Raw genomic sequence first — 72,089 nt, forward strand, 5'->3', positions numbered from 1 at the left:
TGTTAGGCTAAAGTGTATAATAAAGAAATAGGGTTTGAAACATGGCCTCCAGGCAAACATCCGACTTCGGAGGTTTCTCCCTTGTACTATCCTTTACAATCTACCATCTCACCTTCTATGCCTTTTCTAAAAAAAATCAGAAATAAAAATAAAATAAAATAAAAACAACTCAATCTAAGAATTAGACACAAGACAACCTTTGTGTTCATTCTTGAACTTCTTCTTTTGGTCGTATGTCTTCTTATTTCTTGTCTTCCAATATTTGTGACTTTGGTCTTCGGTTTTCAGGTTTTTTTAGAGAGGAGGATAACTAGAGCTTGGACTGTTACTAGTCTTCTTTTTGTATTGCTTTGTTTTCTTTATTTTCTTTTTGTTGTGTTTCTTTGAATCTTCATTTATTGCTTCTTTTTCTTGCTTTTCTAATGTTTTTCACTTTTTTTGTTTGCTTTTCTTAAAAGTATAAGGGATTTCACCAAAGATAGAGGCTAAAAATGAATACCTAATGATCATTGACAGTGTTCAAGATCTACTAAAAAGGTGGGGAATGAATCATGAAAGGATGTTACAAAAACAATGTGGTCCCAAAAATGTGAATAGAGGGACCTACCTCAAAGTTCATCAATGTAAGGTGTGATAAACAAAACCTAACTAACTATCTACTCTAGAACCTAGAAAATTTTCCTAGCCTAAAAAGGTGGTGAGAATCTAACTAAGTAAGGCTCGGGTGAGACTCGGGAGTATTAAGGGGTATTCCTCCCAAAACCGAGATGCGATTCTTCAAAATATTCAAAAATAACTTACCAGGCTTTGCATGCATGCATCTTCCTGACTAACCACTTCCATCCGCACCTAAACCCAATAAAGCTACATGTATCTGAACCCCACACAAACAGTCCAAAAAGTGGTCTTTTCAGGCTCAAAATGTGTCTCACTTGTCAAAAACAAGGAATTCCATAACAAAACCCAGGACCAATACGTTATTCAATACATATGAACTTGGTCCATGGTACCCAAGAGGTGCGAATAAACATGTAACACCCCATAATTCAACCTAATTTTTTCGATTAAAACTTTAAGTATTTATTGAAATCACCACTGCAAGATCTCAAAACATTTATCAGAGTGACCTTAAAAGCCATCAAGTACACAAGTCCCCCTTTGATGCGATGCAATCGAGTCGTGCCCCTCCTTTAATATAAGAAAACCTGAAACATGCAAACCATAAATCATAAGCACAAAACATAGCGAGTTCCCCAAAATACCACACACAACACAACACAAATAAACATGTATGGGTAATCAACAACCCTGGGGACTATCAGCAATCCTAGTGGGCTAACAGCGCGCCTGGTGGGTTATCAACAACCCTGGGAACTATCAGCAGTCCCAGTGGGCTAATAGCACTCTTGTAGGTTATCAGCAACCTTGGAGACTATCATTAGTCTCAATCACACATAAACAACATAACATAATAATAACAGCTAGACCCAGCTGGTCATCACCGGTACAAATATTCTACCACACAGACTCATACCAATATGCAAGACTCACAAAGATAGCTAGCATCCTACGTACACAATTTAGTGAGCCGGTATTGGTGCCTTTGGCTCACAAGCACCGGGAGAAGACTTACCTGAATTGAAGAACTCTAACACACGTTTTATGCATTACTTTCACCCGCGAATCCATTAACACCATAACCAGATGAAATCTTAATTATTAACCTAAACCCCTCGAGTTTGAACCAAGGTCAAACTTGGTCAAAAAGTCAATGGTCAACGGAAGTAAAAGTTAACAAGTCAACTTTAGGCTGAGTACGCCCAACGTACTCAGCTATCGTACACAAGGCGTAGTCACCATCCAGGGACGGGGCTCCTCACAAGTACGTGTAGTGTACCTAAAGGTACGCCCATCGTACTCGACCAAAAGGCACTTTTCCATTAAGTGCTTAGGTTGCGTTTAGTTACGGAAAAATAGTTTTTTTTTCTGTTTTTCGTTTTCACTTTTCAGTTTTTTTTTCCGTTTTCCGTTTTCATTGGAAAATTTAGAAAACACGTTTAGTTAAAACTTATTCATTTTTCATTTTCAGTTTTAGAAAATTAGAAAACATGTTTAGATGTGTATTTTTCTATCAGTTTTCATTTTTAGAAAATTGTAGCAATGGTAGGTTGGGTGTGGGGACGGTGGCGATGGTGGGGGCAGTTATGGTGTCGATGATGGAGACAGTGGTGGTGGTGGCAACGGGGTGGCGATGGTAGTGGTGATGACAGGCGGTGGTGGTGGCGGCGACAATTGTGGCAGTGGTGGTGATGGCGGCGGTGGTGGTTCTGGTGATGGGGTAGTGGTGGTGCTGATGGTAGGTCAGTGATTGTGGTAGTGGTGTTAGGTGTGTGGGGGGGTGTGGGTGTGAGTTTGTGTGTGTGTGTGTGTGTTTGTGGGGTGGTGTCGGTGTGGGTATATGTGTGTTTTTTTGGGTGTGTGTGTTTGTGGGGGTGTGGGTGTGGGGTGGGTGCGTTTGTGTGTGTGTGTGTGTTTGTATGTGTGTGTGCTTGTGGAGGTTGGGGTGTGTGTGTGTGTTTGTGGGGGTTGGTGTGTGTTTAGGGGTGTGGGGTGGAGGTGGGGGTGGGTGTGGGTGTGAGTTTGTGGGGGGTGTTTGTAGGGGTTGGTGTGTGTGTGTGGGGGGGGGGGGGGTGGGGTGGGCTTGGGAGTGAGTGTAGGTAGGTAGGGGTGTAGTGGGTTGGGGGTATTAAGGTGAGGGTAGATAAAGGTGAATGGGGTGAGAGTGGGTGTTTATATTTTAGAAAAAAAAATTGAATTAGAAAAATATGGAAAACAATGATTATCAGTTTTTCAAAATTTTCAAACTTCTTTTTAATTTTAGAAAACGGAAAATTTTCATTTTCCATGAAAAATTTAGAAAAGTAGACGAACTAAACGCGTTTTCAAAATTCTCATTTTTCTTGGGAATTTTTTCTGGAAAATGGCTCATTTTTCCCCAACTAAACGCACCCTTAATCTCTTAAGCCCTTTCATCCAACACTTAGATCTGGTCCCACAACTGATGGGTTTTAAGCATAACAACAATTCCTATGTGTCTGTGCAACCCTAATGCTTTGGATCTAGGTGTTTCTAATTAAACATGCAAACTTGAACACAAAAGGAGAAACCCTAGGAAGTGTCTACAATTTTCGAAATCTATATAAAACAAGGGTTTGGTTACATACCTTGATTGTTATGTTGCAATAACAATGATTCCCTTGTAGATCTTGAAGCTTGAGAACTTAGTGTCACAAGTGTAACACCTATAATGGCTCACAAACACACAATGCAAGAGAATGATATGAGAGAGGAGGAAATCAAATCTTTGCATAAAGGGGGTTAAAAGGGATACTTACAAAATCTGAATGTTACTGTCACACCCCAAAACCATGAACGGCGGAAACGTTCTGGGGCGGAGGACATCATGTACAGTATCACAACAATGAAAAGTAGTAAACAAGCAAAAACATCATCCATTGCATTAATAATATAATTTTAATACAAGTGTGTTCTGTTAAATTATGATAAACACTAAAGTATAATTCAAAAATGAAAGATGAGTCTTGAATGAGCACCATCTTCTCTAAACCTTGCATTGGTATCTGTCTACTGTTGACCTGAGGATACAAGTTATTTTGAAAGAGAGTATCAGCTTTAAAGCTGGTGAGATCATAAGTATTTTAGTGTCTTAATTTGTATGTAAGTATTTGTATGTATGTGAAATGTAAGTATTTGTATGTATTTAAAATGTAAGTATGAAAACGTTTTGAACATCCTAGAAAACCATATGTTTCCTACTAAAAGTATCCTTCTACCAAGGCATCTAGTATCTGTGTGTGTGTGTCTTGCAAGAGTGTGTATTTTCCCAAATCTGACTACATTAACCAAAAATATAGTTTCTACATTACCGTGCATCGTGTGAATGTTCACGAAGTGAATGTAATGGGAAAATGAAATAGTACTATGGTGTAGTGTCAAACTACAACCGTACTAATTACCTTAAGTCTATGGTAATTTTGTAAGTACTATAGTATTTGTAATAAGTGACTACTTCTGTACTAATATTGCCTTATCTGAGGGATAAGGCATAATGTGATGGCTAGATCCCAGGCTAGACGCTCCCCTGTCAAAGGGATTTTGGGACCCATACACGACCCCTGCATATCTGCAAGCCGTGAACATCCACATTACTATGATCACTTATACCCAATATAACTATCACAATGCGTTGTGATTCATTGGTATAGTTAGATCCTGAAATCGTTCCATGCTATAGCACCTAGTGATGTCTGTTCTATTATCGTATATGTAAACGCGCTCATGTAAACGTATCTATGTAAACGTACTCATGTAAGCGTAATCATGTAATAGTATAGTAGTGTACTGTAATGTTCTGCGTGTGCTAGCTGTGCCGTGTGTTCTCTCTCTATCTAGCATGTATGTTTGTTTCTCATCACTATGTATTATTTTTGTTTCTCATCACTATGTATTATGTTTGTTTCTCATCACTATGTATTATGTTTGTTTCTCTTCACTATGTATTATGTTTGTTTCTCATCACTATGTATTATGTTTGTTTCTCTTCACTATGTATTATGTTTGTTTCTCTTCACTATGTATTATGACTCATGTATGAACTGACTCTTTGTATGATTCATTGTTCTAGTATTAGTATTAGTAAGACCCTAAACTATGCCTATTGTAGTTTACTAGTAATATAACTTGTACGTATGAACATGGAAGTATACCCTTGCTACCCAAGGGTATTGAATTGACTGGAAGAACCTTTATGACTATATATGTACACATGATACATAACTAATATTTAAACGACCCTTGGACGGATACCTGATACCTACCAGACCACATCCCAACGGTGAAAAGGAAATAGAGCGGATAGCCTTCCTAAGTCCTTTAAACATTTCTTATATAACTATACATATATAGGCATGCAATTGACAATATAAAAGCATAAAATAAGTTTTGTAACACCTTTGAACATGATTACTATCTAAGTAAAGGTCGACTTGATGTCGGCCTATAAAACGGTTTGAAAGTATTTGTTTGATAAAACAGTTTAAGTATAAAGAAACATTTGTTTGAAACACAATTGTAAATGAGTTTGAAATGAAACATACAGTGTATAATGAACAATTTAATAAGGATTTTTAAACATATAAAACGTTTATTAAAATCATCTGAAGAAAACTGTTTGGTAAAACAGCTAATGAGTAGTAAATCGTTTGAATGTTGCTTATTAATCACATGTGATTGATATAATAACTAGCATGATTCTAATTGTATCCCCCCCCCCCCCCCCCCCCGTAAAAACATTTAAAAACATTTAAAACATTGATTAAGGGGTATGAACTCACTTGTAGTGAGTGGTACGGATGAATTGAAGATGTAGGATTGCTAGGTGTCAAGTGAAGTCGTGAACACACTCTATGATCCTAGTTAATATATAATATTACATATATGTATCCAATTAGTCTTTAAACAACTAATAAACAAAGTCACGACACCCTAGGACATGCTAAACACTTTATACAAGTGTTATAAGTCTCAAGGATTGCATCTAAGTGTTGTAGGGAAGGGCTAGTGTGCTTGGGGTTCAAGGAACACTCCTTTAGGGAGTTTACAGTTTTGTGGCCACTAGCAAAAGGGTTTATGGTCGTAAACCCTTGGGTTTACGGTCGTAAACTCACCCTCTTTTTGACCATTTGTTGTTTGAAGACTTCTAAGCTAATCCAAGCATTCCTACTTCATGTTTAAGCCTTAGGAAGTGTTGTGTGGCATCAAAACACTCCTAAATGGAGTTTACGGTCTATGGACATTTCTCCATGAGTTTACTACCGTAAACTCTCATGGACTTAGGTATTTTGATGTTTTCAAGTCCTAAACACTTCAAGGTAATAACCTAGGTTAGATTCTAGGCATAAGGAGTAAATATGGGACATTTATACAACTTTTGGGGTGTTTACGGTTTTGGGAGATCCCCAAACCGTAAACACATATAAATGGGTGTTTTCTTGTGCTTTTTGTGTGATAAGCCCATCAAGGAAGGATCTAGACTTGTTACAAAGGCTTGTGAAGTACCTAGGCACCCTTTGGCACCATTGTTGGGTTATGAGCATTCTAACACTTCCTAAGTGTACATGCAACCCTAAATACCTTGGATCTATGTTTTCTCTATTATACATGCAAATAAGAACATCCAAGGTATTATCCTAATCTAGCATACAAAAACTATGAATGTAACAAGATAGAATACATACCTCTTGATGTAGCTTGATGTCTTCAAGCTTTAAGAGCTTAGCCCCAATAGTGTGGAAGCCTCAAGTGGAATCACAAATCACCAAGACACCTTGGAATACTTTAGAGAATATGATTACTTGGTTCTCTCTAGTGAAATTGGCTAGCCCTTCTTTAGTGTATCCACACTAGTGGCCATTTCACCAACCAAAGACATCTTTATATAGCTGGAGGATTAGGGTTAAACCCTAATACCCATGACCTTTCATTTCCTAGGATCCATGGGTTAAACACTCCATGGACTATCCATGAAAGCTTAGCCCAACCTAAATGAACTTGGCCCATTCCATATATATAAGAGTCCATATTTAATTAGTTCCTTTTTGATCACTTAATTAATTATAAATTAATTCTTGATCAATACTAATTAAATAATATGATTCCATATTAATATATTAGAACTTATAATATATTAATATTAATCGTAAACATACTATTCTCAAAAGATTATCCATATAAATTGTGTCGGTGAAGTGCAACCCAAATGGACCATGCCGGGTCGGGTCAAGTATATACCAAATATAGTTATGGACTTAGACATTAATCCAACAGTCTCCCACTTGGATAAGTCTAAAACTATTATTGCGTATGACTTCAAACCTAACTGGCAATCGTAGCTCTTAAAGCTGCTGTCGAACTCTGATCTTGTCAACGAACTTGTCCATTAGATAAGGGATCATATATTCCTCCATTCTAGATATCATATGGACCGAGACATGGATTATAATCATTCTCTCTGTCCATTTGTTGTTTCCCGATTTCCGATTTATGATGACTGACTAATTGAACAAATCAAATCAGTCCTGGCCCGGCCGAGCACTTCCATTTGTCATCATCAAATCATCGAGGGGCCCACAGATATCGCTTTTATCCCGAAGGTAAAAGGAACGGATAAACTTCGACTCATATGGCTTGTTCTACTACTTGTAGAATCATACACAAAGGCACGTTTTATAGCACCGAGTTACCGAATGCGGTTTCGTGCAATCAATGTACTACCAACTCATAGTAACAACTCATATCTCTAGGTTTGAAGAATATAAGATATTATCGTCTCATGATCACTCGTGATAAAATCCATGAAGTGATTCCAATGAGCGCGGGTTGAATCCAATACTCAGAACTTATGAGCACTCATGATTGCTGTAGCCTTGTCCAACACCTTAGACCTCTACAACCCATCATGACAGTCTTAATTCATATCTACTTCCAACATATGACCGACTGTGGATGGTTTGAATAACTTAGTCATTCCGGAAGAATAACCCAGTTTATTCGGGAAGTCAAAACATGCAAAGTGAAACACAATAATAATAGAATCCAATATGGTATCAACCCTTTGAACATAAATAAAACACCTTTTATTTATCACCATATGATTACACATTATTCATTGTACACTGTTTCAGCTATCAACTTTATTCTTGAATTTAAAACAATAGTTGTCCCATGCTCCAAGCATGTACACTATGTTTTCTTAAACACTAGTCATGCCACACACCAAGTATGCATACTATGTTTGTCTATGATCTTTACTTTGTGAACTAGATCAATTGAACATAACTTCAATGATTCTCTTTTCACACTCCCAAATCCTTACTGCAAATGCGAGAATTCCAAATTCATGCCATTTACAGAAATCTGTTAGATTCTAAACTTATATGCATTGATCCTCTTGTAACGATTATGCACAAAGTCAGAAAGACTTGACAACAATAATTACAGAGTATTCCAAAGGAGATCAGCTCCTTGGAAACATCCTTCTTGCATTAAGTTTCCTAATCTTAAACAGATTGAAAATTCTAACTTTGAAACATTTCCAGATTCCATTTTGACTATCACTTCTGAACAAGAGTTGCCTCCTTACAGATTATGTCAATATGGTCCTTCCAGAATTATCACTATACTTCCAACTGTCCTTGAGCAACCAATCTTTGGTAAACCTTAGATTGTCCTCGACAATTGTTTAATCCTTTTAGTCATATCCAGTTCTAAACCTTTTCCCTTCTTAATGCCCCAGGCATTTGGAAAATTTTAGAACGGATGATTATAGCACATGTAATCGATCCTATATCCGAAGCATATGGGACACGATTCATGATGTCTCACATAAAGACTAAACCAGTCTTTTGCTATAACATTTCCATTTCAATTTGCCAAGTTCTCATAATTCAGATTATGAAAAGGGATGCCGTAATCATAATCGAATTTTAGAACGCAAATAATGGACCCATATACAGAATTTCCTTATGTTGAGCCATTCCAACATGAAATTCATATATTTCCTTGACTAAATGATTAAAACCTCAAATCTAAACCTTATAGATTTGATATGAAGTATAATTTCCTCTCCCTTAATTATAGCAAAACAACTCTTTCCCAATTGAAACTTTTGTTTTTCTATAATTAACATTGCTAACTTGCAATACTTATCATAATTATCATGCTCCCACTAACATGATGATTAATAGCATAACACTTATGCTCCCACTAGCTTTGACATGTACTCAGAAATCAGCTGGACTTCTAGAAATCAATACTTCATTGACTTTCTTACCAAAGTTCAGATTTCTGATGCTAGATTGTTTTGATAAAGCTGTATCAAAATCATACACCTTCCCTTAGATAGCACACTTGTGTATCTAAACAATTATGAAGAGGGATGCCGTAATCATAATGTTTAGACCTTTTTGCCACTTCTCACAAGTCCAAATTAGTGTGCCGGTTAACCACACGCGCTCCACTAACGACTTTGAGAATGCAAATATCACAATTGCTATCTAGCTAAAATCTACTTAGTGAAAGTGTTTCCTCACCATCATTTTCATGAATCAGAGAGAAACCTTATGACACTTAGATTTAATGGTGTATGTGTTCTTATCCATGTGAATTGTCAAAATCATAGTCACAAGAAAAGGATAATGACAAATCCAAACTCATATGGACTGAACTCAATCTTAATTTCTTGCCACCTGGCAGCTCAAGGGCCTACCATTGCTTCCAAGTTGTTGTGCAACAAATTGAGAACTCTAAGAACTCATATGCAAAACCAACTTTAACTGGAATGGGCACAGAATATGTCAACACGATAGGTTATGAACCTCAAGTTGTGTGCTAGTGAAGAACTTTAGGTTTTATTCTTGATTAGTTCTTGAGACTTTCAAGACTTTTAAGACTCCCACTGTCCTCTTGACATATAAGACTCCCTTGTCAAACATCCAAGAGATAGTGCGGATTCTAATCAAGAAAAACACTTTACCCAATTGGCCTAAGTTGGTCTTTGTTTTATCCAAAACATCACAACTTACCAATTTCAAATGTACAAGAGTAGAAAACTTTTACTCTTACATTTGACAAGTGTTTTAAACCTTCTTTAAGACATGTCACTCAAATGACAATCTTGGAGTATGACTCTAAGACTTGTATTGGAACGAAGTACGACTCATCTTCTTGATTTAACCATTTCAACAATTCAAGTTCCTCTTCTTAGTCATAAGAATGCACTAAGATTTCCTTAGAGAACTAATTTTGATATGGTTTCTTAATCATTAAGATGATCACAAAACTGATACTAAAGTACTCTCCCATTTTTTCAGATTTGAGAAACTTTTATCCTTCTGCCTTATTTGATTCTTCTTATCGATCTTTAGTGGTGGACTTAATCAGTGCACAAGAATGTGTACTCGATCCCTAAGTCCTTTACTTGAATCACACATCCATGTGAACAAGTAATTAGTCTTAATTTTCCAAAACTTGAAAGTTCTCATTCATCATGCTATACAACTTGCATGATTCCAAGTTTCGGTCCAATTGAAACTTGGGTGATGAGAATCTTTCCTTATTTGGTAAATTTAGACATTACCACAAATGAAAGAATCAATTTCATACTTCCACTCTTGCTACTAATGGAATCTTATAAGCAACAAAAATTTCCACAGATGCCATTGTAAGGATATTTTAAAATGAATAAAATCAAAAATTTCCTTTTATTTTAAAACTTTGCGGAAAAACTATCCTTACAATCCATATGAAAACTTGTTGTTATCTATTCCTAAGCAATATCTCATAACTCCTAAGAAGTAGCTCAAGAATCCGATTTTTCAAACTATGCGATAGAAATCCATCTATGCGATCAGATTCAGCATATTCTTCCTTTAAGTTTCTTCACTTTCCTTTGATTCTTAAACCATCACCATGCGACCCGGTCACATCATGTATCAAGAATCTCAGAATAGAAACTTAACAGAGTTAGATAGTGGATTTTACCTGAAGTAGAGTCAAACTTATTGACTTTAACATCCTTAGGTAAATTTGGCAGCTTCGCAACCAATGCCCTTTCTTTGGCAATACAAACATATGGACCCTTTGATAATGGTACACAGGACTATCACAGACTTAGCTTTTCTCTTTACCATTTGGTCAACCGAGTTGACTATAGCCGATCCCTTTCCATTGGGAAGAGAATGCTTTACTGGATATCCAATGTCATCATTGTCAATGTCCATAAAGTTTTAGGAAGTTGATCTTAACAAATAGATAAGATCATTAAGGGTCTTGTCATAGTCTTTTTCATAGGTGTTCCAAAAGAACTCACTATGTGACTTAGAAAGTAGTTGAACCACCAACTTTCTCAAGACTTTGACACCCAACTCTCCCGGCTTGTCAATATGTGACTACATCTCCAAGATGTGACCACACCTAGACCTTGCCTTGCCTAATAGGGCCTGAGTGACCTTAAACTTTTCAAGAACTTGTGGGTTAGGGAGAATAATTTGAAGAGGTGAAGAAGTATGATATCCATGGGACATCATCTTCATTAGGAAACCTTGTTTCAAGAGATTTGGGAAGATCATAGGTGTCTAAACCAGACATCTTTTGGGAGATATTCAAGATAGTTGATTTAAAGTCCTTAATATGACACCCAATATGAAATATTAAGACTAGGACCCAACAAACTATTTTATAACTTAGAAGAGGTATGCCGTAATCCAAGCTATAGAATATTTGAAGGTAGGTGAATGACGATTCACCAATTTCCACCAAGATAAACGAAATGAATTATTAGGTTTTAATTGGTTTTGAAACTCCTAGATCTTTGAGATTCATTGAACTTTTCAAAGGCATGTTTCAATCTCGAGTGTGCCCTTCAGGTTTTGTGACTGGGATGCCGAGGATCACAAAACAAGGTGTGAAGTAACCATGCAAATCACTTGGTACCCTTAATAAATTACCCCTCAATCGATGTGCCGGTTAACCACACACGCTCCATCGATACTATGATAAATATTAAGTCACCCTTTACCTACCTTGTTAAGTCCAAGTTAGTGTGCCGGTTAACCACACACGCTCCACTAACGACTTAGACAAAGTGTAAAGTGTAATTTCATGGATTAGCACCTTATTCACATTTTTCCTAAGTAACTAAGATTGGGTATTATTAAAAGTTTAGTTACTTAGTATTTTCATTAATACTTTTAATGAAGGGAGAATTATAGTCCTGTCAAACCCGTTCGGCTAACGACCCTCCACCGGTCAAGCAAGCGGTGGGTGAGAGTGGACACCCATTAAGTTGCCATTTTATAGGCAACAACCTTATACCCACCTTATAGACCGGCTTCGTGAATGAGGCGTACTAGCGGTAAGACTGACTTTACTCTTATACATATATATATTATTAACTTATAATATTATAAAGTATAAGGGTTGAATTTTAACTTTTAAAATTCTAAGGGCTAACTTGGAATTAAAGTATTCATTAGAGAAAACTTTACAAATTCCAAAACTTGAGGGCAAGTTTTGAAACTATTCAAAACTAATTAATTCCATAACTTATGTGTTTAAAGTAGCTTTAATCCAAAAACTCTTCAAGTTCCATAACTTGAGGACAAGTTATGGAAGACTTTAAACTAATAAAAGAATTAACTTTTCTTTATTTTATAACTTATGGAATTAATTAAGGTTACACCTTTTTTTTTTATTTTATTTTATTTTATTAAATGAAGAGACTCTTGGTCCTCCATAACTTGAGGACAAGTTATGGAGTCATAAAACCATTTAATTAGAACTAGACTCTTCATTTTTGTAACCTTTGCCAATTTTTATGAGTTTTATGATTCTTAAATGTGACTTTTCATATAACTTGAGGACAAGTTACAAAAACACATTTTAGAATCAATTCTTAGATTAATTTGGATTAAAACCAACTATCACATAATTTTATTCATTAATCTAAATTCACTCATAAAACAAGGTAACACAAAAAACTTTTGGTGATCCATAACTTATTCTTAAGTTATGGAATCCTTTAAAACATTAACACCAAATTTTGTAACTCCAAAAAAAAACTTTGAATGAATTTTTTTTTTAAAACCTTTTCATATCCATAACTTATGGAGGTTTCAAAAAAAAATAAAACTCTTTAGATCAAACTTTTAAAACTAATAAAATAATCATATTATTTTATCTTTTATTAAATTTGACCTAATTCAACTCATAAAGCAAATTATTCAAATTTTACAAATAATTAGTTTTTCACTAGAACAAGTAATTATCTTAAAATTTGACAAACTTCATGTTTTTTTTTCAACTTTGAAAATAAAATATTTGCATCAATATAACAGAAAACAACCCGTGTCTCTGATACCACTGTTGGGTTATGAGCATTCTAACACTTCCTAAGTGTACATGCAACCCTAAATACCTTGGATCTATGTTTTCTCTATTATACATGCAAATAAGAACATCCAAGGTATTATCCTAATCTAGCATACAAAAACTATGAATGTAACAAGATAGAATACATACCTCTTGATGTAGCTTGATGTCTTCAAGCTTTAAGAGCTTAGCCCCAATAGTGTGGAAGCCTCAAGTGGAATCACAAATCACCAAGACACCTTGGAATACTTTAGAGAATATGATTACTTGGTTCTCTCTAGTGAAATTGGCTAGCCCTTCTTTAGTGTATCCACACTAGTGGCCATTTCACCAACCAAAGACATCTTTATATAGCTGGAGGATTAGGGTTAAACCCTAATACCCATGACCTTTCATTTCCTAGGATCCATGGGTTAAACACTCCATGGACTATCCATGAAAGCTTAGCCCAACCTAAATGAACTTGGCCCATTCCATATATATAAGAGTCCATATTTAATTAGTTCCTTTTTGATCACTTAATTAATTATAAATTAATTCTTGATCAATACTAATTAAATAATATGATTCCATATTAATATATTAGAACTTATAATATATTAATATTAATCGTAAACATACTATTCTCAAAAGATTATCCATATAAATTGTGTCGGTGAAGTGCAACCCAAATGGACCATGCCGGGTCGGGTCAAGTATATACCAAATATAGTTATGGACTTAGACATTAATCCAACAACCATAACTTGGTGTTTACGGTTCAAGAACTTCTTGAACTGTGAACACCTTGTTCTTGGTGTTCTAGGGTGATTTCCTTGATGTAAAGATGTATAGCAAGCTTTAAAAGACTCTAGGATAGAAGTACTTACTTTGTGGAAGCTTGAAAGGAGCTAAAAGTCCAAGAACACTAGTGTGTGTTCTTGGTGTTCTTGATGAAAAGGAAGAATCAACCTTTTTGGAATGATTTCACGGTTAGAAGTGTTTTAAAACACTAGATCTAAGCATATAATCACTTAAGGAAGCTAGAAACACTTACTAGATTGAAGATCTTGAAAATCTTTTTGGATGATACTTGAGAGAGAATGGTTTTGGATCTTGAGGAGTTTTGGAAAAAGTGAAAATAATGACTAGATCTTCTATATATACTCAGATTTAGGGTTTTTGTCAGAAAATATTTTATTCAAGCAGTAAACTCTAATTTCTTAGAGTTTTGGAATAACTGCATTGCATAATTACCCTAGAGCATCCTCTCTCCTGTTATCACTAAAGTGTGAAATCCTGAAATACTCAAACTTATTCTAAAAAGTCTAAAAATTGACAGCAACTATTCTGACTTCTATTGACTTGATATGTTTGTACAAAATAGAAATTTCGGGTTGTCACAGTTACACCACTAGTCATCAAGCTCATATTTCTTGTTGTCCTCCAAGTCCATTTGCTTTCCACAAGTCCTGAACATCTCTGTTCCGCTAGTTTTCTCAAAATCTACAATTATGCTAAAAAAAACTAGAAAGTATCTGAAAAAGTCATAAAATAAGAAAAAAGAAAATATACATGATGATTAACTAAATTGTTAATGAAATATGCTAAAATAAACTATAAAAAGAAATAAATAAAATGAAACTATCACAACTTCATAAACTTGCTAAATTCTCATAATCGGTCATTTTTGCCCTTTTGGTCATAAATTGACTAAAAGTCAACTTTCTTTAAATTTCAGGTTCTTACACTCATTCTCTCAGATTTCAACGAACACATAGTAGGTGTGTATATGGATTTAAGTTTTTCATATTCTTGATCTATGCCTCGAATTAGAAATAGTTTCATTCTTTTTATTTTTTATATTAATTATTTCCATAACTTTAACCTTTCATGCTAAAAAAAGGGAAATGCTGAAATCCTACGGTGTGCCTTGCACGTGGGTGTTTGAATAGAGAAATTAAAAATCAAATAAATTGAGGGACTACGCACGTAATAAAAACATATATGAAGGATTGTATGAGTTAAGAAAACCAAATTACGAACCAAATGCACAAACCACCCAAAACTACATGGACTATTCATGTAATTTAATCTTAATTTTTAAAAAATGGTGGACTGGACCAGCTTTTGGACCGGGCCGGTTTTACAGAAATTAATGAACATTGGACCGTACATGTTGAGGCTTACTGGGTACAGCTTCAGTCTAGATTCGGGTTCCTGGTTCTTAGACATAAAAGTGAACATTTGGACTGGACCGAAGCAGACTAACTCTTGGATTGAACTTGTTTTTGCATAAATTGGTACATATTGGACCGGACTTGTTAAGACTTACAATGTTCATATCCCGATTTGATTCTCTTATCTGATTCGGAGGTTGAAATGTTCACCCCTACTCTAACTACTTCTATAATATAATATATTGTTTGTAGAACTTTTTTTTTTCCATTTTTTAAAAGGAGTTTGTTGGTTTGTAAAAATTCTATATTAGTGCCTTACTTGCAATATATTAGACTACAGGGAATGAGATTTGATGAAGCTTGGCAAATCCGAGTTGCCACGAACTGAGCATGCCAAGTTCAATGGCTTAACTTGGCAAGTAGCTATAATGGTCTCCGAAAATTCTCCCTTGCTACACTTTCTATCCCAAATGTAAAATATGTAATACTATATTACATTTCAACTTTATAAAAGTTGAAATTTGATTTATTCCGTTTGATATTTAATACCCTTTATTGATTCAAATAAACCCCTTTTATTTATATAAGTTAAGTTATTATTATACCTCAAAAATATAATTTTATTTTATAAAGTTCATAAAATATAATCAATATTTTTATTGTTTTATTTGAAAATGTTGGTGATACTCAGTAAAAATAATTTATTAAATTGATTATCTTTTATATAAATTAATTTTAGTTTAAAAAATATAATATGATAAAAATTATTTGTTTAAATTGATTATTTTTATATAAATTAATTTTAGTTAAAAAGAAAATAACATGATAAAAATGGCAACCCATGCCTCTAAAAACCAAAAATTTTGAAGTAGCGTATTCAATTCTATATGACGCTTATTTGTTGTGTGAGATGTATTGAGAAGCCCAAGTTTCTATAAATTATGTTATTAATGATTAGTTTGTATATTTGATCATTAGTTTGGTAGGTTTTATTATATGAAATTATCTAGTACTATAATGTTGTATCTTAAAATACAAGACGAGATTAGTTGATTGCATCTATAATAATTTTACGGAATAATATATCGTTGTAGTATACATCAGATTCTACATGTATGCATCATCAAATGTATTTAGTTATGTCATTAAGTTCAGACGGCAAGATGCGAGCATTCATAACATTAGAAAAAAACAAATTAATAGTTGAGAGGTTAAAACTATTATTATTATTTAACGACATTATTGATTTGTTTGTTATTTTCTATTATCTCCATACTTAATAAAAACCTCTACTACATGCCACGTGTCATCTTATTAACACTGTCTCCTGCCAGGTGTCTTTCCACCATCAATCTTCTATTTGCTTTTCCCGCCCATACAATCACTGCATCCATTGAAATCGAATCCCTACATATCAGCATTTTGGTTGACTTAATATGCAGAAATCATATCTTATATCCTAAAATTAGGCCTTAAATTAGGTAAATCCCATAAAATCACGCCATACATGAAGTTAATTTGCTTTCAATGGAGGTTAAAATTAGAAAAATTGCATCTCGCCGGAATGCTCGACACTAGAATTCGTTCCTTCGTTGGATCCAAAACACTAATAATCTAGGTTCTTTTTCTGTATTTTATTGTATTTAAACCTAAACATCATCATTTGAGTTTTGAAATCGCTTATTTTATTTACAAATCACAAGTTTTAAATTGGATCCGGTTGTTTTTGGGAGAAAACTTTGTGATTTATGGAGTTTTGATGTTTGATGCAGATGATGGTTTTTGGGGATTAAGAATTAAGCGACAAGATTTAAATTTTCTTGATTCTTCTCCGTTTAGTTCACTATCATCTGCATTCGTTGTCTTGGAGCCAAGAGAAAACCACGCTTCAACCATACATTAGTCCTCTCTTATCCATGATCGGTAATATCTTCAATGGAAAGCCCCCATAAATTATTCTCGTGTGTGTGGAACATACATCAATTTCTTAACCACACTTCTACCACACAGGACCAGACACCTGTACGCCTCCACCAAAATACCACTCCCTAATCTTTCTTCCTCTATCGATCTATAGAAGCAAGGGTGAAACCTGGGTTTATTTTTCCGTTTTTCTTCCATAATGAAAACATATCCAGTTTGGGTCTTTATGATTTGTCTGGCTTTATGTAGAATTTATCTGATTGATTTTTTTTATTACCTTGTAACACACTTATAAATTCAACTTGTTTACAACTCATTTCTACCCACCTCCTGTTTCCGGTCTTTCTCCAGAGTTCACAACCCTAACTCCAATTTCAAGGTAGATTGAGAAATATGTGTGTATGTGTAGATATCTGTATATGTATTAAATCTATATATATATATATATATATATATATATATATATATATATATATATATATATATATATATATATATATATATATACACACGATTTTGTTATGTTTGGTTAACCTATATATCCTTAAATTTTTAGGCATATTTATGGAAGCTTGGTGTACTAATCTCTCAATTACATCACTCCTAATCTCTCAGTTACATCACTTCAGGTCATGTCCAATATGCATAGAAGCTTGGTGTACTAATCTATTGTTGATGTGTTTTTTCGTTGGTAATATAAATCCCAATAAACAACTACTTTTTGTGTGATTTTATTCATGAATATTGAAAATTAAAAATAATTGTTAATGATTGAGGAAGCCATTTTAAGCTGATCACAATCGTACATGACCTGTTTGATGTTATGCCTGAGTGGATTGATTCTACATATAAACTTCATGTGTAGTCACTGCTCTGGTAGCCACATATCAAATTTTATAATCTCCTAGACAATTAAATAAATGTAGTTCTACCGGTGGCGATCCATGTGGAGAAAAAAGGAACGGTATAAGTTGCTTAGGGTCAATAGTCGGTAAACTATTGTTGTGTTAAATTGTCTATTGTGAAAGAGTTTTAAAAAAATTAAATACTTTATGTATCTCATGTTATTTTTGGCACTTCAACATGCTTCGATGGAAGCTGAAAGTTGTTGTTGAAGAACACTTTGATAGAATTTCAACCGACCCATGTTGTGTGTAAAGACTTTTCTAGACGGAAATTAGACGACTTCCAAAAACTAACTTTTTATTTATATGATAAATAACATTGTCATTGTCCTTATTCAATCATAATTCAAAATAGGGCTGAAGATGCAATTGGTGTAACTAATAAATATGAATTCTGAAACCATGTCTTTACATATGGTAGTTTGACATCCAATGCAAAGGAAGCATGATTCACTGAAGGTATTCAGTAGAAATCGTAGCATATGACTCCAAGTTTTCTTCTTTACCTTTTATATATTTTTTTAAAAACTATTTTGTTTGTTTCATCAACATATTTGTTTTACTGATTTTTGATTTTTGTTTTTTTTAAGATTAGGAATTGGATTTTTTTTAATAGTTATGATTTATAAATATGGTGCGATTTAGAAGATCAAGATTATGTGATGAAGATAAAATGAAGGTAGGTGTGAGCGTATGATGGATAAAATAAATATTTTAAATTTGTGTAGAAGAGGTGGAAGTGTTTTTTTTTTAAATTGTGCTGGTGTGTATCTAAAGTTTTTTTCATCAGTGATGTTTTCTTTTATCGAGTGGCAACATTAATTGTTTTTATATATATGAAATTTATTTCATAAAAGTGTTTTCCATTTGGAGCTTTCACATGAGTGGCTGTATATTTAAAATTTTGGAACCGCAATTTTTAATAGTCATAATTTATGTTTTAACGCTAATGTTTTTTTATATATAAAATATAATTTAATTCTCTCCCTAAATGGGATTAAAGAGTTCATTTTAGGGATTCTACTTTAAAATGATATTTTTGTGCCTAAGAAATGATAAAATGCAAGAAAGTATTGATGCAAGGTTCTATTTTTTAAATGCAAGAAAGTATTGATATGAATTTTTATTTTTTGAATAAATTAAGTATGAACGAAGTACTGATGCAAGTAAGTATTTTTCATGTGTTATTGAAATTTATTAGAGTGATTTAATAACAAAACATAAAAGTAGGATGTTTAAATTTGCAAGTTAATAAAGGTATATTGTTATTTTGCAAATGTAGTATTAATTATAACGTCCAATAACTAATTAAAATTGTTTTACATATTCACCCGTGTAGTACACGGGTTACAACCTAGTTCTATAACAAAGTCATGTAAACATTAAAACATATGATCCATGATAGAGATAATCAAGGTCCGATAACATTTCAAAATTGGGAAATATGTGTAAGGTCGGGACGTCGGGTTGAGTCGACGTGAAATACTTTTTGTCCACATTTATTTTACTTTTGTTATAAATATTTAGTTTATTAAATATGATTATAAAAAATTATTATTACAATAATAATCTATTTCTTTTTCAAAATACAGTAAGAAGTTAGCTGCATTCAAAATAAATTTTGACGGTTTTCAACCTTTTTTACTATTCTCTATATGGATCAGTTCTCTTATTTATTTTAAACGTTATTTTATTTTTGACATATTAAACATAAACCAAAAGCAAATTAACTCTTTCATATATATAAATGGATAAAAAAAAAATAACATCTATATAGCTTATCTCCTTTATATAGTTTCTTTATGTGCCAAGCATATACTCCTTTTTGCTACAAGAATATTCCATTTCATAAGTATAAAATCACATTTAAAATTTACATATTCAAATCATGAGTTTGAAACTTCTAAAAACGTTATTCAATCCCTCTTTAAATTCATATATTAGCAGGATTTAGTAGAGGCTGAAGATGTCAAGAGAGGGGAGGTGTTGAGATCGATTGACCATTCAGAAGGTAATCAATCAAATGCGAAGGTATGACGTCACAAGTATTTGAGATTAAAACTTATGAAACTGCATGGCTGAAAATTAAGCTTTGAAGATTGATGGATGATATAGAAAGTTAAAGAAAGAAGAAAAAGATTGAATAGCACCTTGTTTTAAGGATTTATGATTAAAAATATTTATATTTCTCGATTTATTTCTCCTCTAGAAATCAATAAACATGATGGTGTGTTGGATGAAGGATGCAAGAGAGACCTCCATGTAAACACTCTTTCTTTCTTTTGAAGGCGTATAGTAAAGCTTGAGGGTCATTTTTCTAATGAAAAGTATATTGAGTATTTTATGTAATAAGTTAGAAAGTAGAATAGTGAAAATTTTGCAATATTTAGTATTTTAGAAAACATGTATGTAAATAGTAGTTTGCTTCATGATAATAACAATAAATTTTTACTAAATTAATTTGAATATTATGATCTATGAACACCTATAAATTAACATAAAATCTTTCAATTATTTGAATACTCTTATTTATTTATTTTTAATAATAAAATAATACTATATTACAAAACTAAAAAACAGAAAAATATAGATATTATTAAATAGCATCTATTGTCATTGTCAATTGTCACTCTCAATATGTATAATATCCATTTTAAACAATTTTAATTTCTTTTATTATCTTTTAGCTTTTGATTTCATTCACAAATGTATTGAAAATCATAATATTGAATTTTAATGAATAAATAGATTAATTTCAACATGTTATTTAATATAGATTTTTGACATGAGATATATATATTTGAGACATGAGATATATATTTGGGACTTAAGTGTAGGAAATTTTGGTAAAATAAGTTAAACAATTTTGTAAGGAAATTTTGGTAATTTTAATCCTTTAATGGGATTGCTATATGTGGCTTTTATAAGTTCTTTAACTTAGATGGTGTGTGAAAGCATAACAACCACTTGAAGTGAATAAATATCAAGGTTCTAAAAAGTTCGTCATGGCTCCGTCATGGCGCGCCACGACTCCAAGGCTTGCACTTGCCGCCAAGCTTTGCCAAAACGCCGCCTTAACTCATATATGTGTATAAAAATGAATAATAGTTGAAAATACATATAAAAATATTAATTATATAAAAAATTGCCGCCTTAAGTGACGCCTTACAAACGTCATGACTCGCCAAGGCTCGGAAAAGCTTGAGGCTTGACATTACCATCAAGTCATGCCTTACGTTATTTAGAACCTTGATAAATACCAAGAGTATATATCCTGACACCTTATTTGTAAATGATTTTGGTATAAACCCATGCCATAAGTATATTTATTTGTTGGTTGACTCGATTCCAGGCACTTGGAATGGTTAATACATTGGTTTTGATCGTGTCGTGTTTTTCTTAAAATTGTTTTAGGATTTGCTTAATATTTAGTGACCTTTGTGCTATCTCTCAACTCTACTAGTTAAGTCAACGACAAAAATATTAGGTAAGTAGCATTTTATGAGGAGTATCCACGCTATATATATTAAAGGTGGGTCACTTAGCCCACCTATTTTTTATAACAAATTATATAAAAATATAACCAGTAAATTACATGAATGGTCCCTATGGTTTAGGATAATTTACACGTTTGGTTCTTAACTTATTTTTTTAACTCGGAAGGTCCTTATTGTTTGTTTTTGTTACACGATTGGTCCTTACTGTTTGTTTTTGTTATGCGCTTAATCCTTGTCTTACCTAAAAAGACTATTATTTAAATAGGGAAAAATGATGGGGTCCGTAAGGTAAGGTGAGAAGGATGTGGTTGAGGGTGTGTTTATTTAAATAAATTAAAAAAAATCAATGACAAAATAGTCTTTTTAGGTAAGATAGAGATCAAGCGTGTAACAAAAACAAACAGTAAGGACCTTCCGAGTTTAAAAAAATAAATTATGATCAAACACGCAAATTACCCTAAACCGTAGGGACCAATCATGTAATTTACTCAAATATAAAATTGTGAACTATCATTTTAAATGAATCATCTTATGCTGATGGCAAAAAAATATGTATAAATCAAGATTTTTGAAGCTCGCCTTTGATTTATTTATTTGTTTAAAGTTTCTATTTTGTTCATTTAAATAGTGAAGACTCACCAGTGAGTATCCATACACCATATGCTACATCCTAGTTTGAAAGGGTAATTATTTGAAAGGAGAAAACTTAAGTTAAACTTAAGTTAGGAATCAGATGCATATCCATTACATTTAAGTAACTAATGTTAATAAAAATAGACAAATGGTATGTTAATTATTTTTTATCGGGGATCAAAACCACAACAAAATCTATATTCAAAGACTAAATCGTTAAAGAAAAAAAAGTTAGAGACTAAAACTACATAATTTCGTTAACTTAAGGAACCAATATACTTCTGTAATCTATTTACTATATGTATAATGACTTACTATTGGCCAAATGAATAAACTAAAGAAAGATGCCTAATCTGACCTGGTGAGCAAACTTAAAGATGCCATCTTTTGTTTAATATATACTTAAAACACATGTTCTTTGAAATCAAGAGATAAACATTGCTTTAAATACTTGAAGTCTCTCAAGTCTCAAACAATTAAGAGAGGGAGTTGTAAGTGTAAGGAGCTGAAGAAGGAAGAAATAACACAAGAAGTTGTAATTTAGGTAAGCTTTCGATGCTATCTTGGTTTCTATATTCTCATAAAACTCTAAGATCTATTGATAAACAGTTGCAACTTGCAACATATAAAATACATGCAAACAAAGAAAATGTAAAATAAGGTGTCTTAATCACTGTGTAAACCAGTTGCAAACATAAAACATCTATATATAGGGTCTTGATTTCATTTTAATCACTCTATGATTTAACTATTAAAACTTTATTTCTGTTTTATTAATTAACCAATTGTAAATAAATATACCAAGCATAACATTGTGGTAGGTTAATCATAAACAACAGTCTACTTTCCATATCTTTTGAAAAAGCTATAATTGCTTTGAAGGACAATGAGTGAATGAGGGACGAGTTTTTTTTTTTTTTTTTGGTAAAGTAACAAAACGTCAAAAGCTATTTTTATTCTAAATAAAAAAACATTTTGTAGTGGGTAATTTCTTACTATTATTGATAAAGATATTTTTGTTTTGTTGTTTTTCCCTAAAACCTCTAATTCCAAAAGCTTTTATTCTAACTAATTTTCTTTTTCAAAAGTTACTTTTAATTAGTTTTTTGGAAGCATATATCTTTAAATATTATATTTTTAAAAACAATTATTTTTTCTGCACACTTCTACACAAATAAAAAGAAAATACAGTTTTTAGTTGAAAGCTATAGCTCAAATCATGAAGATGGAACTATCAATATATACACAAAATGCAAATTTATTTTCTTTTCATTTCTCATTTTTTTTATCCTAAAATAAAAACTTTAAAACTCATATTCTCGAACAATTCTTTCTTTTTTTTTTTTTTTACTTTTTTTTTAAAACTCTTAAAATCTTATAAAAAATTCTTGTTAAACATACTTTTAAAGTTTTATGATGTTTTTCAAAGTTTAAAATCTATAAATTAATTTATCCCTACATTTTATTTTTATTCTACATCATTTATTTTCTACGTTATACTTTAAAGACTGAATCATTTTTCTATTAACCTAAATCCAAACAACTTCCAATTCTTGCAAAAATCCATAAAAAATTGCAAGAAAATGTAAAATAATTGGGACAATGGTCCAAAAAGGTATCAGGGATCTCACATGGCGACGATGCATGTGATGTGAATCATCGAGATCGGGCTCACCTACCATTAACAATTTTACGATCGATCTTCACTTCACTTCTGCCCATAAATACCCACAATACCCACGAAGCAAAATCACACAAAGATCATCAATCCCTTCGCATTTTCCATAGACAGATCCAACTTCTATGCAGCAGAAAGGTAGATCGTGCAACAGTAGATCACGATCATTCTCAAGAGCTCGCCTCGCAATCGAAGGCTCATAGTCCTTGAACCGAAGCTCCGATTTTCTTGCAACCTTCTCTTTCTTTGTTCTAATTTTTACTTTTTCGTCTATTTCTTAATCCTCATTTCCCGAAAACCTTAAAATCTCTTCAATGGCTGCTGTTGTTAATGGTGATTGCTCGTTCTGATCCGTTGTTACACAATTTTCTTTCCTTTAGTGACATTTCTCGAATTGATTTTCGTTAATTGAATTGATATTATGCAGGAGAAGAACGTGAGGTTCAGAAGAATTACTGGGTGGAACACTCTGTCGACCTCACTGTTGAGGCTATGATGCTTGATTCCATGGCTTCTGATCTTGACAAAGAAGAACGCCCTGAGGTAAAATTACAGTCCATGCATTTGATTTGTTCTGTTGCTTATTAATTGGTTCGTTAGATCCTTCCATTGTTTACCTTTTTGGGGGTTTTATAATCGTTATGGATTCTGATCTGGCTTTCTATGATTGGCTATCTTAATCTTATATATAATCTCAAAGAATATTGGATTACTCGTTGATCATCTTTTAATTTATTCTTCTGTGATTGGACCCTTTCCTTTAGCTCTGTTAATCATCAATAGTATTGGATCAATTTCTATTGGATTGTAGTTATGATCATAAACTGATAGCTGATAGTGACAGTTTTTTGTTTATACTTTTGTTCTATTATGCAATGTTTCTTTTCACATTTTTTTGAAGGAAATCTTGTAATATTTGAAAGTTATTGATTAGTTTTTTTTTTCTATTGATACAATCGTTGCAAAGTAACTTCACTTAAAGAATCTATATTCATTCAATCACTAACCATAAAGTTCTAGATGTTGATTGTATTTAGTTTTTCTTTTTAAATTGTGTCTCATGTTTACTCTTTTCATAGGTTCTTTCACTACTCCCACCTTATGAAGGGAAAACTGTTCTTGAATTAGGAGCTGGAATTGGTCGTTTTACTGGTGAATTAGTAAAAAAAGCTGGAAAAGTCATAGCCCTTGATTTCATTGAAAGTGTTGTAAAAAAGGTATGCAAATGAATCAATCGATTAAAAAAGTTATATTTTTTTATGTTAATTGTTTTCAATGATTAATCTTGCAGAATGAGAGCATCAATGGACACCATAAAAATGTTGAATTTATGTGTGCTGATGTCACTTCCCCAGACCTAAACTTTGCAGATGAATCAATCGATTTGATTTTCTCAAACTGGCTATTGATGTATCTTTCTGACAAAGAGGTGAACTTTGACTTTAATTTAAGCAAATATTGATTTGATTCACAAGCCAAAAGATCAAAATCCCATTAAAAAACTTGAAATGATGTTACAGGTTGAATATATTGCTGAAAGACTATTGAAATGGGTGAAAGTTGGAGGACATATTTTCTTTAGAGAATCATGCTTTCACCAATCTGGAGATCATAAGAGAAAGAGCAACCCTACACACTATCGTGAGCCTAGATTTTACACCAAGGTACAATTATATTCATCACAAATTATGTAAATAGTAAGTAAAACCTAAAATACCCTTTAAAATCAATTTCTTGAAATTGTTTTAGGTGTTTAAGGAATGTCATGTGACAAATGAATCTGGTAACTCGTATGAACTCTCTCTTGTTGGATCCAAATGCATTGGAGCTTACGTACGCAACAAGAAGAATCAAAATCAGGTACTTTATTAACTATTTACCACAATTTTTTTTCACTTTTTCTCTTCGGTTTACTAAATTATTCAATAATTTGGTTTCAATTTCAGATTTGCTGGATTTGGCAGAAGGTGAATGCGGAAGAAGATAAGGGCTTTCAACGATTTTTAGACAATGTTCAATACAAAAGCAGCGGAATTCTGCGATACGAACGTATATTTGGACAAGGGTTTGTTAGCACAGGAGGAATCGGTAATTACCAAATCGACCTTTTTCCTTTTCCTTTTCCTTCTCCTTCTCCTTTTCCTTTTCATTTGAATTCTGAAGTTTTACCTAATGTTTGAAGATACGACAAAAGAATTTGTTGCGATGTTGGATCTGAAACCTGGGCAGAAAGTTCTCGATGTCGGATGTGGAATTGGGGGAGGCGATTTCTACATGGCTGAAACTTTCGATGTCGATGTTGTTGGGATCGATCTTTCTGTAAATATGATTTCGTTTGCTCTTGAAAGATCAATTGGGCTTCAATGTTCAGTTGAATTTGAAGTCGCTGATTGTACTAAGAAATCGTATCCTGATAATTCCTTTGATGTCATCTATAGTCGCGACACTATTCTCCATATTCAAGTAATCCCTTTTTTTCTTTTTTCTTTTTTCTTTTTTCTTTAAGTTAAATAAAAATTATTTATTTATTTATTTATATTATAGGATAAACCAGCATTGTTTCGGACATTCTACAAGTGGTTGAAGCCAGGTGGCAAAGTTCTGATAAGTGATTACTGTAGAAAATCTGGAAAACCATCTCAGGATTTTGCTGAATATATTAAGCAAAGAGGATATGATCTTCATGATGTTGAAACATATGGAGAGGTGAATATATTAACACATTTAAAAATATATTTAATATTTGATATATAAGTTTATTGATTATTTACTTTTGTTTTCTTTAGATGCTTAAAGATGCAGGCTTTGGAGAGGTGATAGCTGAGGATCGAACAGAACAGGTTCTTTCTTTACATTTTTTATAAATTATTAAATATGATTACAAAAGTTTAATAACATATTTTATTAATTATTAAGTGTCTAATGTTTATAATTGTTACATTATGTTCAGTTTAGGGAAGTACTTAAAAGGGAACTGGAAAGAGTTGAGAAGGAAAAAGAAGAATTTATTCAAGATTTCACTGAAGTAAAGTCATTTTTAGTTTTTAAAATCTTTAAAATTGTCGATTAAGTAAATTACTAATGAGGAGAATATTGGGAAACCCTAATTTGGTCAATGTGTTGATATTTGTAGGAAGACTACAATGATATTGTTGGTGGATGGAAGTCAAAGCTTGTGAGGACTGGTCAAGGGGAGCAGAAATGGGGGTTGTTTGTTGCAAAAAAGAAGTGATTGATTGGAGTATGGATTTATGATATTTCTAGTGTTTTATTAAGTTCTGAATGGGTTTCTGAATAAAAAGATTGGTGTCCCAAGGTTGGTTATTGTAAGTTAAGTACTTTGTGTTGTAGAAATATTGTTGATGTTTGATGCATTATGTGTGGTTTTTTTTAAAGTTATTGGAAAGAACTAAACATGTTTCTTGCATTTGGTTTTTAGTTTTATGGTTGTTAGTTAGTCTTCCTAAAGATAATGCAATGATTTTTGTACTATAATGTTTTAATTGATACCAATAAAATGAAAGTGTTTTTTGCAAACATGACAACATGTAGAATAAGAATAAAATAATTATATGTTAACTTTGTTGGTGATTTTAATATCATTTTAGATGATTGGAATTTACATGAATACAGACTTTAAGGTTTGCTTAGGACAAGTTAGGGATTGTGTATGTGTATACTTGCCTAAAGATACATAATTTGAACATACATTCCTTTATGTCTTATAATTTGAACATACATATCGAAAAAAGGTTAAGATTCATACAACTATGCCGGATTATGAATGTTCGATATGTGTATGTGCAAAAGCTCATTTTTTCTCCTAAAATACTATATTTCTCAAAGTCAAATTATCTAGATAATAAGAAAATAGTTTATCACACATTTTCTTGTAAAAAAATTTGATATTAGATGCCATGCTATACATGTAACACATTTTTAACCACTTGCACGATGTAATTCACTAATTAACGGTTTATGCAACACATATTAACTTATTATCAATTTATTCTTTGTAAAGAAAACTATTGATGGATTTAAAACATTACATAGATTGAATTTATGAAATAATGATTAATAATTAATAAAAAAATTATATATTTTTCATTTTATATAATAATATAGGATGAGTCTACTTGTACTCCCTTAGTTAGTTACCAGTTGCATCATGATTTGATATTTTGGCACTTGTTATCTTTTTTTTAGTTGTTGTCTTTCTCCTTTATTATTATTATAAGAATTTTTGTATTTTTATTTATTTATTTATCATTATTAGTGGAAATTACATTAACGGTCTATGTGGTTTGTGGTGGTCTATGAACATATCTCTAATTTTTTTCCTCGAATAGTGTCCAAGCAAAGATTCTATTACAATATTTTAATTATAAACCCACCATACATCCCTTCATGATGTGTTGTTGGAGAACCGACCAATCCACCATCTACAACTTATATCAATTTTTGTATATTTCACGTTCGGCTACCAAACCGTTATAGAATCTTGATGACAATTATATATAAGAAATAAACTCACCAGAAATAATAATCAGGTATCCACCAAGACTGAATCGAAGATCACAAATTTTACAACTACCTCTTGAAAGACTTGGAGACGAATATCTCCAACAACATCACCCCTCGATTAGGTTTGATTACGAAAAAAACTATTGACAAATTCTTTTGTCTGAAACCTTTGTTTGTTTAGAAATAGCTACATAATGACCACCATGAACAAGGGTGATTACAATAGATACATGATTTATGATGTCTTGCAAACCAATTGTAACATTCAAGTTCTAGTAAGTTTTCCCTTTTAGTCCTTAATGAAAAATACTTTTAAATTTGGTCATGTGGTTAGTATGTAGGGCGTACTCAATGGGTACACTTAGCGTACTAGCCACATTGCGGGACTTAACCACATATGCGAGGCGTACGTGGAGTACACATGACATACGTGAGTCTGAGACAAACCCTAATTATTAGGGTTTGCACCATATTTAAACCTTATGATTGCCTCATTTGGGCATGTTTAGCCAGCCTCCATCCCCCTTGTCCTAGAGAATGAAACCCTAAGTGTGTTAGTGAGTTTGTGAGCTTGATAAAAAGATTTTTGATGTCTTAAGGTGAAGAAGAAGAAGAGAAGCCCTTGGACTTGTAGAGCCAGGATCGCTTCCACATTTGCAAGCTTTTTGAGGTAAAAAAACTTACACCTTTGTGCTCTTCTATGCTAGATCTAGTTCATGGAACATTTGTGCACCTATTGAGTCCTTTGTATTAAAGGAGAGCTTTTGATTTATTCCGGAGGCTATAGATGCTAGATATTAGCTTATTTCAGTCCCCAAGTTCATAAAAATGTCAACTTTATGGAGCATTTGGACCCATGCATGTGTTAAGACCCTTATTAATCTCTTTTTGAGCTTTTGAGCCCCATTAAGCCATGCATATGTGTAAAGTTGCCAACTTTACGTGATAAGTGGTCTTATAAATGAAATCTGAGAGTTTAACTTGAAGTGTCAATGGATTAAGTGCTTAATGGAGTGGGGTAGCAAGCTTGGGGAGTACGCTGTGCGTACTAGCCCCAGAAGGTGTACGCTAAGCATACAAGCTGAGCATGCCCTGCGTACTCAACATATGGGCTTTTTAGGTTTGTATTCTCGGTTTGGGCCATAGGTTAGGTTTTCTTCTTTTGGGCCTTGTTGGGCCATTAGACTTCTGATTTGGGCTTTAGGTTCCTTTGGGTTTTAGGCCAAGATGGGCTTCTGGCTCAATTTGGAAGATTGGGCCATATTTGAGCTTTGGGTGATCATTTAGGATTTGGGCCTTTTGGTCATTAAGCTGGGTCTTGGCTTTGTGCCAAAATAGGAAAAGGGTAAAATGGTCTTTTACCCTGGGTTCGGGCTAAGTATCCTAGATTATTGCTTATGGGCTGAGACCCTGTATTAATTAGATGTTGTTTTATGATGATAGTGCGGAGAATTATCGGACCAACCGGTAGAGATTTATCTGTGTTGCATTTAATTCTATTAAATGAAATGACAATTATACCCTTTTGTTGCATTTAATTTCATTGTAATTTAACTAATAATGAAAGGTATTTTGGTAAAAATGTCATTTATTTTCAGAAGTGGACAATTATTTTGGGACAAACAAAAAAGGAAACATGGACTATTAATTTAGAACGGAGAGAGTATAAAACATATAGTTGTAAACTTACAAGCCCGATCTAAGGGGGGATATGGGCCACCGCCTAGGGCCCATATCCAAGGGACTTGGTAGGAGCACTCTCAATTCTCAATCAACTGAGGCACCTAGATTAGGAATGGCAACGGGGCGGGTTCGGGGCGGGGCATGGTTTCCTAAACCCGCCCCGATATCTTTCGGGTTTCTTATCGGGGCTCCCCAATGGGTTCGGGTTTTCCAGTCGGGTTTCGAGTTTCTTATCGGGTTTACAACAATTCATAACGAAATCTTTATTCCATTTTAGGATACCCCGATGTCTTATAAAAAATATGTGTTCTAGTCTCCCTTTTAAATTAAAAGTATGATGAATCACTTTAATAAAATTAAATCGACGTTATATTAAAAATTATTTTATTTAATTTTAGTGTAATACATCAAAACATAAAAAATGATCGTTCACACCGGATTGTTAATAACTAAAAAGATTTTCCACAGTAAGTATTTTATCTTTGATGCGTGCCATTAACATATATATATATATATATATATATATATATATATATATATATATATATATATATATATATATATATATATATATATATATATATATAATCGGGGCGGGTCGGGGCGGGGCGAGGATAACCCACTCCCTGCCCCGAACCCGATAACGACCCGTTACCCGACCCGAAATAATCGGGTTTCCCCATCGGATTCGGGTTTTTTTGCCATCCCTAACCTAGATTCAATTCCCTGCAGTTGTATGTTTTTTTTTTTACCATATAAGTGATCCTTTTTTTTTTTTCTTTCTAATATGTGTAATCCGAGTTCAAAGTTTATTTCCTTGCAATTCAGTCAATTATCGTAGGGTTCAACTATCCTTTTTTTTCAATTGCTTTCTTTTTTCCTTTTTTTATTACTTAGCTTTCTTTTATAATGTATATTAAAGTTATATCCAATAAACAATCAAAAAAATAATAACACATATTAGGCCGAATGATTTATATGTTTGATTTTATTAAAATGTTATGTAATAGTATTGATTTTGAAGTTTTTCTAATTATTTTATTTAAAATTCATTTGAAGTCATTTACATATAATTTTATATAATAACAATATTTTTATAATAAATTACTGAATATTTTTATTTAGGATCCGTAGTTTGTCTATCACCAAGATCCTTCGGAAAAAAAATTAACTTAGATTTAATTATTATATAAATTTTGGTAATTTAAAGGGTTTTTTTCCCGAGAAATCAAATATCTTAGGACCGACTTGTCAACTCATTAACTTTTTAACAAATAAATCCTTATTCTAATAAATAAATAATTTTAATCTTCTTTTTGGTAAGTATCACTTTAATATAACTTCTTATTAATATTATGTTATGTGTCATGTAGATATATATTAGGTAATTCATTTCACAATTCAAATTTATATTTTCTAATTATATGTTAAATTTTAAGTTATAATAACTTTAAAAATTTGATATATCTCTTAATTAATAATTTATTTAAAATAATAAATTAATTATAAATTTTATTATGAAAATTTACATTTTATAACCCATAGTTCTAACGAGGTAGGGATGAGCATATGGACCGGGGAACCGGCCGGAACCGGAACCGGAACTCGATGGAACCGGTCGAGCCGGGACCGAGACGTTATTTTTGTGGATTTTTGAAACCGGGAACCGGAACCGATATAACCAAAACGGCAAAAACCGGAACCGTATGATACTATTTCGGTAGGAACCGGGAACCGGTAGAACCGCCAAGCCGGTTCGGTTCTTGCTTTTGGCCGAAACCGGTTTCCGGTTCCGGTCCGGTTCGGGCTGATTCGGTCCTTTTGTTCATCCCTATAACGAGGTATAAACTATTAAATAAATAAAATAATAGGACTCATAATATATAACCTTTCATCATAATATATTAAATAAATAAAATAATAAAAGCACGTCCAACTGTATCAGGTATCTAAACTTCCATCAGATCACCTCCGTGGGTCCAATAATACATTCCGTGGATCTCTCGAACTCTTTATGTAGATCGGCATCTAAATCCAAACCCAATCGATTTCTTCTCCTCTAATGGTTATATAACTTCCATATAATCGATCTGATCATCATTCATCACTCATCACTGCAATCGTTACCAATGGCGGACCAGAAACCACAGCTCTTTGAACTAAACAATGGAACAATGAAGGTTATGGTGTCTAATTATGGTTGCATCATCACCTCCTTGTTCGTTCCTGATAAAGACGGTATCATTCTCTTCTCTCTTATCCCCTCTTTCTTCTCGTTTCTCGTTCGAAACTCTTTAATCGCTGATGATGTTTCGGATTTTGATTTTTAACAGGAAAATTGGGTGATGTTGTTCTTGGATTTGACACTCTCGAACCCTACCTGGTGAGTTCCTTTACAATTCACTGCGAAAGCAACACGATCATCTTGTTGATCCGAAGTTTCCCCAAAATTAGGGTTTAACTAAATACGCAGTCCGTATGAGGATAATGCAAATTTTGAGATAAAAGAAGAAAACTGTAGGATTTGGGAAAGATCGATAGCTACATTTAGGGTTATAATTGTGATACGAATTGGAATAATGTTGTTTCTATCAATTCGATCTTAAAGGTTCTTAATTTGAACCCATTATGCGTATAGTAATCGATTTTGAAATTGATTTCATATACATTATATACCCTAAATTTGTGGTTTATTTTTTGATCTATCAGAATGGTTCTGCACCCTACTTTGGTTGCATTGTTGGGAGAGTTGCAAACAGGATTAAAGAGGGGAAGTTCACACTCAATGGGACTGAATATTCTCTTCCAATTAACAATGGTCCAAACAGTCTCCATGGTATGTAGTAATTTCTGAATTTTTCATCAATGTATATGGTTGTCAATTAGGGTCAATTACCAATTTTCTTTATAGTGTTATTTAGTTTTCATTCTGTTTTCCTATTTCTTGCTCTAAGGTGGGCTTAAAGGATTTGACAAGGTTGTTTGGGAAGTCGTTGAGCATAAACAGGGAGACAATCCATCAATAACCTTTAAATACCATGCTCGTGATGGGGAAGAAGGTAATTTGGTATGATGGAATCAGAAAAGGAATGGAATGGTTGATTCCATGGAAATGGATTTTGTATTTATGCTCTTCAAAACATAATTTTCCTTTAATAAATTCAAAATCTTGTTTGGAATCAGGTTACCCAGGAGACCTTTCCGTGAAAGCAACCTACACCCTGACATCAAAAACAACATTATCTCTCACCATGGAAGCCACACCGGAAAACAAACCAACTCCGGTCAACCTCGCCCAACACACCTACTTCAACCTCGCCGGCCACAACTCCGGCACCACCATCCTCAACCACACCGCCCAAATCTTCGCAAACCACATCACTCCGGTCGACGAAACCCTAATCCCAACCGGCGAAATCAAACCTGTGGCCCAAACCCCGTTCGATTTCACTACAGAGAAGAGAATCGGGACTTCGATTAATGAAATCGGATTAGGGTATGACCATAATTATGTTCTCGATAGTGGGGAAGAGAAATTAGGGTTGAAACGCGCTGTGAAATTGAAGGATCCGGTGAGTTCTAGGGTTTTGAATTTGTGGACGGATGCTCCTGGAATGCAATTTTATACGGGGAATTATGTGAGTGGGGTTGTGGGGAAAGGGGGAGCTGTTTATGGGAAGCATTCGGGTGTGTGTTTGGAGACACAAGGGTTTCCGGATTCGGTTAATAAAGAGAATTTTCCGTCTGTAGTGGTTCAGACAGGTGGGAAGTATAGGCATAGGATGGTTTATGAGTTTTCGGTTGAATGAGGTTTATGTAATTTTGTGTGATTGGTTGGAAATAATGTTTGCACAAAATAATCAGTTTAGAGTGTTGAATAAGATATAAGAATATTAGAAAAAAGTTGGATTCAATCAAGTGATTCTTTTGGTTGTGATAGTTCAAATATTGTAAAGAAATGACCATGCATTTAACAAAAAAAGAAGTATCAAGAAACAACAAAAAGATCGGATTATATAGTGAGGAGAGTTTGTTTTATATTTCGTGAGTGTAAAATATTGGATTATAACATGCTTTGCTTCTTTATAAATGTTAAAAAGATGGTAAAATGATGATACAAAGTTATGATATATGTGGTGCTAAAATTTTATTTTTTGAAAACACTAAAAATCAAAATATAATATAATTAAAAAAAATATAGAGCGTCACTAAGAAATATAGAATACCTAGAGGTAAAAGACCAAATGTTAGATCAATGTGTATGAGGACATCCAACCCGTTCCACATGAGTGTAAAAGACCAAATGGTCTATAATAGAGATGAACATATGGACCGGGGAACCAGCCGGAACCGGTACCGGAACCAGAACCGGCACCGGAACCCGATGGAATCGGTCGGGCCGGGACCGGGACGTTATTTTTGTGGATTTTTGGAACCGGGAACTGGTAGGAACCGGAACCGATTTAACCGGCAAAAACCGGTAGAACCGGCAAAAACCGGAACCGTATAATGCTATTTTTCAAGGAGCGGTTCCAACATTTGAAGACACGACAAGAATCGGTAGGAACCGGGAACCGGTAGAACCGCCGGTTCGGTTCGGTTCTTGATTTTGGCCGAAGCCGGTTCCCCGGTCCGGTCCGGTTCGGGCCGGTTCCTGCCGGTTCGGTCCTTTTGCTCATCCCTAGTCTATAAACGACATGCATTTGTATAGGCATCCTCTCGATCATCCATATAAGATGGACTATATATGATTTTCAGGACTAGTAAAGTGAGGTAATGTAGTTTGCACATCAATAAAACTACGATGAAATGTCAAATTCGAGCCATATTTATCTTTTATCACCAAAGGGTAATTTGGATTTTTTTTGTCTATATGTGCTATTGTGCTACTAGGATTACACATAAACATGTTAACATCCATAAGAGGTTCATGAGCAAATATTGTTTCAGAAAGTAAAAGATAAGAACCGGAAAGTACAAAAAAAGAAGAAGAAAGAAATGGATTGAGACATCAATCCTACGAAAGTAGCGGGAGGTGACAAATTCGTCGAGAAATACCCGAATGAGATAATATCAATGTTTGTATCAAATTTTAGTTCAATATAAAACTTATAATTTCATAAATAATGACAAATAATTATTTGTTTTCAGCGATATATGTTTTTTGATATTATAACTAGACATGAGACCAGGTCGAACAAGACAAGACAGATCGAGAAAGCCATATTTACCTACAAAGCTACACATGCTCGAATTGGAACCTTCCTAGTACACAAAAGCAGTATCCCGAAAATCGGGGGGAAATGTCCCAAGGTATATTATTTCATAATATACTACAACGGCTCCCTAAGGACAATACTAATACCCGATTATACGAAGAAACTCAAAGTCTCTCCTAAAAGCTTAAATACTCTTGTCCATTCGACAAGGAGGTAAGCAATAAACCAACACCACAATTCATTCCTAACACATTTGCATTATGATCATAAGTTATGACTTTAACATAGAGAACATTATCGAAGCTTTCCCTAATAGTATTCCTGATTAGATCCTTTTTGTTTTGTTGACGTGACGACTTATCAAGATCACAAAGAGAGGTCCGTCCCTCCATCGACAATATAATGAGCCACATAGCATCATATACGAATCGGAACCGAACTAAAATTTTATAGAAATTGAATTTATAAATCGGTTCAATTCTTGATTCCTTGAATTTTAATTTCCTTGTTTCGAATTTTTCGGTTTCGGTTCTATTTTAGAATTAGGGATGATCATTTGGACCGAGGAAAATGTTGGAACTGATTTTGGAATCGAAACCGGTACAGGAACCGGAACACGATGGAATCGGTCGGGCAGAGACTGGACGATATTCTTGTGGATTTTTGGAACAGGGAACCGATAGGAACCGGAACCGGTAGACCCGACAAAAACCGATAGAAACGACAAAAACCAAAATATGTTGCTATTTCTCGAGGACCGGTTCCAACATTGAAGACACATCAAGAACTGGGAACCGGTAGAACTGATGTCCATTTCAGTTCCTATTTTCCACCAAGTTTTCTGATGCTCATCCCTGTTTAGAACCGATGTTATCCCTAATTATAATTGTAAGTACATAATTTTGTTCCAAATAAATATCAACGAGTGTTAAATCGATAATCAAAACCTAATTTACCTTGGAACAATCAAACCCTAATATTCCTACACAATCTTCTGATCAAGTCGTACGGAAGCAGAACACTATGTCTCTGTGTTTATTTATTTGTTTGGGGGTTCAAACTCCAGGGTCGGAAAACCTTCGTCGTATCAGAGGATGGATAATGGGGAAGGAAAATCAATGGCGGATAGCAAAACAAAGAAGGCAACAAGGATGCAGGTATCATTACATTACATTCCATCAAAATCACACGAACCCTAGTGCAATCCTACAAATTTCACTTGTTCAATGTATACAGATAATGCAAAAGAAGAAAAGGATCGACGAGCTTCTGAAATCGGCTTATTCGCCTGACAAAGACCATCTCGCTGAGTTTCCCCACTCTCGCCATTACAACAAAAACGGTCTGCATCATCTCTTTCATTTAGCTCGCTTACATAACTCATCACTATGTTAAACGTAAAGTATTGTAAACAGCTTTAACAGTTTTGAAATTGGTAACGATCTAGGGTTGAAATTGGTAACGATCTAGGAAGTTCAAAGGCACCATTGAATCATTGATACATCTTCTTAATGTTTCTCAAAGTAAAATGCATCCATTTTCCTTGTTTTTAACAAAGACACTTAACATTATAACATTATTGAATAAGAATTTGATGATTTGTTCTTGATTTCTTGTCAAATTAGAAACTGGAACAAGGTCTTCCTTTTTAAGATAACAGCAATATGTTAAAAGCTTCCAACTATTGAAATCATTTCCATCAATTCTTGTATGAACAACACTAAGTTCTTCTGCTAATGCACTCTTCTTTAACAGGTCTATCTTTGTTCCTTGAATCTGGACGTGGGGATAAACTCTCATCTAATTTGAAGCATCAAATCCAAAATCTCCTTAAGGTGGTAGAAATTATAACCTGTATTACTCTTTTTTGGTTTATAAACATTTGAGAATGAAATTTTGTTGCAACAATGGACATTTGTAGAAAGATTATATCTTTTATGTTATACAGGTGAATATGGAGGGCCCATATGGAGAAGAGTGGCCCACAGAGGAAAAAATAAAACGTAGAGAAATGTCATCACCTGAAGCACTATATATATTTGTTCACACAGATAATTCAAAAGAATCCATAATTGGATTTGTGCAATATAGATTCACCATTGAAGAAGAAATACCTGTAGTTTATGTCTATGAATTGCAGCTTGAATCTGCTTATCAAGGAAAAGGACTTGGAAAGTTCTTGATGCTACTAATTGAGCTAATTGCACGCAAAGTAATCAATCCATTTTCAATATTCTTATTTTATGATTATATATATTATAAGGTTATAATATAATAATATATATTTACTTTTATTTTAAATTTTCTAGAATGGCATGGGTGCTGTGGTTCTCACTGTGCAAAAAAAGAACTATTCAGCAATCAAATTTTACTTGAATAAGCTAAGGTATAATAGTAATAGGGATAAATGAAAGAAATATAAGTAATTTTTTTGATAAAATATATATCGTGTAATGAAAAAAAATGAAAATTTTGAAATTTTAATGTTTAGGTACAATATATCAGCTATTTCTCCTTCAAAAGTTTATCAACTGGTATGAATCTTTTCTACACATACTCTCTTTGTGTTAGTTAAGTAAAATCTATGTTTCTTTTAAGATAATTTGTGTAACTTGACCTTTATACCCTTCTTTGTAGAATGGTGTATTTGGAGAAGAAAAGAGCTATGAGATTCTTTGTAAAGCATTTGACAATGAAGCTAAATCTGTATTAGAGGTAATTTTCTTGTTATATAGTCAAATTATCAAATTTTTATTAAGTTGTTCTTTCTGTATTAAGTAAAAAAGAAACACGCATATTAAGTATTTGACTTGTTGTGTTTTCTTGTCTACAGGAATCATGAAGATTATCTATTTGTTTTTAGCATTTTCGTTTTGATTTTACCTATTTAACATGTTATAGACTTTTATTGATATGTCTCTACAAATGTGTCAAAATTGCTACCTTTGTTAAAAATTGTTAGTGAATTATCTAGTATCAATCATGTTTCATGGCAATATATTGGCTTAACAAATATATATGGAATTTGACAACTACAAAGGAGAAAAATGAGTTCATATATATACGATGAACCAACCAATAAAGAGTAAATGACAAATTTAGACAAATCTTTTAAGCTTGTTCCAAGTTTTAGCAAAAAATTAAACAAAAGACCTAAATAGCCATCATTCACAATACAAAAAATGATAAATTTAGACAAATGTTTTAAAGCTTGTTCAAGATTTAGTCTAGGAACTAAGGAAAAAAGAATAAGAAAATCCATGTGAAAACGCACAAGGATGTTTTTGGCTATTTTGGTATCTTCTCAAGGAGGTTTAAGAAAATACCATATTTTCTTTACTAAAACATTGTATTTTATCACGAAAACACAAGATTTTCTGTGAAAATACGGTGTTTTCTCATTTGTTCTTTCGATTATTTTTTTGTTTTTGATTTTATTTAGATATGTTTTTGTAATTTAGTTTCCATCTAAGTGTTTGATATTAGATTCAAAGAGTTTTAAGTTTGATTTTTTTTTTTTAAATAAAGTTAAAATATTAAAATTAAGATTTTTATACCAAAAAGAATGGGGGCATCCTCATTTTCGCAAGGACATGCCAAAATGCCAAAATCTCTGCAAAAATTGGCAAAGAAACGTTGTCGTTTTGTGTTTTCGTAGGGATTTTGTATTTCTCATGACCCTACAAAAATAATGGCTATGTGGGTCTTTTGCTGAATTTTTGGTTAAATCTTGGAACAAGATTAAAAGAGTTGTCTAAATTTATATTTTTCTCTATTAACTAATTATTTTTATGACCATTAATGATATTTTATATAAAAATACAAATTCTTAGTTACCTATTTATTTATCTTTTTCTTTTTCAAATAACTTCTTATTTATATAATTTATGACATTAACCGATAGTTTATAATTACAAAATTATCTTTAAATTATTAAAAAAAAGAAAAAAATTATATTGAGATGAACCCGACCCGACCATTGTAAAAGATTATCTTTTGTAAACCCGCCCATCCAATCATCTCCATAGTTCGGGTCTCTGCTCCCGAGATTGCTTAACAGCAAACCCCTAACCCCTTTCTCCTCTTGCAACAATGGGTGGACCCTTTAACCAAACGGTTTGCTCTTCATCATCTCCATCGCTATCTACTTGGAGAAGCGATAACTTCGAGAGAACCAGACAACAATGGCGTTCATCTTCTTTCTTATGTTGTACATCACTTAATTGCGGTTATCTGTCGCCTGCATTCTCTTCCACGCTTTCAATCACATCATCCAAACTCCGAAAGTCTCTTCAAATTGTCGCATGCGTCCCTCCCTCACAGCCAGAGAAGACTACCACTACCTTCACCAACTCCACGAAGCTCTTTGTCAGTGGTAAACTCGCTCTCTGTAGCTGCAAATTTTGATAAATTTCTCCCTCCATTTTGTTTGTTTCATTATGTTAGATTCTGAATGGAAAATTGCAATAAAAATCGAACCAATTTCAATTCATTTCCAATCTGGTAATCGATTCTACGCTCAATTCCGAATTTAATCCTCCTTTTCGGATTCCACTTCCTTTCACTAAAACCCTAGTCTAATATCTCCCCCATTAATGTAAAGATTATTTGAAATGTCAGGACTCTCATTTCGTACATCTGAAGAGAGCTTACGTAATGCTTTTCAGTCATTTGGGCAGCTCATTGATGGTATAAAACTGTCGCAAATTACATTTCATTTGTTTTATTTTAGAATCATTATGTTATGAGAATTGAGATAATAATAATAACAATAATCTTGTAAGCTTTCAGTGAATCTGGTGATGGATAAGATTGCTAATAGATCAAGAGGTTTTGCTTTCCTTCGGTATGCAACAATGGAGGAATCTGAAAAGGCCATTGAGGGTATGCATGGAAAGGTTAGTTTTTTTTAGCTTTTTTACATATCAAATGTATGTAAGTTATAATGAAGAAATGAAAGTTATAATGAAGAAATTGATGAAATTGCATTTCAATTTCATAAATTTAACTCAATTTGTTATTATACAAATCTTTCAGTTTCTGGATGGAAGGGTTATATTTGTGGAATACGCGAAAACCAAATCTCAACTTCATCAAGGCGTCAAACAAGATTCAAATCCGTAATGAGTGTAATTTTTATGCATTATGGATAAATATTTACCAAGTTACATACATGTGGAAAATGAAAATACCATAAAATGTATGAAAGGGTGTACAAATTTAAAATAATAGTATATCTTTTTGTAAGGGTAGGGTAAAAGATTTTTTGGTTCATGCTTTTATGTTTTATCTTTAAATTTATGAAAGGTGGATTGGACAAAGAAGAATGTTATATTAGTATCACTGACATCAGTCTCAATTATATTCCTGTGAACAATAACATATCGTAAAATCTACGAAAGGATGCAAAAATTTAGAAGTCTGATTATAATTTTTATTTTTGGCTTCTATCTTAAATTTCTAGAATATTTTTTTGGTTGGGATTAAAAATGTGATTTGTATCACATCCATATGAGTCTGGATTATTGTTCATTAACAATAACTACCATAAAATCTATGAAAAGATGCAAAATTTACAAATCAACTATAATGTATACTTTCATGAGGGCAGAGTGAATATTTTTTGTACATGTTTTTATCTTAATTTATAAAATATATTTTTGGTTGGGACAAAAAATATGAATATTATATCACGTGTATTAGTCTCAATCCTAATTTAATGAACAATTATTATTATGCATACTAATTTCAAATGCAAGTATTAGTCTCAATCCTAATTTAATGAACAATTATTATTATTATTATTATTTTCAAATGCGAAGTGAACAGTACATTTTATGTGTTTTTGATATATGCCACATAACTTCAAAATATTGTCTTCTTTGGTCCTTTATGTATGTGTTTTTTATTTGTGCCACATGACTTTAGAATATTCTCATCTTTGGTCCTTTGTATGGAATGTTCACTTTGGCCACAAAACTTTTGTATGTTTGTAGGTTTTGTCTTTGTATAGAAAATAAGTTACAAATATTGTCCTTGTAATCTATAGAAAAGGTCCCTATGCATATTTTTTTTTATAGAAACGATTCATATGTTGAAAAAAATGCAAAATGGGCGCTACCTAATTTTTGTATGTTTGTAGGTTTGGTCCTATATAAAACTTAAATTACAAATATTAGCATATTTTTACCAATATAGAAGGTAAATTACAAAAATTGTCCCTCTAATTAGTAGAAAAGGTCCCTACGCATATTTTTATTACATAAATGATCTAAATGGTTAAAAAAAATTATAAAAATGATCCCTACCTAATTTTTGTAAGTTTATAGGTTAGGTAGCATATTTTCCCCAGTATAGAAGATAAAGTACAAATATTGTCCCTCTAACTAATAGAAAAGGTCCGTATGTATATTTTTATTATAGAAATGATCCATATGGTTACTACCTAACTTTTGTATGTTTGCAGGCCCTGGAACAAAAATAAATTACAAATATTTGCATAATTTTTTTTATAGAAATGATCAATATCTTTAAAAATTACAAAAATAGTCCCTACCTAATAGAAAATTTATATAATACACCCTGTATTTTAGATTTTTGCCACAAATGTTTTCAAGCATATTTAGTCTTTATAGTTTTGTAATTTACAGAAAAGGTCATTGTGAGGTTTTTTTTTACAGAAAGAATCCCTGTGTTTACGATTTTTGTATCTTGGCAAACCCTATATATGAAAAATAAATTACAAAATTTGTCCCGTTATCTACAAAAGAGGACATTGTGCTTACAAAAAACGGTTGTGTTTAAAAAAAATTACAAAGATAATCCATACCTAATAGAAAATTTGTAGACTACGCCCCAAAAATATATTGTCATGTTTGGTCTCTACATTTTTTTGGTTTCACACTTTAGCCACATGAGTTTTGTATATTAGAAGGAAAGAGTTAGAGTGTATAATTTAGTTTCATGCTTTTAAAATCTATAAAACTCCTTTTCAGTTGGGACACAAAATATGATATTTATATCACCGACATCTCTTTCAATCATTGTCTATTTTTTTTTTGAACGACTACACCCACCCACTATTCTACACGTATTCGACAACTCCAGGTACCACTAGCCCAAATACCAAATGGTGGAACCAGGACAAAGTCTAAGATGTTGCACACGTGATTTTGAGCAGCACATCAGAAAATTAAAACTACACCAAAGATTTACCTTATGTTTGAAAATTTAAAAGGTAGCATATGTCACCCCTAAAAACCCCTAGTTGTGCCACTCCAAATGCCCTTTGCTAATTTCAATCCTTGTCTAAGGAATATTAAGGATGCGTTTGGTTGTAGAAAATTTTCCAAGAAAAACGGAAATTTTGAAAACGCGTTTGGTTCGTTCAGTTTTTCAAAATTTTCCAAGAAAATGAAAATTTTCAGTTTTCCAAATTGTATGTAAATTAGAAAAGTGATTTTTACAGTTTTCTAAAGTTTTCCAAATTTCTATGATGGAAAATGAAAACTCCTTCGGTTTCAACCAAACGCGTTTTCTAAAATTTTCATTGAAACTTGAAAATGAAACTCAACTCTATTTTCTGAAAACATTTTCTTAGAAAATGAAAACAATTTTCCACAACCAAACGCACTCTAAGGGTGCGCTCGGTTGTGAAAATTTTGCTAGTTTTCTAGGAAAATTTTTCAAGAAAAATGGAAATTTTGAAAATGCATTTGGTTCGTTTAGTTTTCCTAAGTTTTCTAAGAAAATGAAAATTTTCAGTTTTACAAATGGTATGTAAGTTAGAAAAGTGAGTTTTACAGTTTTCTAAAGTTTTCCAAATTTCTAAATGAAAAATGAAAACTTCACCGTTTCCAACAAAATGCGTTTTCATTAAAAACTGAAAATGAGAATTGAACTCTCTTTTCTGAATACATTTTCTTAGAAAATGAAAACAGTTTTTCACAACCAAATACACCCTAAGTTATGGTGTAAATTTTACAAATCGACTACAATTTATCCTTTTGTGGGGGTGTAGGTAGGATGGATATATTTGATTCAAGCTTCTTAAAATTTATAAAAACATTTTTTATTGGGAAAAATTATCATTTTTTATTGCTCTTATGAGTCTCAATGATAATTTAATAAACAAAATCGTACCAGCACGAATCGACCACAATATATCTTTTCACGAGGATAGGAGAAATACAGTTGTTTAATGCTTTTATCTTAAAATTTATAAAATATCTTTTGGTTGGAAAAAAATAAAATTTTATATTCAACGTCAGTTTCAATGTTAGTCCAATAAATATTAGCATGCCATATGAGAGGTTGCAAAATCTATAAATTGATTATAATTTCTTTTCATGACGATAGTGTGAATGTTGCTCGTTCATGATTTTATCTGAAAAGTTATAAAATACTTTTATTGGGTACAAAAAATATCTCATTTTTGTATCACCATTAATGAACATTAAGGTACCATAAATTTCACAGAATGACTTTAATTTATTTATTCGCAGATAGGATGAATTTTTTTTCTTTATGCTTTTATCTTATAATGGATCAAATATATTTTTGGCTGGAAAAAGATATATGATTTTTGTATTATGACATCAATTTCAATTGTAGTCTAGTAAACACTATCGTACCATAAAACACAGGAAAGGGTGTAAAATTTGGCAAATTGACTCTTTAACTTTTCTTTTCCAGATGGGGTGAAGGTTCTTTGGTTCATGATTTTACATTAAAAATTATAAAATACCTTTTGCGAAAAAAAAAAAAGAAAAATTCTTGACAATTACATGTTAATTTTAAAATTTTAAATAATAACCTACTACAAAACCTAAAACTTATGAAGCAAATTTTACAAATCACCTAATTTTTCTCTTCACGAGGTAGGGCTAAAAGTTTCATAATTTTATAGTTTACAAAATACTTATTTGGTTGTGACAAAAAATATTGATTTATGCATCACGAACATCAGTTTCAATTATGATCCAGTAAACAATAAAATATAAAATTATCTATGAAATGATGCAAAACTTAGAATTGAGCACAACATTTTTAGTGACTATGACGAAGGTTTTTTGGTTCATGAGTTCATTATATTACCCTTGATTTATAAAATGTCCTTCATGGTAGGGTATGAAAAGATTATTTTTGTGTGGTTTTACCGGCATGAGTCTAAATGTAGTACAATGTCGAAATGACGCATGCGTTGTCAATGGAAATTAGTACCAACTCATTATGGCAATTGTCGTTGGATATGAAGAAGTTGAATATGGACAAGGGATAATGACTTAGGAGGGTAATAACGTTTTCTGTTTGTCCATTTTAGGTCCCTAACGTATTTTTTGTGCGTATTACACCATTAAGGTTATTATAACCGTTTACAAATAGTCATTTTAACAGGAAGAAGCCGGTAAAAGGATTATTTATAAACGGTTATAACAACCTTAATGATGTAATATACACAAAAAATACGTTGGGGACCTAATATGGACAAACGGGAAACGTTATTACCCTCCTAAGTCATTATCCCATTAAACTATAAACACCTATAATAAATTTTTACTATTTAAATAAGAAACTTATAGGTATTGGGGTTGGTAGTTTGGATGTTTTTAACCTCGGCCTTCTTTATAAACGGAAGTGACGGTTTCTTAATGACAATGGAGCTCTTCGGGTTAAAATTGTCAAATTTTGTCATGGGGAAAGTGGTGGTTTTTCGGACGATTCGAGAATAGGAATTGGAGGGGGTGTTTGGCAAAAGATTGTAGGATCCATTAGTCACCTCCATGAGAATGGTTGTATTCCTTCTAATTACATGTATAGAGTGGTGGGGGATGAGACTCAAACGAGGTTCTAGAAGGATGTTTGGTGCTTGGATATTCCTCTTAAGGAGCAGTTCGGGAGGCTCTTTGCTTTGGCCTTTAATCAAGATGCTCGAGTAGCACCAACCATCCTTCTAGAACCTCGTTTGAGTCTCAACCCTCACTACTCTATACATGTAATTAGAAGCAATACAACCATTCTCATGGAGGTGATTAATGGATCCTACAATCTTTTGCCAAACACCCCCTCCAATTCCTATTCTCGAATCGTCCGAAAAACCACCACCTTCCCCATGACAAAATTTGACAATTTAAACCCGAAGAACTCCATTGTCATTAAGAAACCGCCACTTCCATTTATAAAGAAGGCCGAGGTTAAAAACATCCAAACTACCAACCCCAAGGCCTATAAGTTTCTTATTTAAAAAGTAAATTTATTATAGGGGTTTATAGTTTCATGGGATAATGACTTAGGAGGGTAATAACGTTTCCCGTTTGTCCATATTAGGTCCCCAACGTATTTTTTGTGTATATTACACCATTAAGGTTGTTATAACCGTTTATAAATAATCCTTTTACCGGCTTCTTCCTGTTAAAAGGACTATTTGTAAACGGTTATAATAACCTTAATGGTGTAATACGCACAAAAAATACGTTAGGGACCTAAAATGGACAAACAGGAAACGTTATTACCCTCCTAAGTCATTGTCCCTATGGACAAAGCCAAACGATAAGTAGGTAGCAAGAAGGGCTCAATCTCAACAATCTAATACTAGGTTACAACGAACTTAATCATATACTAGTAGTTTTTAATTGGTCTTGTTGTAAAGATTTAATCATAATTATAAAATCAAATGCTACGTTTGATAATGAAGAAATTCATTTCTTAACTAATGTAATTACTTTATATTTATGACTTCTCCCATTTGGGTATCGGTTTCTCTTTTTCATTTCATCAATGATCGAAAGAAATATTATGGTGCAATGTGATGTTTTGGTATCACAAGTCTTTAACTAAAGTGTATATATATATATATATATATATATATATATATATATATATATATATATATATATATATATATATATATATATATATATATATATATATATATATATATATATATATATATATATATATATATATGAGGGTTCAATTGAGAAAAAAAAAGGTTGACAATGGAAGAATCATTTTCAGCCAAACATTTATTTTGACGCAAAAAATTTAGACGTACCAACAAAACGAGTAATGGATATATATGTTTTTTCCAGCCAAACATGTTTCCTTAAAGTATATGCAAAAACATGTTTTTTTTTAGAATGCTATTTTTATAGAAAAATTATTTTAATTATATCAAAATTCATAAATTTTTATTCTTTATAAATAGACATCTATGTTGATATAGTTTTGAGATAAAATAAAAAAATTATTTTTTAAGAGTTTCAGCTATTTTTTTTCATAAGTGAATAAAAACGCATAAAATTTTTATTACAGTACATTTGTTATTCACTTATGAATAAAACATATGTTTAACTTTTTTACAGTTTAAGTATCGTTTATATATGAATATATCACATTATAAAGTTTTTTTTACCTAAAATATTTTTTTACATCAACTTTCGTCACATGTTATATTTATATATGAATAGAATGTATTACTTATCGTCATATGTTATATTCATATATTAATAAAACATTAATAATATATTAATATAACATTTATATTCATGTATTAATAAAAGATTTATAAGATTCGTATATTAATATAACTTGTGAGGAAAGTCAATACACGTTTTATTCATATGTGAATATAACATGTGACAGAGAGTTGATGTAAACAGTAAAGAGTTTATTATATGTTATATTTATATATGAATGATACTTAATTTGTAAAAAATTAATCATATTTTTTATTCATAAGTGAATAACGAATGTACTGTACTAAAAATCTGATATATTTTTATTCACTTATGAATAACGATAGCTGAAAATAAAAAAATATTTTTTATTTTATCTTAAAACTATATCAATATAGATGTCTATTTGTAGAGAATAAAAAATAATGAATTTTGGTATATTTAAAATCATTTTTTGATAAAAATTGATTTTTAAAAATTAAAATAACAAAAAAACTATGGTTTTTTTTTTTTTTTTTTGTGTATATATATATATATATATATATATATATATATATATATATATATATATATATATATATATATATATATTAAGGAAGGTAATAATTAACATAGTTTAAGAAAACATGTTTTGTTAGAAAACACATGTGTATTTGTTTCTCATTTCCGCTGGTACGACAGAGGCTTTTTTGGCAAAATAAATGAGTGGCTGAGCATGATTTTTCCATTCTCAATCTTTTTTATTTTCTCAATTGAATATCTTTTTCTTTCTCTCTCTCTCTCTCTCTCTCTCTCCCTCTCTCTCTCTCTCTCTTTATATATATATATATATATATATATATATATATATATATATATATAAAGTTAGGTTCAAATGTTTCTACTATCTATTGTGTGCATGTATGATTGATTCTGGACTAATAATTTTAGTTATTTTACGAAAGTAATTAATACATATTAAATGCTGAAGATTTAATTAATACTCATTATATATTTAACATATAATATTAATTAATTACTTTCTTAAAATAACTAAAATGATTGGTCCAGAATTAATCCTAAATGCTCACAATAGATAGCTAGAACACAATAACCTAACCCTATATATATATATATATATATATATATATATATATATATATATATATATATATATATATATATATATATATAGAGAGAGAGAGAGAGAGAGAGAGAGAGAAGATCAATGGAGAACTAACTTGAGGAAAAGAACCAACAAACTTTTTATCTATAATGAATATAGTTATCAAATTTCACATGTGCATGTTAATACATATATCTAAGAGGAGTGCAAAAAAATATATATATGCTTATGCATATTTTTTTGAAAATATATGTATGCATAAAAAATATAAATATGTATTAAAAATGCATTTTTTTGAAAAAATTTTTAAATCTTATTTTCGAAATATAAGACATATTTTCATATATTTGAAAATTTTGAAATTTTTTTTCAATTAATTATTTTTATTTATTTATTTAAATCTACAAAAATATTCCTTAAATTTTGAAATTAATATTTGAACTTTTTTAAAAAAAATGCATTTTAATGCATATATATATATATATATATATATATATATATATATATATATATATATATATATATATATATATATATATATATATTTGTGTACACGCATTAAAAATGTATTTTCAAAAACAACAATGAAAATTTAAAATATAACTAAAAACAACAATGCACTTTGAAAATCTAACCAAAAACAACATTGCACTTTGAAAATAGAAGCAAAAACAGGAATAAACTTTTAAAATAGAACCAAAAACAAGAATGCACTTTAAAAATATAACCAAAAACAACAATGCACTTTGAAAATAGAACCAAAAACAGCAATGAACTTCAAAATATAACCAAAAACAAAAATGCACTTTCAAAATATAACCAAAAACAACGATGCACTTTGAAAATACAACCAAAAACAACAATGAACTTTTTAAAATAGAACCAAAAACAGCAATGATTATATTTATGCATAACAATAAGCACAAACATATGCATAAGAATAAGTATATTTATATGCATAAGAATATGTATATGCATATACATATGCATAAGAAAAAGTATATTCATATGCATAAGAATAAAGTATATGCATATAAATAAGTATATGCGTATACATATGAATAAATATATGCATATGATTATTACTTATATTTCGAAATTAATACTTGAAAAAAGATTTTTTTTTTACAAAAATGCATTTTTAATGCATATTCATTTTTTTGTGTATATGCATATTTTTAAAAAACATATGCATATGCACATGCAAATTTGAAAAAGACATTTTTAATGACTCTATATCATAAGAGTGCATATATATATATATATATATATATATATATATATATATATATATATATATATATATATATGAATAAATATATGCATATGTATAAGAATAAGTATATTCACAAGAAAATTAAATACATATGATTATGATCATGCTTATGTATATGCATATGCATAAGTATAAGTATATGAAATATACATATGGATAACTATATGCATATTCATATATATAAAAATAAGTATATGTATATGTATATGCATAATATTCCATATGAATAAAAATGAGTATATGCATACTCATAAGTATATCCATATGTATATGCTTATGAATAAGTATATAAATATGCATAGTATGACATATATATGCATAAAAGTAAGTATATGCATATTTATAAGTATATGCATATGTATATGAATAAGTATATCCATATGCATATTCATACGCATAAAAATAAGTATATGCATATGTATATGAATAAGTATATACATATGCATTACATGTCATATGCATAAAAATAAGTATATGCATATTCGTAAGTATATGCATATGCATAAGAAAAAGTATATGTATATGAATATGAATAGTATATGCATATTCATATGCATGAGAATATGTATATGCATATGAATAATCCATATGCATATGCATAACATATATATCTGCACTTATAATTTAAGGTCAAATGAAACAACAACAATCACTATATCTTGGTCTGAATCTTTAAGAAAACTAATGCCAAGGGTAAAGATGTAATATTTGAAAAAAAGAAGAAAACCATTATAATTTTAAACATAGCAGCTCTTAGACAAAGCACCCATAGTAACTTTTGTCAAATTCAAGATATATAAAATTTCCAATATTTGCCATTCTTCCAAGCTATAGTTACCGGTACCAAGGGTAATAATGTCACTTTTTTCTGAGAAAGAAAGAAAATAATCTGGTTAATTTTGTCAACATTGGTAACCAAAGATAATTATATAACAAAATCTCATTAACCAAAGAGGAGACTAGGGCCTTCAATACTATGTAGGGGTTTTTCAAATCAAAGAAAAATATGTTTTATCCTCATATTCACCATCTTTTCAAAGTGCCAATAGAACCTTGAAGTAACACCGTTTGTAAACTTCCAGCAGGAGATTCTTGTTTTACATCTATGTGTGACCCCTTAATGTAACCATATTACCAATAAGGGACAGAGTGTGTCATTTTACCAGACTATATAGACCAAAATCCAAACATTACAACAACCACCATCATATTTATACATATAATGTTTACTTCAATCTGAGATAAGTGCAATAAATAAACATAAAAAGCAAGAAAAAAGAAATAAATGTGTAACGCCCTGCTCTGAATTAACTCCTAGTCTAAGGCTATGGCCCGAAGGAAGGAAATCATAAGGATCATGGCTTTTGGAAGGGTAAGATCTAGGCCATTTTGGGTGCGAGCGATGTATTAGAAGTGATCCGGATGTTCGGTTTGTGTTTCGGAGCCTAGGGGTATTTCGGTAAAGTGTCAGTTTGGGCTTTTGTGGAAAATGGACTTTTGTTCGGAAGGTATTTAGGAAGATACGAGTTGATAGAAGTGTATGTATTTTCGTTACCTTTTCATGGATATATGGATCATCAAAAACGGATTTATAACGAAGAAGTTATGACATTCGGAAGTTTGGTAGTTTCAGGCTTAGCCGAGTACGATGGGCATACTTTTAGAGTACGGTGGGCGCACTGACCAGGATGGTCGCGAATGTTCTTCGGAGTATGATGGGTGTACCATATGAATGTTGGGCGTACGCCAATTAGACCTAAACCTTATTCTAGGGTCTTGGACCCTATTTAAGCTCCTTATCTCATAACCTACCTAATATCTTCAGCCTCCACCCTCTAAACCCTAGAAATCGACCCTTAGCCCTCATTTGAGTGATTTTGGAGCTTGGATGGCCACTAAATGAGTATTTTGGTGTTTTTGAAGAAGAAAGTGTTTAGAGAAGAAGCAAGAGATTGAAGTGAGCTTGTAGATCCAGAGGTTTTACATCATTTCCAACCTATTGAAGGTATAAGTTCTCATTTTGGTGCTTCTACATCATAGGTCTAGGTTCTCATGGAAATTGTCCCCTTTGGTTTCAAGAATGGATTTTTATGACGCAAATCCATTTCTGGACTTAGGGTTGCCACCCATGAAGTTATTTGAGTCCCTTGAGCACTAAAGTTGCAATCTTTAAGGCCCATTTGCATCCATGCAAGAGATCTAGCCATTTCCATGAAGATAGTTGTTACTTTTACAAGTTTGACCTCATTTGGTGAGGTGCAAGCCACTAAATGATCAACTTTATGGGTTAAGAAGGGTTATTGGTAGCCCTATAAAAAATACCCTTTACCCGAATTACCCACCCGATTTTTTCGGGTATCGGGTTCACTTTTTCGGGTAAGTGGGTAACCCGAATTTTTTTTGGGTCGGGTAAAGGGTAAGTTGTTTGGGTTTCGGGTATACCCGATTACCCGAAATATATTTGACAAATAATGTTCCTTTATGAGTTTATCTGTCCCTCCCAATTCTCAAATCCCAATTTCCCTCGTTGAGGCTCGTTCTATTTTCCCCATGTCAAAAAACCCTCATACTTCGTCCGCTCTTCGTTGGTGTTCGTCACCGGAAACTGATCAATCAATTTCATCTAGTCGCCGCCTTGTCGCATTCATCCCGTGGTCGTCGGCTCATCACAATCATCAGCTCGTCACCACTCCAGGAAAACATCACAGATTTGGACTTCAAACTTGAATGTAAGTGATAACAACCTTTTCTTCATCTTCATCGTCTTTAGTATAACTAAGAATTGTAGGAAGAGTGTTAGACTTAGGAGACTTATAACTTGTACATGAACTCTGTTTTCTTATTGGAACAAAAGAAAGATCGAAAATTTTGATTAGATTGGTGTTTTCGTCTTCCAGTAGCAAGGAAGGAGATGAGTCATTTTGTTTGGAGTTCTCTTGATCTTCCTTCCATAGATATGTTCTTTAGTGGGTCAAATTAAAGATTTGATATTTTTAGCACCCTTTGATAGGTTATACAGATATGATTCAACAACAATGGTGGTGTATGAAAAGAATAACAATAGTGGTCTTTGATTCTCCATACATGTATGTAACTGTAACCTATAGATGGGGACAAAAGTACTTTGAGCAATAAAAAATGATATAAATCTTAAAATTAATTAGATTCCTCTTAATTTAAAACACCTTAAATTTGGTGATCAATGAATTGTAAAACAGTTTGCGACTTAAAGGCAGTTGAGTGCATTAGAATTTAGAAATAAACAAATGCATTTAAACGAAAAATTTATTCAACAACAATAGGTTATATTCTTTATTTTTTGAATTAATAACAAAGTTTAGCATGACATACTTATTTCATTACATTTATTTTTAGGTGCCATTAAAAAATTTAAATAAAAAAATAAAAAAATCGGGTAATACCCGAATTACCCTTACCCGACCCATTACCTGAATTACCCAAACCCGAATTACCCGAATTTAATTTGGGTAGGGTAACGGGTAATTTTTTTTATATGAAAAACCCGAATTACCCAAAACCCGAAAATTTTACCCGATCAACACCCCTAGTTATTAAACTCAGATCTGTAGTTTGGAAGTTTTGTCTTAAGGGATTAAGCAGTTTTGAAGAATATGGCTTATCATGGGAGTACGCTGGGCGTACATGCCAGTACGCGCAGCGTACAAGCCGTGCAAGCTGTACACGCAGCGTACAGAAGAGTACGCTCAACGTACACTCAGACTGTGGATTTTATGTTATTGGGCCTCGGTTTGGGCCAATATTTGGGCTTAGCAGATGTTGGGTCGTGAGGGGCCACCAGGAGATAGTTAAAGGCCAAGGACTAGTTTTTGGCTTGGGTGTAAAGCCCATTTGAGGAGTTGGGCCCAATTTAGAAAATTGGGCCATTGGAGGACTTTAATGGGCCTTAGTTAGTTTGGAAAGACTAGAAAGGATTGGGTCTCATTCGTGGTCCAATTTAGATCAAAGGGGGGGGGGGGGTAAAATAGTCATTTTACCCTTAGATGGATTCTCAGTTTTTGACTAAGTGTTTATTTTTGGTCATAATAGCTGGGGAGTCGTTGGAGCAGTTGACAGAGATACCCTCGCCCAAGTTTTCAGCATCCAGTTTGAGAGGTGAGTTTTCCTCCAGTAGGAATGGGTCTAAGGCACTAATGCCGACCCATTTAAGTAGTAGAGTATGTCGGGGTTAGCCTGATGCAGTTTATATGTTTCCGGACTTCGGTCTGATGCCGAGCCGGTCCCGAGAAGTTGTTATTTTTGCTTGATGTCTTTGTGATTCATGCATGTTTATGTGTTAGGTGTTCCAGGATAAGCCCGATGCCGAGGCAACCCCGATGTAAGTTAGTCATTATGCCATGTATCAGGCAGTTCGGGGCAAGCCTAATGTATGCTAGTTTATGTGTTATATGTTGTTGTTCCGGGCTTCGGTCCAATGTTGGGGCAAGCCCGATGTAAATTATGTGATTATGTTATGTGTTATGATATATGTTTTGTTGTGTTTGTGCCGGGGTAAGACCGATGCCGGGGCGAGCCCGTTGCCGGGGTGAGCCTGATGCTTGATGCGGTCGGATGCCGGGGTGAGCCCGATGCCGGGATTCCTCCCGATGCAGTGGGTGTAGTCCTAGAGTTATGTTGTTTGTTATATGTGTTTTGTATGGTATGTGGTAGTTTGGGGGGAGCTCACTAAGCTTCGTGCTTACAGTTTTCAGTTTTGGTTTTAGGTACTTCAACTAATAAAGGGAAGGGCTCGAGCTGATGGCATTGCAACTCCACTGTTGAACAGCCTGGGAGTTTACTCTGATTTCATTATGAGACTGTTATTTGTTATCAGATATTATGAGTTTTGAGATACTTGTTTTACGGTTTTATTCTATGGCAATGAGATTTATGTTTGATAAATGATTTTGAAAACGAAATTTTTGGCTTGTATTTTCGGGATGTTTCAAATTGACATTGAAATGAAAGTAATAATTTTTTTTTAAAGTACAATGCTACTAAAACCGTAATTTTGGATTTTAAAAAAAACTCACATATGACCGGACCTAGTACCGATATACATTAATAAACTAAAAGATTAAAAAATAACTTAGTATTCAACAGACCTGTCATTTAATGCATTAAACTCTAAAAATGCCTATTAATTCAGAGATCAAATTGATAAAATAAACTTTACACCTAACTAGCTGATGCAAGTGTTTTTTGTTGGTGCTAAGCGTTTCAGGTGTTAGAGGTTCTGTTCCACATCCATAATCATAATGGAACCTAATGGGATTCATGAGACCAATTATAATTCTATCATGACGTGTGATGTGGATATTAGGACGGATTTGTATGGTAACATTATTCGATTACATAGATTGAAACTTATTAATTTCAAGTAAACTTTTAAAACAAATCTTATGCATTTGATTGATAAATTGTTTTTTTTCTATTTGTTTCACATCCAGTGAAAATCGAAAAATCATTAGAATCATGTGGTTACCATTACAGTAAAAGAAATTGGACATATTTCCCACCAATTGGACATATTTTCCCCTATATAGTAAGTTGATATATTTCCCTACACATTCAATTTACCACTTTTCAATCTTTCAAGTTCCTTTATTCAACACCACTTCCTAAACTTTCTATCTCTTTATAATCTAAAAAAGTTTTCTTATTTTAAATGCATTTTGTAATCTGAATCTAATTAGGTGTCATTGACATTTGAAATTTGTTCAAAGGTTTGTATATGGATTAAGATTATAAATGAATATGATTTGTGAAGAAAAATGGATGAAATCAACTTCTCTTACATTTTCTTGATCAAACTAAACCCAATTAGGAGAAACCTATATTCTAATCAGTATATACATTTAATCATCTTCAACATATAAATCTAAAAAAGCAACAATTGCTAGAATGCAGAGCGATCTTCCTGTTAATGAAAAAACAAAGCTACAAAAATATTCAAAAAGGCTAACTTACTGAGATAAAAAAGTGGACTTTTTTTTCCAGGCATTTCATCGAGCACTTGATGTGCATCTCTAACAGGCAAGAAAAGGTTCATAAATCCCTTACAACAAATTTCGTTATTTTAGGTGTCGTAATGAAAGGGAAAAAAGACAAATCCATTTAGTGTAGGCCAATATAAGCCACAAGCTTCTGGAAAACCATGATAAATATTCAAACGGGGAAACATTAAACATGTTAGATTCATTTGAAAACCCACTTGGGGACGTTATATCGAAATCTCCAACTGGAATACGTTACTCAGTTGCTTACGGTTATGGGAATACAGTAGAGTCAGGTTCCATACAAAGAAGAAGCAAAAAATAAGAAACACCTGGTGTGCAAAAAATCAAAAAACAGATGTATCGGATTGATGCATATGTTTTTCACATGGTTTCTTAATAAGAAACACTTGGTGTGCAAAAAATCAAAAAACATATGTATTGGATTGATGCATATGTTTTTCACATGGTTTCTTAATGATTACTGTTGAAACAATAATATATATATATATATATATATATATATATATATATATATATATATATCGATAGATTCTATAGAAAATAATGTGAATCAAATAACATGAACAATGATTGAAAAGATGCCGAATGATAAGATTATTAGAGCTCTAGAAGAGTTCAACGAGAACTTCTCTTTGAGAGCTAGGTAGGGCAATACAATTGATAACGTTATATGCATGCAATATATAGGCTAGACGGGAAAGCACTAAACACGAGAATGGATAGGCCCATCTCAACAATAAATAACCTATATAATATACATTTGACACAATACTAATAAGCCCAACAATCTCCCTCTTTGTGTCAAATAAGGAAGGAGAATCTTCATGGCTGTCTCTTTTCAACCTTGAACAGTGGCGTTATCAGATTCAGAAGGGTGTTTCTGATCACAAGATACCACTTGATCATATCAGTAAAACATTTTAGTTCAACATCATTGTTGATCTTGCATGCTTCAGTTAGACCCATAATGTTGTTCAGTGTATTGGTTGAATATAAATGCATGTCGAGTAAGAAAAACATGCTCTTCTGAACATTTTTGCATTCCTTTCGCTGGTATACCACACTCCAATTTTCTTTCCTTACCCAACTTCAGCTTTCGAAAGTCCGTCGGTTGCTCTTCAGTTCCACAACTGGATTTTTCTTCAAAACTGATGTTATTCCTATATCCATTTTTTTTAACTTCATAAATATAGCAAATACACATTCTTTTCAAGTGGGCAACAATTGGTTCATACTTCTATTCATCCTTAGACAAAATCAGAAATAGAGAAATCCAATCGTTTGGATTCATGCACAGTAGATTAGCAAGAGAAAAGTCAACTTCGGTATGAATCACACATTAGAATCCTTTAAACTTGACAATGATGAAGTTTTCAACTGAAAAAGATGCATAAACTTTTACAACAACCATATTCAGCAAGCTCCAGGTTTGAAATTGCGGTTTTCCATATTTGAGATAGAATGAAAATAACATATGATTAACGTCGTAGTCCGATAGTGGAGCTTTCTCAATTTTCTCAAAGCATCGGAATAAAAATGCTCTCAGTGTGACCGAAAAATCAAACTGAGAGTAAACGGTATTACCCATTTCGAAGGAAACTAAAGGCTCTAACCAGTGAACGCTTGGATCATCAATAGCTTCATTCTGCATCCTATCTATAGTCTATGGTTGAAAAAGCGACTGGTGAGTTTTCAGAGTGACCTTAGCTATTTTAGCTTCAACCACTTTTTCTTCTAACTCCATCTAAAGAAATAAAAGATGATCAAGTTCCTTGTATCTCTTATTTATTTCCAGTTTTTTTTGCCTCTATAGAGTTCATCATCATCATCAACAACCTTTTCTTTACCCTTTGACCCAGAAGCTTCATTACCCTTCTGGTTGACTTCAGTTTTTGTTCATGATGCTTATCGATCTTTTGCTTTGGTTGGGGTTGTTCCTTGAGGATTTCTTCTTTATTTGCATTATCTCCCCCTTGTTTCGGAATAACTTCACTACCCGAAACACCTTCTATTGATTGAGCACCAAAAAGACACGCTTACGTTTTTCTGAGAGGTGTTGGCTAACTGAAACGGTAAGCATTGAGTCGCGAGTTTCCAATAGCCTTTGCAAGTATTGATTAATTTCCAAAATGCAGCTTCAAAACATGATTCTATCAGACTTCAAGTCATCAAGACATTTATTGGTGTAGTGGAGCTTGACTGACAGAACCTTGGCTTTCTCAGTATTCTCAACCAATTTATCCACGATTGCATTCTCAACAACAAGATCTTTTTGAAGCTGCTCTATGTTCGAGACATTGGAGGAGTTGAGCTCGGAGTTTTCAACCTTGATTTCACCACGAACACGAGTGAGTGCCTCCCTTTTGGTTTGCAAAGAGGTGATGAGGCTCGTAATGACTTTATTAGCTGCTGCGGTATTCAGATAAGAACTTTGGAATCCAGACATAAATTTCGTGACTTCAACATATATTTTTGCGACTTGTTCGGTCGTGTCCCGAATAGTTTTGTCAGAAGCTTCAGTAGCATTTGTGGATTCGGCAAGTGCTTTAGCATTCTCTTTGGTTAACATCTCATATGTGGCTTGATGAGACTTAATCATAAACTCAAAGTTTGACGAAGATTTTGAAGACTCCAGAATCAAATCCAACTTATCATTGAGTTATTTGAATTGCCCTTTAATTATCGGTGCTTTGTCATCATCGTGTAACGACCAAAATTTTCAAATAAAAATTTCATTTTTAATTAACCAAAACATTCCCATAAAATATGACATAACAATGACAATGGTTTTCAAAATCCAAAACATCAACATTTTATTTCAAATATCAGAGTGTCCCATCAAATCAAATGATGAAGAGTGCATGCCGCGCCATCAACCCTTGCCCTTGCCCTTAGGCTCGGATGTACCTGAAACAAATCAACAAACTATAAGCTAACGCTTAGTGAGTTCCCCAGAGCATACCCTACACAGTCCACATAATCACATATATCATATTAGCTATAAAAGCTACATAAACCATATAAGCCATGCATACAACATATAAGGATGCCGTAGGATCCCCTAGGGTCTTACTCCTGGATGCCATGGGCTCCCCACATAGTCTTATATCTAGGTGCCATGGGCTCTCCGATGGTCTTTAACAGGAAAGCCATGGGCTCCCCACATGGTCTTACATCCAGGTGTCATGGGCTCCCCCATGGTCTTTAATAGGAAAACCATGGGCTCCCCCCCCACATGTTCTTACATCCAGGTGCCAACAGCTCCCCCATGGTCTTTAATAGGAAAGCCATGGGCTCTCCACATGGTCTTACATCCAAGTGCCATGGGATCCCCCATGGTCTTTCATACAAGTGTACCGCATATACAACTAGCATACCTGCTAGTATATAATCAACAATCATGCCACATAACACTACATCAACTAGTATACCACATATCATAAAATGGGCCGACCTTGGTGCCTTCGACCCATTGGTATGGTGAGGAGACTCACCTCTCAAAAATGTTGAACTAATAAAATAAGATCGGATAAGTCCCAACGCGCAGCTCCAACTCAACTGCCTACAGTCATCATGTGACTAGTTTTGTCAAAATTCCGGAATACCAAAAATACCCTCGAAGTCAAACTTGGTCAAATTTAAGGTCAACAGTCCACGTTGACCCAACTCGTCGAGTGCATCTAATAACTCGTTGAGTCCTTTCAGAGTCTAGAAGACCGACACAAGCCCTAGCCAACTCGCTGAGCTGTCTCATCAACTCGTTGAGTTCATTCAGTATCCAATAGAAGGAGAAACCCGATCCAACTCGCCGAGATGCCAGAGCAACTCGCCGAGTTTTCCCCATGTTTGCACATTCGGATGATACGTCGATTACAGGGAATCTAGGGCTTTGATCTAAAATCTAAAGGTTTCTAGAAGGATAAAGTTTCCAACTTTATCCTCTAGAACCACTCCGAATACTCTAAAGCCCTTAACGAAGGTTGGAATGCTCAAAAGCTTAGCCATATGGTTCAAGACTCTAGGGACCTGGAATCCCTCCTTTCCAGAAGAGGTTCTAATCCTCAAAACGTTCCAAAGATGGAGAATTTATGGACATGCATGTCCAATGCATGTCTTGAAGTCAAAATGGCCATGAGGGAAAATATATCCTAAAATCCTTGCATGGCATCCATGCTTGACCAAAAGCTAGATCTAGCCCACAATGAGACCATTTTGCCCTGGAGATTCATAAAGTTGCAAACTTTATGAACCCCATGCATGCAATCGGCAAGAATGGTAGGAAATGAAGAGTAAACTCAAGATCTAGCCATACTCTAAGATAAAAATCAAATCTTGAGGTCTTACAATAGTCCATAAGATGGTCAAGCTCAAGAGTGAGGGCTTTATTTGCTGGATCTTCTCCTTCTTCTCACTATCTTCTTCTTCTTAAACTCCAAAAGTCACTCTAGCTTACAATATTAGAGAAAACCGAGATTCGGGTTTAGCACCGACGTTCTTAGGGTTTGAAGGCTAATGGAAGGTCAACCTAAAGGTTTTAAGGAGATTATATAGGGTGAAAATCCTAAAAATTTAGGGTTATTCCTTTTCAGCGTTAACTCGTCTGTTGGGGCTCCCTAACTCGTCGAGTTGAGTCCTTTTCAGCGTCTACTCGATGAGTTGGAGCTCCCCAACTCGTTGAGTTCCAATCTAAATCCCTAAAATCCTAAAAAATAGTTAATACCTAAAGCAAGCGTTACAAGTATCCTCCCACTTGAACTAGACTTCATCCTCGAAATCTGCCGATGTGAACAAATCCAGGTAGTGCTCCTGCATCTCATCCTCTGGCTCCCATGCCCATTCAGAGCCCCTTCGGTGTTGCCATTGCACCTTCACTAGCTTTACCTGTTTATTTGGAAGGACCTAAACTTTCTTATCCAGGACCGTACGGGCCTCTTAATGTAGTTCAGGCTCTCATCCACCTAAATGTCATCAAAAGATATGACCGCATCCTCGTCGAGAACACACTTTCGAAGCTGGGACACATGGAAGGTGTTGTGAATCTGGCTAAGCTTGCCCGACAGATCCAAATGGTAAGCCACCTTGCCCACTAGGGAGGTAATCCTGGACGGACCAATATACCGTGCCCCTAACTTTCCCCTATTCCGGAACCGAATGACACCCTTCCACGGTGAAACTCTCAACAAAAGAAAGTATCCTACCTGGAACTCAAGATCCAAGTGACGCCGGTCGGCATATCTCTTCTAATGGCTCAATGCGACTCGCAGTCTGTCGTACACCTGTTGGATCTGTTCGGTGCTCTTAAGCACCACTTTGGTGCTTCCTATGACTTGATGCCCAATTTCACCCCAAAAAAGTGGGGTCCTACACCTCCGACCATACAGCATCTCGAACATGTACGTGCCCATACAACTCTGCTAGTGGGAGGTATGTATCCCAACTTCCTCCAAAATCCAATACGCATGCCCGGAGCATATCCTCGAGTGTCTGGATCGTCCTCTTGCTCTGGCCATTTGTCAGGGGGTGGTACGCCGTGCTGAAATGTAACTGAGTGCCCAGTTCCTTGTGGAACTTCTTCCATAATATAAATGCAAATCGAACATCCCGGTCAGAGATTACTGACACTGGCACCTCGTACCTAACCACCACCTCTCGCATGTAAATATCCACTAATTTCTCAGCGGAGATGCTCTCGGAGATTGGAGTAAAGTGGGCACTCTTCGTCAATCTATCCATAGTAAACCATATGGCATCTACACCCCTCGCCATCCTCGGTAACTTTGTGATGAAGTCCATGGCAATCTCTTCATATTTCCACATGGGTATGGGTAGCAGCTGAACCTTGCCATGAGGCCACTGATGTTCGGCCTTGACCTTTCGGCAAGTCGAGCACTGCTCCACAAACCAGGTGATCTCCCACTTCATGCAGGGCCACCACTAACTCAGTCTCAGATCTTTATACATTTTTGTATCCCTTGGATGTGTGGAGAACTTGGACTTGTGTCCCTCTTCCCATATCTTCTGCCTCACTCCTCCAGATGCCGAAACCCACACTTAGGCACACTGAGTCATTAGACCCCAACCATCCTAGAAAAATAAAGGAATCTGACCACATATCCGCTCTAACTTCTAATTTTCTCTCTTCAAACCATCAACTTGAGCCTCCTTGATCATATCCAACAATGGGGAGATCACCGACATCCTGAAACAAACATTCCCAATTGGGGAACCCGCCATCTTGCGGCTCAAAGAATCGGCCACCACGTTGGCCTTCCCTAGATGGTAGAAGATCTGACAGTCATAATCTTTCAGTACATCCAACCACCTCCTATGTCGCATGTTGAGGTTATACTGATACATCAAATACTTCAAACTTTTTTGGCCGGTAAAGATGGTGCACCACAATCCATACAAGTAATGCCTCCAGATTATGAGGGCAAACGCCACTGCCCCCAATTCCAGGTCGTGAGTGGGGTAATTTGTATCATAAGCCTTCAACTGCCTCGAGGCGTATGCGATCACCTGCCCCCTCTGCATCAATACCGCCCCTAACCCTGAGATCGATGCATCACAATACGCTACAAAATCATCCAGCCCCTCTAGTAGCACTAGAATCGGGGCCTCATATAACCTCAGCCTCAAGGTCTCGAAAGCTGATTTTTGGTTTGGGCCCCACCGGAAAGTCACATTCTTCTTGATCAAACTAGTCAATGGTACAATGATCTTGAAGAAATCCTTGATAAATCTCCGATAATAGCCCGCTAAGCCCAAGAAGATACGGATCTCAAATGCATTCTTTGGTACTTCCCACCGCATCACTGTGTCAACCTTGGCTGGATCAATCGAAGTACCCGCCTGGTTGATGATGTTCCCCAAAAACATCACCTCTCGCAAGCAGAAATCAAACTTTATTTAACATCCCAATTTTCAAGACTAAAAATTTCATTTTTGATATAACAATTTAGAAAAGCATTTATAAGAAAACATCATTGAGTCACATTTCTTCATGAAACCATAATCACATGTCTCAAAACCATATAAAAAAATAGTAATAATGCCAGAGAACAATCCCAAGAATCTCATAATGCGGAAATCCTATGTGTGTGATGCGCTGCTACCGATCCGGCTCCTTTACCTTCGAGGAAGAAGTACCTGAAACCAAAACTGAAATTCGTAAGCACAAAGCTTAGTGAGTTCCCCCATCATACCACATACCATATAATCACATAATTCCTAGCATATCTGGGTGCTGGCCTCCCCTTCGGTCTATTTCAACCGGTAACCTGCCTTGCATATCTGGGTGCTGGCCTCCCCTTCGGTCTCTTTTAACTGGTAACCGGGGACTATTTCACCCCTACCACTACCACATAATAATCTAGCATAACATAATAATCATATACTGCCTAACATATCTTGGTGCTGGCCTCCCCTTCGGTCTCTTTCAATCGGTAACCGGGGACTATTTCACCCCTACCACTACCACATAATAACATAGCATACTGACACATAAAACATATCGGATAGTGGTATACTAGAAAACTATCACTAAGACAATCATCTCATCTATAATCACCTACTATTGGGACGATATTGGTGCCCTAGACCCACTTCTACTGGAAGGTAACTCACCTCAATGTCATGTAGTATTTGAACTGCCCTTGGTGCTGGGATCAACTCCTCGACTCCTACATATAACAACCTTCCTTAATCACCATTTCATACTCATAACCTTTTCAAGGGTCAATTCAGGTCAAAGTCAAGGTCAAGGTCAACACCTTCGTTAAGGTCAACTTTTGGTCAAAGTCAAGATCTGGTTGAATCAACTCGCTGAGTTGGTTTGTCAACTCGTTGAGTTCCATAATTCAGAGAATCTCGATTTCATGATCTGACTCGTCGAGTTCATCTTCATCTCAATTGGGACAGTTGCTCTTAACTCGCTGAGTTCATCCTTGAACTCATCAAGTTCCATGATCTTCAATTCCATAAATGAGCCCAACTTGGTGAGTCATCTTCAAAACTCAACAAGTTGCTCAATATCATAAAAGATTGGGGAAACTACGACCCAACTCACCGAGTCGTATGAGCGACTCATCGAGTCCTTCAATGTCCAAATCCATACAACTGATTTCAATTGGGCTTAACACGTCTAAAACATAGATCTGACCTCCTAAGGTTGATATTATAGATAAAGTTACAAACTTTACGTGCATGCAAGGTGTTATGAGCCAAAAATACCATTTCCAAGTTTAAAATCAAGTCTAGGACAAAGGGAATGGCTAAAGCATGATAAATTCGTAAACTTTATGGCTATAGGGGATGAAAGGGATCTGGATCTAAAGTTTCACACTCTATGCTCAAAAAAGGTTCACAAAAATTGCTAAAAGATGGCCTTAACCTCAACATGCAGAGATCTAACAATAAGGAAGTGAATGAAGCAACTTTATACCTTAAAGGGATTGGAAATGGAGCTTGAACCCTGGATCTACTACTTCCTTGAACCTTCTAGCTCCTTTTTCTTCTTCCTCTAGCTTCAAGATCACACAAACACTCTTAAGAATGACTCACACACTTAGCAAAGCTCAAGGGTCATGAGTTAGGGGTTTTCTAGACTAAGGGAGACGATGGGGGCTGCATGGGAGGCTGATTAATGTGTTTAAATAGGTTGCAAACCCTAAAATATAGGGTTTCATATAGACAAGTCTACTCGTCGAGTCGGGGCTTCCGACTCAGCGAGTAGACTCTTCCACCCGCATCCAAGATTTGCATCTACTCGATGAGTTGGGGCCTCCAACTCACCGAGTCCCAATGTAAAAGTGCAAGAATTCATATTTAAAATTCATACCAGGAACTGGGTGTTACAAATCTCCCCCGCTTATTTTAGACTACATCCTCGAAGTCTGCTGCTGCATCTGGAAAAAGCTCGAGGTAGTGCTCCCTTATCTTGTCCTTCGGCTCCCAAGTCCATTTTGAGTCCTTACGGTGATGCCATTGCACCTTCACCAGCTCGACCCTCTTGTTCCTTAGATCCTTTGACTTCCTGTCAAGGATAACTATTGGTTGCTCGATGTTGTTCAGGCTGTCATCAACCTGAATATCCCCTAGAGGCACCACCGTAGAGTCGTCTACCAAACACTTCTGCAGCCGGGAGATGTGAAAGGTACTGTGAATATGGCTAAGCTCGGCTGGCTGATCCAGCCTATACGCCCCTTTCCCACCCGGGTGACAACCCTAAAGGGACTGATGTACCTAGGGCCCAACTTTCCTTGCTTCCTGAACCAGATGACACCTTTCCAAGGTGATATCTTCAGGAGGACCATATCCCCGACCTGGATCTCCAGGTCTGAACTGCGATTGTCGGCATAACTTTTCTGCTGACTCTGAGCAGTCTGAAGCCTGCTCTGGACCTTCTGGATCCTCTCTGTCATCTTGAGTACCAGTTCGGTACTTCCCATGACCCTCTGCCCAACCTCACCCCACCATATCAGGGTCCTGCACTTCCTCATCTATAACATCTTGAAGGGAGGACGGTCAATACTCGTGTGGTAGCTATTATTATAGGAAAGCTCTACCAAGGGAAGGTAGGTATCCCAACTACCACCAAAGTCTAAAACTCATGGTCGCAACATATCCTCCAATGTTTGGATGGTCCTCTCGCTCTGACTATCCGTCTGTGGATGAAAAGCAGTGCTGAAGTGTAGACGAGTACTCAACTTGTCATGAAACTTCTTCCAGAATCTTGAAGTGAAGCGCACGTCTCTGTCAGAAATCACGGAGACTGGCACTCCATGTCGAACTACTACCTCTCGAATATAGATGTCAGCTAGCTTCTTAGCCGAAATGCTCTCCTGGATCAGAATGAAATGGGCGCTCTTGGTTAATCGATCCACAATGACCTAAATCGAATCCACTCCTCGTGCTGTCTTGGGAAGCTTCATGATTAAATCCATAGTAATATTTTTCCATATCCACATAGGGATATCCAACGACGGTATCTTTCCATAAGGCCTCTGGTGCTCGACCTTGACCTTCCTGCAGGTTAGGCATCTCTCAACTTACATCCCGCTTCATGTAGGGCCACCAATAATCAGAACGAAGATCTATGTACATCTTCGTCGCCCCGGGATGGATAGAAAACCTGGATTTGTGGGCCTCATCCATCAAAATCTACCGTACTCCAACCCAGTACAGAACCCAGACCCTCCCATGTAGGGTCAGCAACCCACGACTGTCATAGTTAAACAAGGCCACCTGGCCTATGATCCGCTCACACTTCTGGCACTCCTCCTTCGTACCCTCAACTTACGCCTCTTGGATCCACTCCAATAGTGGAGTGACCACCATCATCCTCAAGCAAATATCTCTGATCGGGGCTGCCTTACGACTAAGTGCATCGGCCGCAACGTTGGCCTTCCCCGAGTGGTATAGGATCTCACACTCGTGATCCTTCACCAAATCTAGCCACCAACGCTACCTTATTTTCAAAGTTGGTTGATTCTTGAGGTACCTCAAACTCTTGTGGTCCGTGTAAATGGTATACCGGACCCCATAGAGGTAGTGTCGCCAAATCTTGAGGGCGAAGACAACCGCCCCCAGCTCCAGATTGTGCATTGGGTAGTTTGCCTCGTGAGACTTCAGCTGCCTCAAGGCGTAGGCGATAACATTCCCCCTTTGCATCAGTATTGCGCCCAAACGTGAAATGGATGCATCACAGTACACTAAAAAATCCTCCACGCCCTCTGGCAGGGCTAGGATCGGGGCCTCGCACAACCTTTGTCTTAATGCATCAAACGCTGCCTATTGCTCAGGCCCCGAGTGAAAGACCACAACTTTCTTCGTCAACCGGGTCAAGGGCACGACAATCTTGGAGAAGTACTGAATGAATCTCTGGTAATAGACTGCCAATCCCAGGAAACCCCGAATCTCAGATGGAGACTTCGGAACCTCCCATCTCATCACGACCTCTACTTTGGCCGGGTTGACCAAAATACCACTCAGGTTGACAAGGTGTCCAAGAAACTGCACCTCGCATAACCAGAACTCACACTTGGAGAACTTGGCATGCAAACTCTCCCTCCTCAGGGTATCTAGAACCTCTCACAAGTGCTCCTCGTGCTGCTCCCACATCTTGGAATAAATCAAGATGTCATCAATAAAGACGATCACAGACCAATCCAACGTCGGTCTACATACGCGGTTCATGAGGTCCATGAACGCGACATGAGCATTGGTGATCCCGAAGGGCATCTCCACAAACTCGTAGCGGCCATAGCGAGTCCGGAAAGCGATCTTCTATATATCCTCATCTATGACCCTCATTTGATGGTAGGCTGAACATAAGTCTATCTTGGAAAACCAAGATGCCTCCCGAAGCTGGTCAAAGAGATCATCAATTCTCGGGAGTGGGTAACAATTCTTCATCGTTACCTTATTTAGCTCCCGGTAATCTATACACATCCGATGCGACCCGTCCTTCTTCTTCATCACAAATACGATCAGTGCTCCCCACGGTGAACTACTCGGCCTAATGAATCTGTTGTCTATCAGCTCCTGCAACTGTGTAGACAACTCCTGCCTCTTAGGAGGAGCCAACCGATATGGTGCCTTGGTTATCGGAGCCGCACTAGGGACCAGGTCGGTCTTGAACTCTACCTGCCTCTCCGGAGGTATCCCAGGTAGCTCCTATAGGAATACATCTGGGTATCTCATACCACTGGTACATCACTCACATTCGCCTTACCCGCTTCCCAGGTATCCATAACATAGGTGACATACCCTAAGAAACCCTGTTGTAGGTAGCACCTAGCCCTCACTGCTGTACACATAGCTGGTCTACACTGTGGTCTCCCGCCCTAAAATCACTCAATGTGTTTTCTGATGATCTATCTGGTTCCTATTCTGGATCGAAGACTGTGATTGAAGATGAGGACGAAGAAGTTATTTATAGACCACCGGTGGTGTTATCTAAGACTCCTTCAGTGGATTCATTTGTTCCAAGTAATTTATCCGGTTCTTAAAATAAAGAAAACAATCTAGATGCTGATGCTACTCCCCTTACTCCTAATGAAAGAGAGTTTATGTCCAGAGATGCTTCCGTTGCTACTCAAACATTTATGAAACTTCTCTTTCCCGATCCGACTGCTAACGAGTTCGTGGCGAGTTCCTCTCATGATCCTAGACCATTTGAGGTTGATTAATCAGCAGATGATGGATTTGTCAATATTTACAATCTTCCCGTATCACTCAATGACATCAGCCAGGAGCTACCTTCCATAATTCAACGTGATCACCCAATTGAAAACGTCATTGGCCAGCTGGGTGATGGTGTTCGAACGCGAAGTCGGAGTGGAGATGTAAATACATGTCTCTATTCTTGCTTCATATCTCAAATAGAGCCAAAGAATATTTGAATTGCTTTGAATGAGCCCAGTTGGGTGGATGCTATGCATGAAGAATTAAATCAATTTGAAAAGATTGGCGTTTCGAAGCTGGTTGAATTACTTAAGGGCAAGAAGTCACTCGACACGCGCTGGGTATATCAGAACAAGCAAGATGATTCAGGGGTTATTGTGCGGAATAAGGCTCGATTGGTGTTCCTGGATTTCTTCAAATTGAGGGTCTTGACTACACCGAAGTTTTTGCTCCGGTAGCTCGATTGGAGGCTATTTGCATCTTCCTTGCGTATGCTTCTTACATGAACTTCACGGTTTACCAGATGGACGTCAAGACTGCCTTTTTGTATGGCGTTGTGAAGGAAGAGATCTATGTTGATCAACCTCCTGGGTTTGTCAATTCAAAATTTCTGAATTACATCTACAAGTTGGACAAATCTTTATATCGGTTACACCAAGATCCAAGGGCGTGGTATGCTACTCTTACAAAGCATTTGCTCGAGCATGGCTATTCGCAGGGGACAATTGATCAAACCTTATTCATTAAGTATGTTGGTTCCGATCAAATTCTTGTTCAAAAATATGACGATGATATCAATTTTGAGTCGAAGAGTTCAAAACTGTGCAAAGAGTTCGAAAACGTTATGAAGAAGAGGTTCGAGATGAGTTCCTTGGGGAAGATGACCATGTTTTTGGGGCTTCAGGTCAAACAAGAATCAACCGGGATCCTGCTACATCAAGCCAAGTCTGTTGAAGATATGCTAGAGAAGTTTGGTTTTTGAGATGCAAAACCTGCACTGACGCCAATGGCTGAGAGACCATAGTTGACTCCAGGTATTGAAGGTGAATCTGTAGATCAGACTGACTAGAGATCAATGATCGACTCGTTGATGTACTTAAAAGCAAGCAGGCCAGGCATCATGTTCGTGGTTTGTCAATGCGCACGATATCAGGCTAATCCAACACTTTCACATCTTATTGCTGTCAAAAGAATCTTTCGGTATCTCAAAGGTAGCCCAAAATTGGGTCTTTGGTATCCGAAAAATTCTGAATTTGATTTATATGCTTTTGCTGACAGTAATTATGGAGGCTGTGAGCTTGACAGAAAATCAACGTCTGGAGGATGTCAATTTCTCAGTGATCGACAGGTGTCATGGCAGTGCAAGAAACAACATACCTTCTCCACTTTAACAGCAGAGGCGGAATACGTAGCCGCTTCAGCTTGTTGCTCTCAAGTTATCTGGATACAACATCAACTCCTGGATTACAGTTTGAATTTCTAGAAACCCCCATCTTTTGTGACAATGAGGCTGCAATTCAAATTGCTAAAAATCATGTCCAACACTCAAAAAGCAAGCACATTGATATCAAAGTGCATTTTATCAAAGATTGTTATGAGCGCTCGCTCATTAGGTTGGAACAAGTTCCAACTGCTGATAATGTGGCAGATTTATTCACAAAACCTTTTACCAAAGCTCGATTCAATGTGCTTGTTGGATTTTTGAAAATGATACGCTTTGAGGACTAATTTTTGTTTTTTTAGGTTATTTTAAACTTGAGCATTTAGTTTTCATTCTCTCCCATGCACAAATTTAGGGGTAGAAATAAACAAAAACCAAAACAAAACAAAAAAAAATCAAAAATCCAAAATATTTTTTTCTGTTTTTATTTTTTTTCAGAAAACTTGATAAACCCAAAAATATTGTGTGTTTTCCTTTCTTTGTAGATGTTGTGTTGGGAAGTGATATAAAGTTGGTGAAAACAAGTAATCTGAATTTGTGTAAGGTATCAAAGTTGAATTGTCTAGGCTCTGTGTTCGATGCGCTGGTAAGAACGAAAGTTTTAATTTGGACTTGACTAGGCATAGATGAACTTAAGGAATCAAATGACTTGACAAATCTTGACCTAGACAGATCCATTTAGCCTGACAATATGACATTCAGATAGGTTGAGCAGGGCGATATACATGGGAATATACGGATTAAATTAAACAATCAGTATCTAGAACCGTGGCTTAACTTTTCCTCGGTGTATGGACTCTGTCCTTAATTCCAATATTGACGGGATGGCCGAGGAAATTTCGATAAAATAGGTCTGCAGAAGGTTATTTTCTTGTTTTCTTTCTGTAAGTCATATGTTGCCTCCTCTGAGTGATCGGAAGATCCGACACGGACTGCAACATATGCAACTCTGTCTCTCTACATATCCTTCTATGCCATTCTTTCTACATGTTAGCCATATGCGGTCTCCTTTGCACGGCTGATATCCGACCTGGTACACAACATATGCACCATTCTACTTCTCAATCCTTCTGAATATGGTCAGACATATGCTTCACCCTCTGCGTGATCAGAAGATCTAACCTGGTTGTACAACATATGCACTCAAAATCTGTCTTCTCCCATAATAATTGTCTGCTCACCTAAAGTAAGGAGTGTCTCGGAAGTTCTTGATTGGTGGGGTATGTCAGGAAGCGGGAAACATGTTCTAGTGCATCTAAAATCAATCAATAAATAGGTTGTCTGTAGATCTCGCTGCTTAATTTAAGTGAACAACAATATCCTTGGTTGTCGTCAGATGAATGGTCATTAGGAATTTGGTTAGAATTGCAAAGTCACAATGTCCTGTCACTTGCAGTATATCCTAATCTTGTCACAAATTTTCGTGTTTAAGTGAATCAATATACCGACAATCGACTAGATCTATTCATGAAATAAAAGGTACCGATAAATGAATTCAGGCTGTCTAAGAACTTTGATCCCACACTCAATATACTATCAGCTTTGGTGAAAGATAATTAGTGTTAATTCATTGTTATTTTATTTTTTATTTTATTTTTATTTTGCTAAAAATTAAAAAATTAAAATTAAAATTAAATTAAATTTTTTATTAGATTTTATTTTAGTTTAAATTATTTTATTTTATTTTTAAAATCCTCAAAATGTATTATTTAAATTTTTTTGTGGTATTGGACTTGGAATTGAAGTAGTGCAGCCCATGAGTTTTTGGACCGGGTCTTGGACCAGGTATAAATACTTCATTCATCAGCTGTAAACTCTTTCTGCTCCATTTTTATCTTTACGGCTGTAAACCTCCTTAAACTCTTAAACTCACTGTTCATCGATCGTTCAAAAATTGTTGTTAATCTCGAAATTGACAGTTCGAACGTGTAGGTATGTGCATTCCGACCATCACAAAGGCATTCTAACAAAAAATCAACAGTGGATGCTGATAATGATGATAGAGATCTTGAAGATGATGATTCTCTTTTTTGGGGTAATTTGTCTACACATGATGATTTAGAGCTTGATCTGAGTTTTGTTGCCAACTACTGCCCGTCACACGGAGACCTGGAATCATTCTTTAAAAATTTCAGTGATGTTCTGGATCACACAATGGAGAAAGGGATAGATGATGTTCAAGAAGCAACGCCTCCATTGGTTAATCAGACTGCCGACACTTCCAATCCTATGGATTCAACTTCAAGGCTTCCTCCCCTGAACATTGAAATTCCTACATCTGTGGCGTCTGTGAGTGATCCGACTGAGACACATATCTCTGTGCCTTCATTGAAAAGAAGAAGACTAGATTCAAGGCTAGGGGCACTGATTCAGGATTTGATCCAACATGTTCGGCCCGTACTTACTACATCAACCACGACTCCAACCATTATAGATGAACCTGATCATGAACAACCAAGAACGACCTTTGAAACTGGGAGCTCTTCAGCTCCTGGGAATGTCTCCCTTACAAGGCCTGAGCATGATATTGCCTTTGAAAGGCTTGCCAGGTTCTTAGCAGAAAGTGAAACAAACCTTCCCTCTCGAGAAAAATGTATATCTATAGGGGAAGGTAGCTTGAAAGGGGAAGACACATCAAAACCAGAGCTCAGGAAGGAGATTACTATACTTAAATAGAAAATAATAGAAAAGGATCTTCAAATTAAGCACCTTGATTCTCGTATCTCCATGCTCGAAGCTGAAAGTTCCTTAAAGTCTGATCAAATTTCTGCACTTCAGCAAGATAATGCTCAGAAGACCAAACAAATTTCTGATCTCCAGATCAACCTTCGTGCTCTTTCAGCTGGCTACTTTGATCTAAAGAATAGACTTATTGCTGAATTTGGAGATAAGTTTCAGACAGCAGCTAAAGGACCAAGTGTTTCTCAGGCTCCTATAGCTGCCCCAGCCGCTACTCCAACTTTTGAACAAACCGATAATGTGCCAGTTAGAACCACAATGGTCGTTGACCGTTTTGAGACGGAACCTGCACAAGCTCCGCCCCGAATCACTATTAAGTGAGGAGGGAGAACGGTTACGTCTCAGAAAAGGGGAGGCTTGCTCTTCATGAAAAATTCTGATCAGAATTGATGAGATTAAAACTTTAATCTTTGAAGATCGATTAGATCTTAAACAGGTAAGTAAATATAAAACAGCAAGAACACGAAAATAAGAACAAGGCAAGAGTGAATCAAACGTGTCGAATGATTAAAACAAAATCCTCAGAAGAGCTCGATTAAGAACATCAACTGTAGAGGATTAGTAGGTTACAAGAACGATCAAAGAAATCTGTAAATACTATCGTTATACTCTAGATCAA

General features: G+C 34.6%; 5 protein-coding genes and 1 long non-coding RNA gene across 6 annotated transcripts; all 6 read left to right on the forward strand.

The window, feature by feature from the left end:
* The first annotated feature begins 502 nt into the window (after nt 1-502).
* On the forward strand, nt 503-2,368 carry LOC111882646 (uncharacterized). Its single transcript, XM_023879019.2, has 3 exons — nt 503-628; nt 2,011-2,055; nt 2,168-2,368. The coding sequence occupies exons 1-3, from the start codon at nt 503-505 to the stop codon at nt 2,366-2,368; spliced, it is 372 nt and encodes a 123-aa protein (XP_023734787.1).
* Nucleotides 2,369-19,798: 17,430 nt separating this feature from the next.
* On the forward strand, nt 19,799-20,509 carry LOC122196442 (uncharacterized). The gene is made up of 2 exons (XR_006187887.2): nt 19,799-20,026; nt 20,205-20,509. It is a non-coding gene; the product is annotated as an uncharacterized LOC122196442 (long non-coding RNA).
* Nucleotides 20,510-23,795: 3,286 nt separating this feature from the next.
* Nucleotides 23,796-27,230, forward strand: LOC111882643 (phosphomethylethanolamine N-methyltransferase). Its single transcript, XM_023879015.3, has 12 exons — nt 23,796-24,136; nt 24,231-24,346; nt 24,883-25,020; nt 25,095-25,232; nt 25,324-25,467; nt 25,553-25,663; nt 25,750-25,891; nt 25,986-26,266; nt 26,348-26,509; nt 26,590-26,643; nt 26,754-26,828; nt 26,937-27,230. Exons 1-12 carry the CDS (start codon nt 24,118-24,120, stop codon nt 27,033-27,035), a joined length of 1,479 nt encoding a protein of 492 aa, XP_023734783.1. The 5' UTR covers nt 23,796-24,117; the 3' UTR covers nt 27,036-27,230.
* Nucleotides 27,231-31,953: 4,723 nt separating this feature from the next.
* On the forward strand, nt 31,954-34,015 carry LOC111882661 (uncharacterized). Its single transcript, XM_023879034.3, has 5 exons — nt 31,954-32,248; nt 32,344-32,393; nt 32,720-32,846; nt 32,965-33,069; nt 33,194-34,015. The coding sequence occupies exons 1-5, from the start codon at nt 32,140-32,142 to the stop codon at nt 33,817-33,819; spliced, it is 1,017 nt and encodes a 338-aa protein (XP_023734802.1). The 5' UTR covers nt 31,954-32,139; the 3' UTR covers nt 33,820-34,015.
* A 2,197-nt stretch (nt 34,016-36,212) lies between these two features.
* LOC111882672 (uncharacterized) lies at nt 36,213-38,225 on the forward strand. The gene is made up of 8 exons (XM_023879044.3): nt 36,213-36,386; nt 36,466-36,571; nt 36,985-37,064; nt 37,178-37,441; nt 37,539-37,615; nt 37,721-37,763; nt 37,867-37,944; nt 38,063-38,225. Exons 1-8 carry the CDS (start codon nt 36,324-36,326, stop codon nt 38,069-38,071), a joined length of 720 nt encoding a protein of 239 aa, XP_023734812.1. The 5' UTR covers nt 36,213-36,323; the 3' UTR covers nt 38,072-38,225.
* Nucleotides 38,226-39,241: 1,016 nt separating this feature from the next.
* Nucleotides 39,242-40,476, forward strand: LOC111882668 (organelle RRM domain-containing protein 6, chloroplastic). The gene is made up of 4 exons (XM_023879040.3): nt 39,242-39,604; nt 39,850-39,918; nt 40,021-40,127; nt 40,267-40,476. The coding sequence occupies exons 1-4, from the start codon at nt 39,322-39,324 to the stop codon at nt 40,351-40,353; spliced, it is 546 nt and encodes a 181-aa protein (XP_023734808.1). The 5' UTR covers nt 39,242-39,321; the 3' UTR covers nt 40,354-40,476.
* The last annotated feature ends 31,613 nt before the right edge of the window (nt 40,477-72,089 follow it).

Source organism: Lactuca sativa, chromosome 2, assembly GCF_002870075.4.
Source record: "Lactuca sativa cultivar Salinas chromosome 2, Lsat_Salinas_v11, whole genome shotgun sequence".
NCBI lineage: Eukaryota > Viridiplantae > Streptophyta > Magnoliopsida > Asterales > Asteraceae > Lactuca > Lactuca sativa.

What these genes read in the sequence shown, in the direction of transcription:
- LOC111882646 (XM_023879019.2), top strand. Translation starts at nt 503, where the DNA reads ATGATCATTGACAGTGTTCAAGATCTACTAAAAAGGTGGGGAATGAAT. An exon ending in TCAAAGTTCATCAATGTAAG is followed by an intron (nt 629 to 2,010) that starts GTGTGATAAACA and finishes TTCACTTTTCAG; the next exon opens with TTTTTTTTTCCGTTTTCCGT. An exon ending in TTGGAAAATTTAGAAAACAC is followed by an intron (nt 2,056 to 2,167) that starts GTTTAGTTAAAA and finishes TAGCAATGGTAG; the next exon opens with GTTGGGTGTGGGGACGGTGG.
- LOC111882643 (XM_023879015.3), top strand. An exon ending in ACAAAGAAGAACGCCCTGAG is followed by an intron (nt 24,347 to 24,882) that starts GTAAAATTACAG and finishes CTCTTTTCATAG; the next exon opens with GTTCTTTCACTACTCCCACC. An exon ending in TTGAAAGTGTTGTAAAAAAG is followed by an intron (nt 25,021 to 25,094) that starts GTATGCAAATGA and finishes TTAATCTTGCAG; the next exon opens with AATGAGAGCATCAATGGACA.
- LOC111882661 (XM_023879034.3), top strand. Translation starts at nt 32,140, where the DNA reads ATGGCGGACCAGAAACCACAGCTCTTTGAACTAAACAATGGAACAATG. An exon ending in GTTCGTTCCTGATAAAGACG is followed by an intron (nt 32,249 to 32,343) that starts GTATCATTCTCT and finishes GATTTTTAACAG; the next exon opens with GAAAATTGGGTGATGTTGTT. An exon ending in TGGTCCAAACAGTCTCCATG is followed by an intron (nt 32,847 to 32,964) that starts GTATGTAGTAAT and finishes TCTTGCTCTAAG; the next exon opens with GTGGGCTTAAAGGATTTGAC.
- LOC111882672 (XM_023879044.3), top strand. Translation starts at nt 36,324, where the DNA reads ATGGATAATGGGGAAGGAAAATCAATGGCGGATAGCAAAACAAAGAAG. An exon ending in TCGCCATTACAACAAAAACG is followed by an intron (nt 36,572 to 36,984) that starts GTCTGCATCATC and finishes CTTCTTTAACAG; the next exon opens with GTCTATCTTTGTTCCTTGAA. An exon ending in AAATCCAAAATCTCCTTAAG is followed by an intron (nt 37,065 to 37,177) that starts GTGGTAGAAATT and finishes TATGTTATACAG; the next exon opens with GTGAATATGGAGGGCCCATA.
- LOC111882668 (XM_023879040.3), top strand. Translation starts at nt 39,322, where the DNA reads ATGGGTGGACCCTTTAACCAAACGGTTTGCTCTTCATCATCTCCATCG. An exon ending in CACGAAGCTCTTTGTCAGTG is followed by an intron (nt 39,605 to 39,849) that starts GTAAACTCGCTC and finishes TTGAAATGTCAG; the next exon opens with GACTCTCATTTCGTACATCT. An exon ending in TTGAGGGTATGCATGGAAAG is followed by an intron (nt 40,128 to 40,266) that starts GTTAGTTTTTTT and finishes CAAATCTTTCAG; the next exon opens with TTTCTGGATGGAAGGGTTAT.